At 37.5% G+C, this 72,089-nt stretch overlaps 1 protein-coding gene across 4 annotated transcripts; it reads left to right on the top strand.

Moving 5' to 3' along the window:
• Window positions 1-17,632: 17,632 nt before the first annotated feature.
• DBN1 (drebrin 1) lies at window positions 17,633-68,041 on the top strand. Of its 4 annotated transcripts, none has more exons than XM_072401012.1 (13): window positions 17,633-17,791; window positions 49,647-49,702; window positions 51,027-51,139; window positions 53,225-53,299; window positions 54,729-54,869; window positions 54,951-55,028; window positions 57,170-57,321; window positions 59,255-59,318; window positions 59,418-59,477; window positions 61,106-61,214; window positions 62,347-62,984; window positions 65,470-65,572; window positions 67,044-68,041. In XM_072401012.1, exons 1-13 carry the CDS (start codon window positions 17,706-17,708, stop codon window positions 67,124-67,126), a joined length of 1,758 nt encoding a protein of 585 aa, XP_072257113.1. In that variant the 5' UTR covers window positions 17,633-17,705; the 3' UTR covers window positions 67,127-68,041. The 4 variants fall into 4 exon arrangements, with proteins under 4 accessions (XP_072257113.1, XP_072257112.1, XP_072257111.1 ...); XM_072401011.1 differs by having other exon boundaries at window positions 61,091-61,214; XM_072401010.1 differs by having other exon boundaries at window positions 59,394-59,477.
• The last annotated feature ends 4,048 nt before the right edge of the window (window positions 68,042-72,089 follow it).

The following is a 72,089-nucleotide window of genomic DNA, read 5'->3' as shown; positions in this document are numbered from 1 at the left end:
GTTCTTTTAAGCTCTTTTAGCAGACAGAGGAAGTTGAGCAGACGCTGCTCCCTTTACTTTTGTTTGCTGATCTTCTGCTGAAGATAGGGCAGTGGGAGGCTCCAGGGCTAGGGAGGGTCACTTAACTAACTTCCTAATATTAGGTGGTGTGTAAAATGATATTCAAGTTCAGCCCTGGATGGGAGCATAATGGAGAGTGCTCCCATTATGAACTCAAATGAACTTGTTAAACACATTATATCTGAAAAAAAAATAAAAAATAAAACACTTTTTGTAATGAACATAATCAAGATTACAATAATGTGAATGTCAGGTTGTATAATAGCTCAGTAGAACTTCACACTAGTAGAAATATAACTATGCACTGGGCTTTAGTCTTAAATAAGAGTAGTACTTAATTATGACTATTGTTTGTGAAATAGGACCTTTGAACTTGCTGTATTTTTTTTTATTATAATTTAAATTCAACAGTAGTCAGAGTTGGCACATTTTTTTTGACTCCGACTTCACGTACCCAAAATTGTCTTCGACTCCAACTCCGACTCCACAGCCCTGGTCACCAGGATAGGTAGGAAAAATCTAAAACATGCATACCTAGAAGTATAATCTCATATAGGTTCAACCTTTTCTCTCTATATCAAAAACCTTCTATATCATGTAACTTCAGTTATTAGAAGCAACACAAATTATCACAGTACATAAAGATGGGATCCAGGATAAGCAACCATTGTCTAAATACAAGAGGAATGTAAATTCTTACCTAAAACCTTGTGTGCTTTGTTATTTGCTATTTATTTCTACATCTGTGCTGTGACCCCACAAGAAATCCCACCTATGTGCAAGAACTTCCTGCTTTAGGACCTGTCTCTGCTGTTTGTTTAGAATGACTGGTCTTGTATCTGCCCCCTTCCTTAATTTTCTGCAGGCAGCCAATATTGGGTGAACCTGCTCAGTCCCTCCCAAAGCTCAGCTCTCTGTGAGCAGCATATTGTTGATATCTCAAAGCAACATCTGGGTTTAGAAAGCAGTTTGGCTATTGATAAATATATTTGAATGAAGGTTCCGTGCCAAGATTTCAGTTTTAAAATTCCTATACTGAATCCTTTTTCATTTAACCAAAAACTATTATTTACCATCACAGTTTAATGTATAAGTTTTCATATTTTTGTGTTGGATTAGATTAGATGTACTCCACACCAGAGTGGTATTGGCACTCTCAACTAGTACTGTTAGTTCAGGCTGCACATTTACCTTTGCCCATCAATGGATCCAGTACTTTATTCCTTTGCCTAGGTTTAATTTCCTGCTTCTATCTTATTTATCTCATCAGTTTTCATCAGCTTGAAAGCCCCTTTTTTCCCAACAATTACTCCTCATGTTTTTAATTGAAGCCCATGTAATGATGTCATGGGCTAAGACAAGGGATTACACATCCAGGGTCAAGGTAATTGAAAACGTACCAGGTGACAATAGCCGGGGGGTGGGGGTTGGGGGGAGTCCTGTTGGTAGGTAAGTGGGGAACTAAATCTTTTAATTAAAAAAAATCAACCAAGATTACCTGTCCTTTCTGCAATACCATAAACTTACTTGCCTGATCTCATTTTTGATATTTTTTATTACAGAGTGGGCCTGCACTCTTCACCCAATTTTCTTCCGAGTGTCAGATCTTCATCTATCTTATACATTCATTAAATTTCAGCAGCCCCAGGAGATGCTGGGATACCCGGCATATTCCAGCAACCTGCACTAAGCTGTACATGCTCAGCTCAGTTTACTTCAAGAAAATTATTGTGAATTGGCAATTAAATATGTTTTATGTTTTTATGAAGGGAAATTGTCTGTCATTTTATTTGGGGAACTATAGTTCCACTTTAAAGTGCTGACATGAAGGCTGAGGATTGTACAAAAAGGTGTCATCATTCAAAAAACCTGAGAGCATGGTACTATTTGTTTGCTGAGTGTCATGAGCACACACTGGAAGAAAATTAATAAGTAAAGCAAACATTTTATTCATATTATTTAAAGATGAAAAATCCAATAAATTCAGTTGACAAACACGTAAAATGTAAAGTTGACCATATACTTTAGTATTTTGGGAATTATGCACTTCGTGGATGGTGTATCTCTGAACACTCATTTGATTTGAAGAAAGATCTTTTGTCAAATTCACTTTAATTTTAGTTTTTTGAAAAAAATAAATAAATACATTTAATGACATAAATATTTTAGAGTTCAATTATGTTTACTTTGTGTTTAAGTATGTATCTGTCACTCCTCACACTTCAAAGCACCCTAACATTCCGCTTTAATAACAAAGCCATTCCAGCTTAATAAAAAAGAAATGTAAAAAAAAAAAAAGATGAAAATCAATAGATGAAAGCTGAAATGTAGTAACTAAAGATTCACCATCTGCCTGCTTCCTCTGTAGCCACCAGTTCTCACAATTTTACTTCTGAGCATTCTTTTGCTCATTAGATCATTAATGCCACCCCTCCCCCCATGTAATTTTATAGCTGGCTTTGGATAATAAAAAAACCTTGTGCTGAGAGAAATATATAAGCTGTCATTGCTGATATGCCATGCATTCATTAGAACATAGAGCATTACAAATGTCCTATGAGCATGCACTATACACAGAGATAGCCATTTTTTTCTTATGGCTGGGCCCCACATATAGGGGACCTTTAGGAGGCTTACCATAGCACCCCAGGCATATGGAATGCTGCATAGTTGTTGGCAGTTTATAGAACAGTGAGTATGAGCAGGATGGGTTTTATGTTAAATTTACATCTTGTAAAACAATAATATCGACACTACTTATCTTTTTATAAATAGGATCTTACAGGCTTATTCAATGGATCCTAATGCAACCTTAAAAATAACAATATCAACATTTAGAGGTCTCTATAATGGGTAAAGGCCAAAGAGCAACTGTATAATTTGATTAAGTTTCATTTATTTTAAATATTTGCAGCATGATAGATTTAATTGTAGACTGTGCAGGAACCATGGGTATATTGCTGTCTTACTTTTCTAGTGGTAGAAAATTTGTGGGTATAAATTATATAGAATATATTCAGCATCATCATGTTATATTTATCCGTTCAAAATGATCACATACTCACATGTTTGTAGTTGATTGTGAGGGATTTATGGGTAAGGTAACTAAGCCCAACTCCTGATAGATTTAGTGTTGGATATAATGTGAATGTGATTCCAACTCTTCTGTGTTCGATCCAATCTGAAATAAAAAAATCTGGAGTTATGCTTTATTATTAAAGAGACACTATTGAGCCATGTTTTGCATTGGCCTTTTATGAATTAAATTATATTACTGTTGTTGTACACTCTGAATATAACTTCCAGTATGTAAAGCTTTAATGTCACTGAATGTAGTGTGTGGTCGTTTTAGCAATAGGTACCACATGCTGTTATTAACAAACAGTTTATTTTTACTGTGCTTCTTCAATAGTAACATACTCAAGAAACAGGGTGGTGAATTGCATAGTGTGAAGGAAATACTGCATATCCTTCTGGAATCTTAATAATGGATAATATGGTTAAAGTAATGAAAAAAACATGTGCTTTATACACAGATGATATTATAGTATAACTGCCATCCGTGGTTGGGATACAGAGCATGAATACTAAACTACAGAATGTAGAGCACTGTATGAACACACTGCAGGGAAACAATTTGGAACTTTTGTCTGATCATCTGTGCATTTGTCTGTGCATCAGGCAGATTTGGTATATTGTTTTTCATATATCAGATAAAATTAAAAGCAGCAAGCTAAAGAAATTACCTGCATTTTAGATACATTTCTACCTTTCTCAGTTGTAGTTCCTGTAAACAGAATTAGCCAATAAACCCGCGACACTGGAAGCTGAAGTTACAATAGGAAGGCTTGTTGTCTTTTTAAACCATATACCATAATTTTTGTACCTTGCAAGGTGTGTCTGCTAAGCTTACACTGTTCACAATATATTTACTTTTTACATTTCAAATTACATAAATATATTGGGCGCTGACTATAAGTGGTTCTTGAGCTATCCAGACAGGTTACTAAAACCTGTTCAATTCACCATAATCATCATTTTTTTTCATACCTAAAGATTGTGAAGGACTCCAAGGTTGGGGTTAAGTTGCTTCTAACAGCTTAGAAACATCTGCTGGTTGTTTGATAAGAGGCTTGGCTGCCTGTTGAGATTCCAAACAATTTTTCCACAATGCTTACAGATACAAAGGTCAGTTATAGTTTGTTTTCATGGGCTTTAGCTTTGTGTCTTAACAAAGGAGATTTTTTGCAATACCTGGGAACAGGTTAATTTTAGGCAATAGGTCAGCTCCCTATACCCATATGTACTTGGTCAACAAATAAAGAGCAGAAAATTAATAGGGTAAATACTTGATCTGCTCTTTCACTATCCCCCTTTCCTTTTTACTACATGTGCATGCAGCACACCTCCCAGTACTGACCGTTCCTCTCCCTAACTTCTGTACAGCAGATCACAAGAGAATGATACCTGGATATAGGTACATATACCATTTGCATCTAAAAATATATATACATATATATATATATATATATATATATATATATATATATTTACATATACATATATATTATAATTTATGTTTTTTTATATAATAATCAACTGCATTCCTTGGTTATGTTTTATAACCCTATGGAATTCAGCATTAAGGAATGTGTGGTTAGAAACATGCGGCTTCAGTTTTTAATTTCAGACTGCAATTTCTCATAGATTACTTTGGTTTGGAAGATTATATAAAAATAATTAAACACAAATAGTTCCATCAATATAACTGTGGTCCCAATGTTCTGAACTTGTCATAGGAATGCAGCAGATCACACATTCTGCCAGACCACATAGTTTGCTCTTTATTTCTACATAACAATAAAGCAATAAACTCTCCATGTGCTTTGTATCCCCTAGAAATATATGCATGTGGCAGAATGACTTTATTTAGACCTGATTTACAGTTAGAGCAATGGTAGGATAGCTGCAATTAATCAATGGTCACAGTTCATGTAACAATATGCATACATAGTAGATGGATGCTGATACGGTCGTTTTACCATGGAGTGTATATGTAATGAGGGTCCATTTCAGAGCCCTATCCTAAAGTAGGCAGCTAGATTTACACATTTAATGTGTGTTGCAGTTATGCACAGCAAATTGTGCAAGACATTACATTGCCTTGTCATTTATTATGAATTGTTTCTAAACGCATTGTTGCAGTAACAGGGGACTCACCAGTGCTGTAGCAAATCTCATCACATATTTATTGCTTTCTGGTTCACTTGGTTTAACAAAAATGGAAATATCCAGTGTTGTGGTGAATTGTGGTGAGTTCCATTGAACTCCAGGTTTTCCTCAGAGGTTGCTAGGAGTTCCTAAAACCATAGGCAGGCTATCTTTAAGGGTGGTATTCTTTACTAATGTACTGTGGGCTGTGGATATAGTAATTAAAGCACAACTTCCCCGAAGACCTAAACGTTATAACAAGTGTTCTGCCAAGTTAAAAAGGTTTAGAAAGGCTGATCTAGAACTACTGAAATCAGACTATAATTTACAGTAGATTTTGTTAGCCATAAACAGCAACTTTATGAGCTTGAAAAGGTCGTTCCATTTTTAACATAGAATAGAAGAACAACGTTAAAAGTTACTCTAAGTACTTAGCTACGCATTAGTAAAAAAGTAGAAAATGATAAATAATGAGCACCAATAAAAACAAAAAAAGGCACAGCCAGAACATAATTTAGTGTTGACACGGACGTGAAAAGCACAGCATTGTTATTGTCAAGCACATAGTGATGCAGGCCTTCCCATAAATGAAAGTAGGGCAGAGAGAAGGTTGGGGCATCAATAATGGGATGGGGTCACATTTACCAACCTTTTTCTAAGTTACTAAAGAATGTTAAGAAAACAGTTCAAGAGAAAGGTAAACTAAACCCCTATATTTTTCAGCAAAGCAAAACTTTGAACACAACTATTTACAAACACATCCAATACATATGGATGCTTTGCACTGAATGTGCTTACCCATTGAATACTTATGAAAACAGTAAAAGGGATCATCACTGTCATCTTTTGTTTTGAAATAATGTATGGTTATTATGTTGTGCACTTTAATGTAGCTGCCCTGTCAGGTTGTGCACAGCAACAGTGAGCCAATTTACTCCCTCCTTGGGTTAGTTAGTCTGTATGATTTTGGTAGACAAAGCCTCACTATAGGTGTGTGGCCCTCAGTGGACTAAACAAAGCTGACTTAAGATAAATTACACTCAGTCCAGGCCACTGTTGGATTCAAGTCTGACACATCAAATTTAATTGCTTAAAAAAGATGCTCAAAGCTTGCCAAAAAGTTTGTAAATGCTTTGTAAAAGCTTGCTGAACACACTGCTTCTATACAAGTTGGAACCCAGGTTTACATAATGTTTTACTACCAGGCTCTTTGGCCACTTTGAAATATTTTTATGGTTCTTTCGGCAAAGTTTAGCACCTACAAGTCTAAAACGAAAAAAGTAATATGGAATACAAATGAAATTGATGATCAAATTGTAAATATGTGAGAGACATGGTGGTCTGTTATGTCTTTCTTTTATAATTAAAGTATTTTAATTTATATTATTGAAACAAAACCTTTAAATAATCCTGCTGGCAGATGGAAAAAAATCTTCTGCTGCTTCATCATAACATAAAGTGGAAGAAAAGAGTAATACACAATAATATATACAAATGTGATAACAAAACAAAAAAAGTTTCTAGCCTTGTCCACTCTACTAAAAAAAGTAAGGTTGTGTACCCCTTACCATTGGAGAGAGATTTCCCATTATTTCCTGCCCCTGTTTATAAACACGACAATATTCATAAAAAAACAACAATTCTGTGCATTTATGCTGCTTTTCTGTATCTTGTTAAAGCAGGACTAAACTACAAAAAAAAGAAAATCACACTTATCTTTAATCCTGCAAATCCGCTGCACCTTTCCTCGAACGGGTCCTCTGCTGTCCTGGAATTCTTCTTCATCCTGGTAAGGAGAAAGCACCGGGCGCCACCATATTCTATCTTCTTCTTACTTCTTCTGGCTACATTACCGAATCTTGCACTGCACAGGCAAAGTAAAAACTTTGAGTCTAGGTCCACTTTAAGGTTTATAAACTTTAACCCTTCCAGTTAACAGTACAGTACAGATTCTAGAAAATTGGGACTTGTAAATCTTATCTGCTCTCTTTCTTTTTTAAACATTTGTAAGGAAAAGGGCCTCCAAAGATATATGTTTTTCAAGTTGAACAAGGCTGCTCTGTTGTATAATTACAGTATATCTGAATACTGTGAAACAAGCTTGATAAGAGAACTGGGCAATGGATAACAGGACCCTGCTTGACTAAACAAACTTTCCCAAGGACAGCGCCTAGTGTGTAATATTACTTCATTTGCATCATGTCTACATATTTTCTTATAGCTCATAGAGAATGTTAAAGAAAAGCAATTTATGTGTTGATAAGAAGCAACTGGTGACATCATACATATTAATGAAAGTACATCTTAAAGCTAAACCATCAGTGACTAGTATTATGTTTCCTCCCATGGGTTTCTTCATGGGCAGAAAATCATTAGGGATAAAACCAGTAGTTTCTCCTCCATATGCCAAACACTGTAATTATTGGTAGGATGTAGACACCAGGTAGTCACCAGACATCCTTCTTCATGACAATTAGGAATGCTAACCTATGCTAATTGTTAGTATGACAGCTGAGGCTTGTCAAATGAGCATATTACTGCAAACCATATGTTTCTAGGGAGGAAATGGTGTTGAGTGCTTACTGATTTTTGTTGAATGGTGATGAGTTATTAAATACTTATTACTACCACTCATTTATTATTGTTTGTACACACTAATTTTTTTATCTGGAAAATATGAATTCTGCACAAACTATAAAGTGGAATATGATACTGACAGCAGTAGGGCAAGATTAAGTGATACTCTTGGTACTATTTGCATGGGCAATGAAAATTGAAAAATGCCAACTGGCTCAGTAAGGACCGAAATAAGAATTACTCACAATCCTGCTATTTCCAAGATTGACATTCAGTGAACTGATAAGAGACCCTTTCACCCCTATACCTGTCCATTTCTGTATCCTGTGTTTGAGAGTGTGTGTGTCCCTCTCATACCCGAGAATAACCTGGTAGGGCTAGCCTATTACATTGCTGCTAAAGAAAAGGACTTAAAGATTTAAGAAAGAAAATGAAGACCTAAGGAGCTGCATTCTTTTTAGCTGACTGTATTAGTGAGGCACAGAGTCGTGTGTGCGTGTAACATTTTATTTTTTACAGAATATTACATGAGGTATTATTGGTGATCAACATGAAACATTGTTGTTACATTAGACAGCTGTTAGTGGTAAAATAGGGATCTTCATCCTTTAAGATAAATACATCGATTTCTAGAGTATGTGAAACAATAGTCTTCCTGTTTTTTTGACCTTGATCAGAACTTACAAAGGAATGCCTGTATATTTTTAAGAGGTGGCTGCATCCTACACAATATAGACCACTTCACGCTGTGATATTCTATGGTTGTGGATACAAAGAAAAGCTTTCCTTAACATTGCTTCAAAATTATATTGAACTATTTCAGCAGAAACACACTTTCCACTTAGTGCTGAGTGTTTGGTATGGGCAAAGAACAGGGAAATAAAGGCAGTGAGAAGTCTTGCTGCATATGTATGAGGAGTGTATTGTCACCCCACCACAGAGGTGTCTTCACAGCTCCCACATTTAGCCAGCAAGTTAATTATAGCAGAGAAATCAGGCTTCCTCTTCAGTCCTGCATTCCCATGGGGAAACATATCCTCCCATATTTGGTTGCAATGACACATTTTTTCCAGTAAAAATGCAACTAAAGGGGATAGGGCAGTAAAACCTGCTTTCTCTCTAGTCCAAGTTAAAAATACATTAATTTTCTCTATCCAGATAAATTTATTAAAAGAAATTACAAACATAAGTCATTAAAAATGCAAATAAATGTCTTGCTAAACATTGAATTATGCCTAACAAGAAACATGCTTGTTATATTTCTGCAGGGAAATATCTCCTGCTAATTCAGATAAAATTTTACTTGAAGGTCCTGACAGACATCCAAATGCAAATTAGAAATACTTCAATTTTTACTGTTTTATGTGCTAAACAATTTGTAATCCTGCACAGTCAATAAAGTGATTTACTTACATTATAGACACTGCACAGCCAGAAAATTGAGACATATAGCACTGGATTAACCAGTTCGTGAGGAGGTCATTGATGCTTAGATGTCCAGGCCAAATTTAGAAGCATCAACATATATTATTTACTGTGAAAACAACTATGTAACTAAATTACATACTACAAATATATTATTATATAGCATATATATACATATATGTATTGATATGGTTTTAACTGACATAGTGAATACATGATGGGGAACCACTCCGATGGGTTTAGAAGTTTTCATGTCCCTAATCTAACATATTGTGATAACATGTAAACAAACTTTATGAAATGTAAATGAACCGAATATTCCTGCTAAAGGTTATTGGACAGAAAAAAATCAGTGTGTAAGAGTGGTCAGATTTGTCAAAACATCCAAATGGATTTAGAAATGTTTGGAATCCAAGCTTTTTCCAAAATTAGGAACCTTGTATAGCATGGGCACAGTCAGAATTTATTTTGTCTTACTTTTATCGTGCCTAGAAAATAGGCAGCCTTTTTTTTTTTACAACAACAGGAAAGAAATTGCCTGTTTATGACTGGAACTAATTATTCTGATTTCACTTGTTTATCAGTCACACAGTTCCCATACACTTTCCTCAAAGTACTTTTCCCCCTTGTATTAAAGAGGGGTACACTGAAATAATTCCTGATCTCAGCTGCAGTGCTCTGTAAAAGACAGAGATAGGTGTGAATTACAGGGAATAGGTCAAAAGTCTATGTCAAGAACAGTATCAGATGAAGATTAAATGAAAATATGACTTTTATTGGCCATAAATAGACAGCTCAGTTGTAATAAACACAAACCAAATAAAATGCCTATAACAAGTACCTTACACAAAGTATGTATTAAACCCATCAGACAGAGCATGACTAGATTGTGATAAACATATGGGAATTGTGCAGATTACACACGGTTTATCATTTCACAACCTTTAAAATCATTTAAGGCAATTACAATATACAAACAGTAAGCTAGCATGGAGTGTGTAATGCCCAGCATATTGCTAATTTAATCAATGATATACCCAACCCCCAAATCCAGAGGTTGCTTACTCATTTATTTTCACATTTGCTGTTTGTTTGTTGTCCATATATTGGCTAACCAGAATTTAATTAATACATTTATGTTACCCCTGTTAGCACTGCTACTTTATGTACATGCCTAGTATGTCATAGGGTGGACATGGGGCAAAAACATACAAAAAAAGACAAAAACAGGGAGCCTGCAGTTACAATAGCCAAAAAAATTCTCAAATAAATAAATTGCTGTTAATATTAACTAAGGCTGTTGTTGCTGAAAGCCCTAATTATGGCTGTCATTATCTAGCATAAGATGTTAGTTATAAGTATTACTGAAGAATATTTACTGTATTCCTTTGATAATGACTATTCCTAAATCAGCGTAGCACTTACTAGTAAAACTAATTCCTCCCGTCTCTTTTCTTTTTACTGATGTAATTTTCTGGATTTTTATCCTTCTTTATCCTAATCTGAGCTGTGTGGATAAGTGGTAGCTAATGTAGAAAGATATGAGACAATGTGGTGGTTGTACATTCAGAGCACACTGCATACTGTATTCCCTGTTTTGTGTCAGTGTATGAGGAATTGTACTCAGTGATGAGTCACATGGAAATGTTACTTATTGGGAGAATGCACCAGATGCAGACACCACACATTCACATAGCGGCCTAATCTATTTAAGTAAAGTTTATGCTCTTATTAGATGTGGAAGCTGCCCTTGCTGATCTCTCCTTCTGATAATTCTAGTGGTCTGCCTTCACTTTCCCTGAACAAGGATGCAGAAAAATAATTGTGATTTTCCTAATATGCATGCTTTTTCTAGCTCAATAACTCATAAAGTGTGGTAGCATGACAGAAAGATGGCAGAAAGTGCACCTTGCATCTCATATTGCAACCAAGCATTTTGTAGCTCTCCAAGAGTTTCCGGACAATTTCTGTGTAATTATTTGCTCGTGTGTTTCCAAGAAAGTCCTTGACAATGGCTTTGAATGATAACCAAGCATTCTTTTCAACTTCTGCCATTGTCCTGATGAAATGTTCATCTTTGATGAGCTGCCGAATCTGTGGACCATCAAACACACCGGCCTTTATTTTTTCAAATGACAGGCTAGGAAATTCCAAAATGAGGTACTTGAAACAGTCTCCTTCAGTTGGCAAAGCTTTAACGAACTGCTTCATCAGACCCAGTTTCATATGCAGAGGTGGGAATATAATATTCTTTCTATCAACTAGTGGCTCATGTAGAATGTTTGGATCACCTGGTTTTAGGGCAGATCTTGGAGGCCAATTCATTTCTACCCAATGCCTCTCACGAGCTCTGCTGTCCCACATGCACAGATAACAGGGATACTTAGTGTATCCGCGTTGCTGACCAAGAAGGAAGCATACCATTTTAAGGTCAACACAGATGACCCAATAGTGTTGGTGATATTGCAACAACTCAATGACTCTCTTTATGTTTGCATATTCTTCACAAAGAGAAACTGAATGGCCAAATGGTATAGACCCAAATATATTGCCATTGTGAAAAAGGACATACTTTAAGCTCCGCTTTGAGCTATCGAAGAATAGTCGCCATTCAGCTGAGTTATAGATTGGAATTCCCAATTTCACCAATAAACCAGGTATGTTATGGCAATATACAAAGCCACTGTGAGTTTCAAAGTACTGCAGAAATATACTTTCCCTGGTTCGAAATACAATACCTTAGTTCCTTTTTAAGTAAGTTTTTCTCACGCAGTCAGAACGCTAGGAGTTCTGAAGCCTTCTTATTAGTCCCAAATCATGTGCCAAATCACTCAAGCTAATCAAATCCCTTACGAACAAATTCCTCTTCAATTTCAAACTCTTCATCACTGTTGTCACCTAGTTCATCACCATAATCTTGTTCTTCAAGAGTGGGTAGTGTAACGAAAACCGTAACTGGGATTTAATCTCAATGAACCACTGGGCGTATAGCTGATGGTAGACTAGGATACTTTAAATGTTACATTAATTTTTCTTGTTATATCCTGAAGTTTTCACTATACAAAAGTAACAGTCACTGAAATGATCTCCAAACCATAGGTATACCAAATTGCATTTTATGACGTGTTCCCTTTGTCCATATCCGTATACCCTCTACACACCATTTAAACACCTTATGAGGGGCCCAAGACTTATCTTGATCACCAAGTTTAACTTTGAAATATGCCAAATAGGCTTGCTCTACAAATGTGCTAATGTTCGCCCCTTGACTGGGAATGGTGAAACTGCCACAGATATAACAAAATGAATCAGGGTTGTTTAGGCAGTTACGACAAAAAACAGCGGAGCCAGACACGATCTGAAACAAAGGAAATACATGTGTAAGTAGAAAAATACATTTTGCTTATTCACTACATAGAGCAGTGCACAATCTTTGACCACATTGTCTTGCGTGTAAATGAATAGCCTATACATATCCAGGCTTACACATTGGATAATATAACCTTTTTGTGTATATTGTATTTATCAATCCAATGAGAGTCTCCTATTAGTCCCCCGAGGAAGCCATAGGGTGAAATGCATTTGAGACACTTTTGATTGATTTTCTTATATTGTTCTTTTTTGATTGGAATATTTAACCTAATATGCCTTGATTTTTATGTATGTTTATGGATTAGCTGACTTATGTCTAGACCCATTACCATTCTGTTCTAAACTACTAGAGCAAAACTCTGTCTAGTAGTACAATAATTTTGTCTTATTCTAATTAAATATTGCCTTGTTGTGTCAAGATACATCTATAAAGTCATAGTTTTATTAAATCCATTCTGCCTGAAAAAGCCATTCTTTTCCCTAAACACCTTAATGTCTTCTATAACAGTACATTTGAAGGAGAAATTCTAATCAATATATTTTGTCCCTGGCTGAGACAGCTGTCCTGAATAGGAAAGGCACACCTGTGACTACAATTCCCAATTCATAAACACACTATTTACATCTCAGCTGGCTCGGTAACATAATCTCAATGGATCTTCTGAAAATCAACAAGCCAAAATAGTCATAATGCTAAGGCTGCCCAAAGACATATGACAGCAGGTTCATGTACATTTATAATCTACTTGCACAAAACCCTCCTACAGACACTAGTTTTTCATTGCCTAAGATGAATATTTGTGATTGTCCTAGGTAAAAAATATGGCCTTAGTACAGCAGTCCCATGATGTTATCTTGCCAGAGCGCCAAACCACCTCCTGCTCTTCCTCCACTCCCCAAAGAACAGCATGCTGTGTGTACAGCGTTCATTTACTCCACTGTTGCTTTAAACATGACTGATAATAATTTTTAGCAACAATTATTGATCTTCTATATGAAGCTTAACGCAACAGAAAATGTTCAGGTAAACATTTCTGTTCATATCAATAGAGACAAAGGAGAAGCTAGCAGATGCTCCCAATAACCAGTTATCTCAGGGGATTGGTTTACACAACAGTGGACAGCAGGGACAGTGGGGGCTTCCCACATATCTGAGATCATCTTCCAATCTGGCTGCAAATTGCTGTATTGATCATAATATATAACAACTATGCATTTGTGAAATTAAACAATTTGTGGTCTAACAGTGTCATAAACATAAATGGTGCAGAATTCCTTCCACTAATTCCATATAAAGCAAACCTGTCATGAAAGTCTAGTGGTGGTGATCCTCTTTGGGCAGAACAGTGCTCTGTTATTCCTTTCATTTCCTGTGAGTCCAGCAAGAGGAACTGAGCAGCTGTCACACATCATTTCAGTTATTTTCTACAAACTTTTAATTCCAAAAATGTATTCAAGTAGCCCACTAGTAACAGTTTCTTTTGACACCTTTCCATGATACATAAATCCAAACACAAGAAAATAAATTATGTTATCCTTATCAAGCCAATCAAGGTGATCTTAGATGGCAAACCCAGGGGAAGACTGGGAAAAGTTGTCAGTGCTGGTGAGGAAGCCTGCAGATGTTGCAATTTTGGAGGGAAGATGTTTGCAAACATTTGGCTTTATCAAGAGAGAATTTGTATTAGGCCAGAGAGAAAAACATAAAGGAACAAGCAAGTCATAGTGGTTGAACTTAATGGACCTATGTCTTTTTAAACCTAACCCACTATGTAACTAAACTAAAGTACATGTAAACCAATTTCTTCATGTTATCAATTGCTGTTTTCACTTACTTTTCATTAGGGGGTCACATAATTTTAATAATTACTCTGCGTTCTAGGATCTGATGTTGGGGTTTATATGAATATAGTAAGCATGTGAAGTGTCCTCCATACATCATGCACTTCTTTTCAAACATTGAAAAAATTACATACACTCAACGCCCACTTTTTTAGGTAGAATTGTTAAACTGCTTGTTAATTAATATTATTATTAATATTATTATTATTACACAGTATTTCATATAGCTCCATATTACGCAGCGCTGTACAAAGTTGATAGTCGTGTCACTAACTGTCCCTCAAAGGAGTTCACAATCTAATGTCCCTACCATAGTCGTTCGTCATTAATGTAGTCTAAGGTCAATTCTGAGGGAAAACCAATTACCAATACTGCATGTTTTTGGGATTGTTAATGTAATCAACCAATCATATGACAGAAACTCAACATCTTTCACGATTCTTTCCAACGACTAATAACTGCACGATGCATGAACAAGTGCTGTACATACAGGGGAGGGGGGAGAACGAGAAAGCGGCACCCTACTGCGCTTTCCCCCCTTTACTTCCATTAGGATAGTTCGTTGTCCATTGTCCGTGGATCCACCAGGACGGTTGTTCAGACAATGGACAACAGGCGCTGTACACACACCAGATTCTTGTCCGATATCGGCTCTGAGCCGATAATCGGATGTGAACAATTGCACGTGTGTACGTAGCCTTAGGCATGTAAACATTGTCAAGACGACTTACCAAAGTTCAAACTGAACATACAAATAGGGAAAAAGGGTTATTTTGAACATGGCATGGTTATCAGGCCATGTTGGTATCAGGCCATGTTGGTGTCAGGCTAACCGGTCTGAGAATTTTAGAAAACGCTGATCTGTTGGGATTTTCACCCACAACTATCTCTAGGGTTTACAAAGAATGGACTGACAAAGGTGAGCCCCAGCCCCATACCTTTATGATACCATAGGTCAAAAAAGAATGGCCAGACTGCTTTGAGCTAACAGAAAGGCAATAGTAATTCACTAAGTATGCAAAAGAGCATCTGTTAATGCATAACACATCAAAACTTGAAGCAGATGGGCTACAGCAGCAGGAGCCAACACCTAGTGCCACTCCTGTCAGATATGAACAGGCACCTCAGGTTATAATTTACAAAGGCTAACCAAATTTAGACAAAAAAGATTGGAAAAAACGTTGCCTGGCTCACATGTCTCAATTTCTGATGTGATATTCAAATGTAGGGTCAGAATTTGGCATCAACAACATAGAACTATGGATCCATCCTGCCTTGTATTGATGGTTCAAGTTGTTGGTGGTGTAATCATTTGAGTGATATTCTTTGCCCATTTGACCCCATTAGTACCAACTGTGCATTTTTTACATGTCACATTCTACCCTAATATTATTGTTGACCATATCCACCCTTTGTAACCATCTTATTATGGCTACTTCCAGCAGGATAACACACCAAGTCACAAAGCTCAAATCATCTCAAACTGGTTTCCTGATGATGACAATAAGCTCACTGTAGTCAAAATGTCTCCATAGTCATCAGATCTCAATCCAGGGATGTGGTAAAGATTTGCATCATGAACAGCTAACTAAACTGCAAGATGCCACCATGTCAATATAGACCAAAATCTTGAAGGATCATTTTCAGCATCTTGTTAAATCAATGTCATGAAGAATTATGGTAATTCTGAAAAAGGGGTCCAACCTTTTACTAGCACGATGCACCCAATAAAGAGGTCGGTGAGTGTAGGGCCATGTCTGGAGAGCTCCAAGCCCCCAAGGAATAATCAAATGTGCCCGCACAAGCCAATGAGCTGCACCCTAGGTAGGTATGGAGGTATGTAAGTCATGGAGGAGCATTCTGGAGGACAGTATTAGAAGCCATACACTATGCAATGCAGAAAGGACATGGAAACACCGGTACCTGAATGATCTGCTATTTGGAATCTTTTGTTAAATAGTCAAAAGAAGATCACATATACAGATCTAGTATATTTCCAGAGCCTCGTCCTAAAATAAACTGGGATTTACTGACACGTAAGGGTATGCTATTCCCCTTTAGGGTGTAGTGTGAATTGTAATGACAGGCCCACATAAATGGAATCGTGCCTTGGCCTGTACAGCTGTCTGGGCTATATGGTACATAATTATTATTATGTGCAAATTAATAAAACTGTTTCCCCATTTATACTTGTGATCAATGCATCTCCCAGGAGATTAAAGTAATGTGACATGGCACATAACCAAAGGCAGGGAACTGCAAATAGGTAATTAGAAAGGGGTGAAACAGATTTGTTATTAAACATATAACATTATGTGCCACATAGAATACATGTGCTGTGATTGGCATTGTGCTGACACAAAGTAATGTATTGATAAATACAAAATGTTTTTTGTTTATTACAGCATTAGGAGTACCTACCTACTCACCTGGTACCATTCCCTTGCATACCCTGGCAGAGCCCAGCATCTAGTTATAGGGTAAGGAGGGAAAGACCTGAATATAAAAGATAAAAAATCATGTCCTGTCAGTCAGAATGTTATAGGGTAAAGCTGCAGAAATCTCAGGACCGAACAGACAGATATACACATCTTATGTCAGAAAAAACAGCTCCAATTTACGTTTTAATCAATGTTTTTAAATATTTGACAGGAGTTGAGTTTATGGGCCTATTTATAATGTCTACTGTGGTGATATATACTGAGGTTAGCGCATTGTGGTGCTATTCATTCTCAATTAGGAAATGCAGCACAATGCATGTTGCGGTACTCGGCATTGACAACACAAATTTGTGCCCATTGGTAGCCCAAAAAATCACACACATTACACTAGAAATGACAAGTGTGAATGGGCCCCATAAACGTGTGTATGAAGGAACATCTTTGTCATAAAAAGACTCCATTTTTTTACATTGCTGCCATCTTTGTTTGTAATTAACGTGTGAAGCCAGACATCCCAACATTTATAACAATAAGAGAGTCATTCCCCTCATTTGTGTCATGACAGGGTAGTGTAAACACACATTATAATATTTATGTGTGGAATATTTGTGCCTCCATTAGGGAGTCCTGAGCTGTGAGGTGCACTAGGACCCGGCATATTTCCCGCCCTCAGCCCCTCCCCAGCTGCAGTCACAGCCCCCTCCATCTCTCTGCTTCTCATCCCAGTCCGCTGCCTTGTCTCTCCATCCCCCGGCACTCAGTCAGCCTGCAGCCGGCATGGCCTCCGTTAGCTTCAAAGCCCACCGTCTGGAGCTGCTGGCTGCCTATCAGGATGTCATCCAGGAACAAAACTCCATAGACTGGTGAGTGGGAGCCAGTGTTTGGCACAGGGTTCAGGCTGGGGTGCCAGGTGCTGCTACATGTCGCTGGGCATCTATGTGGGAGCATGCACGTGTATGGGCACTGCATTATGGTGCAGAATTGGGGTGCACCGGGCACCTGCTGCTGGAGGGTTGCAGGGCATTGCCTTGCACAGAAGCATTCATCAGAATGCAATATGCAGCACTGTCTGCAGTACACTGGGTTAATGGCACGAAGGGATGAAGTGAAATGGGGGTGCATATGATTAGATGGTGCAGTACATCAGGTAATGTGGAGGAGCAGGGCAGGGTTGTGGTAGGAGGGGCCATTACCAGAGCAGTGTAGGGATTGGGGTGCCTGCTGACTGTATGGAATATAGGGCACAGCTTGGAGCAAGTCCAGTGCAGGGGTGTGTTATTAGAATGGAGAAAGAGGATGCAATGAATCCATAACATGACTTATAGCAGGCTGTGCATATTTATTTACATGCACATGATAAGGACACACCAGTATAATGGATGTTGTACTCATTGATGATCTGCACCAAACATGACAATGATCTGGCCCATCTAAGATATGCACTAAAGAGTCTCATTGTTCTGATGCATGTCATTAAATCAGATTGTGCTGCAGTAACCAAACGTGGGTTCTGCTAGAAGACTGACAATTACTAAACAACCCATCACCTCTGCTGGTTTGTGATCACATTTTGTATTTATTCCATTCATGATCCTTATTGTTCACATTAAGCTGCATTGCTCTAAGTGAGACTCCATTAATAGCAGGAGGGTGTAGCAGGCAGATGGGTTGATGTACAATGCCCAGGCTGGTTAGGATGCTGAGCTGTGCAGAGGGGCTGAATGGGGGCTGCTGTGTTAGATCTGTTTCTTTGTGTCTGCTTAGCTGCAGAAAGGGAATTGGAGGACATTACTGGTGAGCAGGGAGGGTGGGTCACAGGATAGGAGAGAGACCAGATTTTTTTTTCCTGTGTTATCTGAGATGATTTAGGGGGTTTCATGTGGGGGGAGACCTTGGGGAGACATTGAGAACTTACATTTGGGTGGGTCTGTCAAGAATCTAGGAGGGTTGATGGTGATGATGGTGGGGGGTGTGAGTCTGTTAGGGTGAGATCAGACAAACGATTACAGCATGTGAAAAAAATGGTTGAGATCAGCTTTTTGCTTTAACTTCATTTTTAGACTTATGGGTTTAATTCACCTTTTTTGGAGGTGAACGCCATGCCTTGGGAATGGGAGCGCTAGACATGAAATAGATTAGTTCTCTGGAAGGAATCAGTGGGTGTTAGCTAGGGGGATGATGCAGATCTAGTTACCAAAGCATTGGGCCAGCTCTGTCCGGTGAATCGTGTTCTTTGCTCGCATTCCTCAATCATACTGTGTATTACCTCATCCACCCCCCCTTTTTTTTTGTCTTCAAGAAAACCTTTTCTTTTCTTGTTCTTTGTTTCTTGTCCACTGTACAGTATTACTATTGCCCCTCCCACTTTGTCGCCTTTTACCTTGATTTTAAATGCTTTGCTGTTCTGGTCCTCTGTCCTATGTCACAAACATCTGTCTCCCCATTGACTGTAACTCCAATGACATACCGTCACCTTTCTCTACAGATAACTGAATAATCATTGTGATCGCTGGTAAAGATGGTGCTGATCCACCTTTTAGAATTATACATGCTTCATGTTCTTTTATTTTTTATGTCATGCCTTGGTGCACACACACACATACATATATGTATATATATAGTTAATTGTTGATCTCGGCACTGCTCCACGTGCTGTTGCCTTTGTCTTTTGGTATCTGAAGATTACTTGCAGCATCGTATATTTTGTCTATTATATAATATTATGTCATATGTAAATGATTTTTGTAGTCTATAGCAACCAACCATTTTACAATTGTCCCAGTAAAGGTTTTGAAAATGAATAGAGCATTATTCCTTCCATGAGCAACAACAACACTTCCTGAATCCAACAGATGACCGGCACGTGTAGGAAGGGTTGTTCCATCCTTGTGCCAGCATGTTCTAGTGGAAAATCATCCTTTGCCAATCACAGCATCTTGGTACAAAGGTTCCATCATTAATGCTATTGAAAGACTGGTACAAAACTGAAATGTCACTGGTCCTTGCGACTTTTCCTCAGCACTGTTGTGTCTTTGGTATGCATTTTTAGGGTATTTTGCCTGATATTCTTCATCCATGAGGCTTGTGGCCTCTTATCTTTAGCTGCAGTTCCTAAAATTCTGCCACACCCCTTTGTCTTCTACTCTGCTAGTCTTTCCCTATTCCTTGTCTTCCTTAATCATCAGAAATTCTGTCAGGAGGAAAATACTCATTGGTAGGTTCTTCTTTTTGAAGCTACTTGCCTTGCGCTGGTTTATATGATAAGCCACAGGCTTTAATACTGGATGCACCATCCACCATCCACGCACCTCCTATTTAAATGTAGATGAAGATTCTGACATTCTTTTAATTGCTCTGCATTTTGTCAATGTAAGTGACTAAAATGTGTAAGCCTGAAGAAAGCCAGACAGCTTGAATGTGTTGGGAGAGGTTAGCAGTGTCTGGTAATGTAGGTTTTTCTTTTATTTGTTCCTCAATCTGCCTTTCCTCTCTGACCTTTCTCACTTGTTTCTCACATTTTTCTTTCGCAAGAAGAATCCTCTTTCCACTTTTACTTGACATCTGGCCTTGTAGTAGTTCCTCCTCTTTTTAAAGTATGCCTATAGACAAACCAGTTATTTATTTATTTTTCTCCACAGTAAGTAGGAATTCCATCTTGGGCATTTGTTGCAGTAATTCCCATTGGAGGATATCACCTCATAACACATTTTGGATTTCTAGTTAATTTTCCATCCCAGGCATTTTTGTTTATTCCCTGAATTTTTTTTTGCTGTCCTCCTGAATCTGTGATGCACAGTTAGGGAGAAAACCGTAAAGTGAAATTTCCTTTTAAATAGTTGACACTGTTCGTGACTTATACCATTTCGGTTTTGCCATCATTTTATTTGCTGGTGACTTCGGTCTCAATGACAAATGAAGTGCGTGAATCTCTGCAGTGGAGACACAGACATCAACAAAAACTGAATTTACCTTCTAACCTTTCCCTTTGTTTTCCAAACAAAAGTTGTTTTGGCTAGAGATATACTTTAGACTACAAATATCTGTTTGTTTTACCTTTTTTTGTTTACGAGTCCTGCTTTGCTTGTGGTTTGTTATCCTAAACATGGTCCTAGAGTGTCTTCCTAAGATCCTCTGTCAGAAATGTAATACATTTAATGGACAGCCACTTCTTTTTGGTTTCCATAACAATTCCAGATGAGAAGACTGAATCCTGGAACTGGGACCCTTGGGATTCAGACTATCAAAGGTTGAATACCACTTCCATAAACCTTTTTTTCTTCTTTACTTTCAATGACTGACTTGATGAATGACTTGATCTTCTATAAACCATCCCCTAACACAGCTTAGGTATTATTATTGTTTTGTGATTATTTCTATTTGTTTCTTTAGTGTTATAAAGCCATGTGTAAAGAAATCCATTAGCAGGCATTGTTCCTTTTTTGTTTCCCTTCATTTATGAAATATGAGCACCGTATCCAGTTGGTGCTGAGATTGGCTTGGAGTTTATTACACATTCTGCTTAGTCTAGGGGGATACAGCTGTGTCTTGTACCTCTACATTGTATTTCTACCTGATCATTGGCAGCAGCAGCTGGTATCTAGTCATGAATACTACTTGGTTTAATACCTCAGCAATAAAAACTTCAACTTTACTGCTATCTCATTATGTTTTTCATATTGGTGAAAAAAAATTATTTTTTGTAGTCTATAATCTATATTTATATGTAGTCCACATTAGGTGTATATTAGAACTGGTAATGTGTTTTATAAATCAGCTTTACAGGTAAAGTCAAAGTTTAACATGGAAGTGGATATAATTGACACAGAATTCTTGTTCAGAGTTTTATTTTTTTATTGTGAGCACACCACACAAAATGTAGGCCAGGGGATATCCAAATCTGCCCATCAGAAGCTTTCTGAAGTCCAGTTATGCACTATTAGAAAAACGATGAATGGCCCCTCATAGGGTTTACAGGAAACATTGCAACTAAAAGGAAATTTTCTCAGGAAATGTATACGAAACCAAATCAATGGAACATCACCGCCACTCAATGTGTGGATTGGTTTGTTAACACTGCAGTGTAACATTGTTTATTTACAGCCTATATTTTTGGATTAGAGTTGGTTCGTCCAAAAGTGTAAGGCTAAATCAGCCACTGGCATTCTTTATGTTTTCTAAAACATGATCTCTCTGTCCTAATTTCTAACCTTATACCAATCCATACACATGTTTGGGGTGTTCCTACTTAGCGTTGCACGTGGCAGTACCTCTGTATTCTGAATATAAATGGATAAGAAATTTAACATGGAGAATAGAAATCCACATAATGTCTACAACAGGTAAAACCAACAGACATGTCAGGTGGTTTAATGCACGTTACCTAAACCTGGAATATCGGTTTTGGACGGACCAATCCTTTAAGGTCAAGTAAGCTGACTTTTGGACTTCAGCACAACTTTTTTGTTACATTGTGATTGTTTTGGCTGTTCACTAAATTTAAAGTGCATACGAAAAAATATTTTACACTTGCTGCTCTTCAGCATCTGACGTATGCCCAGTACCTCCGGGTGTTCATCCGCAGGACCCTATGTCACTATAGAACACAAAACTCATGTAGTAGTTGGTGAAGGGAAGCCCAGCTCACAATAAAAGTGTGTTAGAAACTAAAGATTCTTCGGTAATCTTAGCTCTTTAAAAGATCAAATATTAGCTGCAGAATAGGTAGGTAGTTTTCAATATAGGATTTTTGTTTGCTTTAAGCTATTTTATGTTGCCTTTATTTTCATGAAAGGCAAAATTTTGAGCTTGAGCCGTATTGTTCTTTTAAACAAGCATTGGCTGTCTGTTTAATTGGGTTTTTCTTTTTAAAGCCTTGGGGAGAAATGTTCAGTGTTCAGTTTGTGTTCTGAAACATTGTGAGCATGTCTTATAAGGTGCCCTATAGTTCATGGCATGTACGATATATATACATTTTTTCTTTTTCTTGTTTAAGAATTTTACTAGAGAAAAATACAAATTTTTTTTCCTGATCTTAAACTTTAGGAATAGATGACATCTTGAAGTGATAACTTATTGATTTTCTCTGCTAGGAATCAGATCAGCCCATCCTGGCCTTGTGTTTTATTAGGTGTGGACACTTTCTCACACAACTGGTATAAATTGATAATGGGAAAATGAGCTGATTCTAAGGAGTGGCCACCTTTGTAAGACCTTCTTTCCTTCTGCTTAGAATTATTTATTTGTAACGGTCCATTAGATATTATGAATGTTCCGCAGGAGAGCTACATTAAATTCTGATCTAATCTTTGATTAAAATGAACTTTTATATTTGGGCCATGCACTGGGAATTGGCAGAAAGTTATTACATTAAGTTTCTGCCATCAGCAAACCTTTCAATGTCAGAAAACTATATTTGATGTCATGAATTAAATTACACCTGCATTTTCTCAGATTTCATAGAACAAGATCAAAACTGAGTAGAAGATAAAAAATATATCATATTGTACCTAAACCTTTGCAGAAACCTTTGCAAATCTTTCATTACCGGTAGGCATTGGTACCCCCCCCCCCCCTTCCTTTTTCTTATATAAAAGAATAATGGCTAGATTGTGTTCTCTAATATTCCCCCCCCCCCCTTCCTTTTTCTCCCTCATGGCATTTTTGCACCTGGTTATTGGTTGGTCACACATTGTACACTATCTAGTAGGGCACATAAAGGACATTCCAAAACTTCAGGGGTGAGTTTTGCAATTCTGCTGGTACAATCTTGAACCATATGGTGCAGCTGTTTGCTTTAAGAATCTTTTGGTGTAAATCAAGTACTGCATATAAAGTGTAAGTCTATAAATACTAATAAATAATATAAAAGTTTTTTATACATTGCCTAAGGGTGCAGCAGACATGTTGTTCCTTTGAATATTGCCATTGAACACAAAAGCCTGACATTAGGCAGTGTGAGGTGATGTCATTAGGCACATGTGTGGCCTCTCGCATTGAAGCTTGATGATGGATAGCTACACCTCAGGGCAGTTTAGGGTTCAATTGGCAACCCAATGCTTTGATAAATTATATGTATTTATGTAACCATGAGATCAAACAAAATCCATTCCATTCTGTCTATTCCTTCTTCGTCTCTACTGAAAGCTGTCTTGGTGCAGTCATTTGCTCTTGTACATAGTCAGATTACAGCTGAATGGGGATTGTTCAAATTATGTGACCTTTTACCTTTGTGTAGTTTTTGTCTTGTAAGAGCTATGCAAGGCACTAATTGAATCAATTTGTCCTTTTTCAACAATTTTAACATTAAGATATGTCTGTGAATAAAGAAAAGTTGTACTGAAATAGGCTGCCTACTTATTTCAAATTATACAGGTTTACTTTAAAAGCATAATTTGCAGTATTACAACCACCCACATCAGGCATTACTGGTAAAAACCATGGTACTTTGTAAGAAGTGGACAGGTCTGGTCTACTTAAAATAGTATTTGGGTATTTGCTGATGTATTTAAAAAACAAAACAAAAATTAAACTATGATGTAATTTGGTGGTTCTAAAACCCCCTTACTGACGTTTCCTGTCTAAATATTGCGCTCATTTTACAAAAAAAAAAACTCTTTTGTTATGAGAAATCAAACTGTCTGTTCTTTTCCCTGCTTTGTCCAACCTAATAATATAAATAGATCATTCAGATGGAAGGGGTAGTCGGTACCAACTACAGAGCTGTGGACTGAATGTCATATAAATAAATATCTAGGTAGAGGTATAGGACAATTGCTCCCAATACAAATTCTGAAGATCATCCATCATAAATTGGGCTTAACCCGAACTTTCTGCTTGTGTCTTTAGTCTTTACACTTATACTTGCATGCCAAGTCCTTCCTTGACTTTCCTTGTAACTGTTGTTATAGAATATCCAGTGTTTTCAAGGGAACGGGGTATTATCATGAGGCATTCTTTTATGATTAGACTGCTAGGCCCAAGCACTGTTACATGCTTCAGGGTGTGATCTCACTGATGCACATAAGCTTAGACACAAAAGTGCATTTTTAGAATACTATTTAAGCACATTGATTTTTCCTATAAGAAAGCAAACATTAGTTTAGGTCCACTTCAACATTTTTAAGAGATTTTGGTAGTTTGGTTTCAAATATACTTCAAGGCAGTGTTTCTTGACCTTTTTTACATGGGGGAACCCTTGAAATAACTTTCAGGTCTTCAGGGGACCCCTGCTATAATAAAAATATCCACAGCTCACAGTACATTGATGTGGTGGTCAGTAGGAAAAAATGCCTCTTTTATTGCTGGCCAGCGGGAAGAATATCACCCTAACAGCCAAAAAGATTATTGGTGTCACTTTAACAAATAGCTCAAAGAGCTCCTACCAACCTGTTGAAAAACACTACTTTAGGCTGGGTCTACACGGACATTTTTACAAACGCATGTAATTGTTCCTATTGCATTCATATGCATTTTTATGCACTTTTATTAGATGCCTATGCCATTTTTATGCACTTTTAGAAAATGCCTATGCCGCGGTTTCCTGCGTTTTTTACGCATTCGCATTTTAAGTGCTTTTAAACGTGGGAAAACGTCCCATTAAAGTAAATAGAAGGGTTTACCCGCATTTTCCAACTTTAACCCAGCGTTCTAATTTGCAAGCAACGTTTAAGATAAAGTTCATAAACGTGCTTCAAGGAAACGTCCCAGTGTAGATTAGTCCTTTGGAATCCATGGGGATTTCAAACATGGGCTTTAAAAGCCTTGGGTTAAATGCTGGGTTAAACAACTGTGTGGACTAAGCCTTAAGGTCTTCTCATTCTTTATTTCTTCCTTTTTGCTTTGAACTTTAGCTCCGGGCTATGTTGTACTTTGGTAGAAAGACACTACTTTGGGTGTAAAAGCGTTATGAAATTTAAATACAATTACATATTGAATTCTAGTGGATTCATTTAAAAAAATGTTAATGCCACGTTTAAACCTGCACACATCACACTAATTTTGCGTGTGATTGTTCACTCTTCAGAAACATGATTTCAGGTCTAAAATTCACTGATCGTGTTCCAATGCATCTTTTGATATTCAGTAACAGCTGTTTAGCCATTGACTTCAGGCAGTGGGATAGCTTTTAGTTGAAAGAACAGAAGGATGTACATTTTCTTTTACAATTGGTTGTCTTTTTACACCATCTGTTAAACAAAATCAATTGATGGGTTACCTATACATCCTTGAACAAAACAAAGCGACTCTCAAAGGATGCATTGTAGAGGTCCGGACCAGAAAAAAAAAGAAACTGTTTTTACTTTCAGAGCCTGAATTCTGGAAGCTGACTGTTCAGTGCGTCAGAGGCCTGGTTTTCTTACTGGTGTAAAGGATGTACTTTTGCCTTTACATACAATGTTATCAGTAAACGCTTCCAATTATTATTATTAAACAGGATTTATATAGCGCCAACATATTACGCAGCGCTGTACATTAAATAGGGAATGACTACAATAGGACGTTTCCCTGCAATTTTAAGCACTTCAAATGTATCACGTTAAAAACACGGCATAGGCATGCTTTAAAACGCTGATAAAGGTGCTTTAAAAAAAGCATAAAAACGCAATAGGAACGTTTTAAGGGGAAGACTTTTGTTCTACTTCCAATTCAGAGATTGAGCCTTTTAAGGGCCTGCAACACTAACCTACATTGCAGTAACACATAAGCCGCAACATGCTTTATTATGCCATGCAGCAAACTGCATTATCACAGCCTATTCATTTTGCAGTAAATGGCAAAAAAAAAAATTGCCCTGCAGGAGATACAAGACAGCAATGTTCTAATTAGCTTTTGGAGATCCGTTAAAACATATTGCATCCTGTTTGGTGCACTACCATACTTGTGTTACTGCATCATAATTTCTCTCAGATTTTTATTCCTCTTTTTGATCTATTGATAGAAGATTTTACCTTTCTTCTATCCTCAGGGTAGTTGTTCAACAAAATAGGGTGGGGTGGGTTAACATCTGGGCAGAGCTTCTAACATTTCCCCAGGGTGGCCAAATAATAAAATGGTAAATCTAGAGTTTGGCTTTGATGTATTTCTTGGCCCCGATGCAATTGAAGGCTTCTAGTGTTTTATGTGCAAAATGGGGACCTGCAAAAAAGAAATGCAAAAAGTGCATTTTCCTCTGATAACCTCACCTAAATTGGATGGATTTTTTTGACTGTCACTTTTAACATGCTCCCTCCTCCTTGCACTAACTCACAGAATAATCTCATTAGTGCAGTGAAATTACAAGATGGAATCATTTAGAATTAGTGGACCAGTAGAACTGGTAACATTCACGTTAATTACAAGTCTTTCTCTCTGTTGAGGACAGCACTGTTTTTGTTTGGACTGGGAAAACATAACTTTAACAAATAACAATATTAAATATGTTCATGAATTTTGAGAAAATGGTGTATATATACTGTAAGATTCCTTGTGAGTTGACAGTTTAACATTTAACATAATTAGATAAATCGTAAAGAACATGAAGGTCGATTAAGACAGAATAATTACACGAACTAATTTTTTAATTTATCAATTTAATCATCATTTCTTATCACATAGGTTTTCTCTTAAAAAATTAATTTATGAACACAGCTATCACTTAGTTTGAAATTAGGTTTGAAATTTCATGACTACCACCTGATCCACTTCCTAACCATGTAAATACTGTCCCACTCAAATTATATTTTGCTAAGGCCTCACTATTACAAGTAGGGAATTTATCCCATTAGAAGCTTGATATTCATGTAGTGGTACAATATGTTTTTCTCCATAAAATGCATGTTAATTTAGAAATTTGATTTCTTGGAACAATGCACTGTATCTAGGAATAAAATTGTTGTTATTCCCTATTGTATTAAGCAGTACTTCATATCTAAACAGATTTGCTCTCTAAAGAGGAAAACAGATGTAATATGGCCTTTGATTCCCTTGCAGATTATGCTTTGCAAACTATTGTTAAGCTACATAGTCATTCTAGATAATTTTCTGTGAAATGTTCTTGATCATCTTTGGCCAAAATCGTGTGTACAGTAGTCTCCTGATGTTCTTTAACAATCAGCCATGGTACATCACTAAACTAATCGTGGATGACCGCAGCAATTTTCATTGGGCAATGATGCAGCCGTGTGCCCTCCTGCTTTTTTCCCCTTCCACTCTCCATAGAACTGAACAATTCTGTGTGATTGTTACCTTTTGACATATAGGACTCGTAACATTTAAACTCTTACCTAATATAAAGATGCAGATGCTCATTTAGTAAAAAAAAAAATGTCATCTGGGCTATTTATCTGTTTTGTTTTTTTAACTCACTTCTATGGGCTTAGATACAAATTTCTGGGTTTCCATCCATCCATATTCTATCCTATTGTAGCAAGTGGCTTTGATTAGGTAATTTGCTACAAATTGCTGTGAATTGCCACCATTAACAATTAGGAGCAACGTTTAATTGCAGCTACATAATCACCCACGTGGCATGGCCCCAAGGTAGTAATATGCAGACTTCAGTAACTCAATATGGGCAGTTGAGAACAATCCCGTGAAGTAAACACATGTTGAGTTCATATGTACAATAAATAGCTACAAGGTTTTTGAGTTTTCATTCTAAAGTGTCACTTTTAATGGTTACTGAGGGCCACTATCTCTCCTCCGACCTTAAAATGTTATGCAAATACTGACTTTATGAAAGTCTGTTTCCTTGGTGCTAAATGTGCTCCTATCTAATAGTACTTTATGATTAGGGTGTCATCACCAAGCACTGGGTGATGGTGAAGTTTATGTGTCCTATACTTGTAACAGAGTTTTTCTTTATACATAAGCATGTAAAGCAATGAAGATGCTTGCTACATAGACCCAGGATAAGTAAAATGAACTTATTAAGAAATAGTTTTTAATAATGACTGCATAGTCAAGAGACGAAAATTCAGGTTAGGGCTAATTTATGCAGTAGAGGCTATCGACTTTGTAGGCTTTTCTTACTAGATTTTTATTTCAAGCAGATGTTGCTTGTACTTTAAAAGCTTGTCACTTGGTCTGTTCCATAGAGGAATTCTTGGGTAATAATTGCTCACAACTGCCCAATCTTCATCTTTATCCAAACAATCTCTTGACGTGGCATTCCCCCAAAACCTAGCATGTCTACATGACCATTTCCTAGTAGTAGTAATCATGCTAAAAACATCCAAGGTATACCCAGGATTCTTCTTTTTATAGGATCAAGAATGTTTTTCAGCTTTTTCAGTCTTGGCCATCTTTATTGATGGAAGAAATGTAAGAATCTGGGTGATGTGAGTAGTGAGAGAAACATTTTATCAGTTGCTGCAGACCATTTACCATTACTTACATTGAGAACTGTTTTTTTTATTACCCAGTCAGCTTCTTGGTGAAAACTTAAAATCTGATTGTTTCTTCTTTAACTAAAATGCAACTTCAATAAATTCCACTTTGCGAGTCCTGATGGGTTACAACTGAGATGAGGTAAAATTGTAAAACACCATCATCCGCTGCTAAAAGTGTTCATCATAGCAAGTCTTATATTTTTTCCTAAAAAGGCCTTATGCGGTAAAATATTGCACAATATATTTTGATTGTCTTAAGGGAACAAGACCTTTGCACATTTATTAGATTGTTTTCTGCCATAGCTGTGCTGATCCCCTCCCCCATTTTCCTTTAATTGATTCATGGTCTTCTGCTCATCTTCAAACAGCTGTCCTAGCCTCACCAGTATGGACTGTATACACCTGTAGATAGCCCTTTCCCCTATAAGTATGTTTTTATTTATATTACCTATTTTGCAGTCATTATTTATGTTTTGTTGTACAAGAGATTGTTTGTTTTTCCTCATTATTCCATTGTCTGTTGCAAAAATTGATGTAAAAGAAATTCTCTTATTTTCCTGCCAGTTTCAGCTCTCCAGCCACTCATTATAATGACTTGTATACAAACCCCAAGGTTGTTCTATGCAGCAACTGCTGAGCAATTTTGCATGATTATCTGGAGGAGTGAAGGAACAGTAAATAGATTCTCATATTATTAAGTCTATACATTTAAAGCAACCTGTTTTACAACTCCCTGCAGTCTAGTCTAATAGCCCAAACTAACAAAAGCTTTGCAATACTTGCACATCAGTATTTTCTAGGCTCCCTCTGGCCGTTGGCACCCATATACCCCTGCTGAGGAAGGGATTGAATGAGTTCTTTTAAAAGGGTATTATTACAGCCAGCAACCAATGGCTCTGCCAGAACTTTGATGCCACCTTTACTATAGTTTTCACCTCTCCATTCCCCAAGCAGTAGTATAAAGGTACTAACAGCTGAATGCGATCTGTGGGTGCCGACAGAGAACTATCATACAGCTTTTAAAGTAGTTTAGGTCATAGGATAGCTGACAAGTGTAAATTAGCACAGGTTTCTCAGTAGGTTGGTCTGCATTGACATGTAGTTAAGCATATTGCACAAATGTATACTATTATGTTTATATAACTACTCAACATTCACAAAATAAGCCTTTTACCATACTGTGCCAATTTGAGGTAAGAACCACTTGTTTTTCTGTGTATATTCGAAAAGGGTTTTAAAAGGATCCTTATTATAATTATTAAGATACACTTAAATCAAAATTTAAAATCAAGTGTTGTAGAGAACACAGTCTGCCTGCTTGGGGGATTCATTTATCATGTAAGCAATACTGATATTAAGGTATCGGGTGATATAAAGTTCCATCACCAGGACCTCCGTGCCAGATCCAGAAGCAAGGCACTTTATGCTTGGGATGTAAAAAGTACCGTATTTTCCGGCGTATAGGGCGACTGGGCGTATAGGACAACCCACCCACTATAATCCAATCAGTTGGGGGTCGTGTTATACGCCCAGTATTGTACTGTTCCTTCTGCCTGTCAGATCTCGGCAGAAGGAACAGTACAATACTAGTTCTAAGGAATGAATGGGCGCGTTCCTTTAATGAATGGGCGTGTTCCAGTGGAGAGCCAATCCAGGCTCCCCACTGGAGAGCCAATCCAGGCTCCCCACTGGAGAGCCAATCCAGGCTCCCCACTGGAGAGCCAATCCAGGCTCCCCACTGGACCCCGACTTTGGCACAGATTTTTCGGAGTTAAAAAGTCGTCTTATACGCCGGAAAATACGGTATTTGTTAAAGCTAACAGTGACCATACTGGGCCTCTGTGCTAAGATCACTGTGACATAAAAACTTTCTTGGGCTCTATTGTACCATTTCCTTGGTTGGTAAACCTGGCATCCGTTTCCTTACCTGTTTGCAATTTGCAGAGGTATTACCAAACATGGCAACTGTACACTTTTTGCAGTTTGACGCATACAGAAATCCTGATATATTTAAGGGCCAGTGAGGAGAAGTTTTGAACTGCCACCACACTGAAACCTGCTTTGGAAGTTCAAATTATAGGTAATGGGCTAAATATGGGCTTATAGCATACAATACAGAATAGGTTTCAATACGGAGACCGGTAACACTGTGTGCAAGCAGCTCTTTGAAAACTAGAGTATCAAGGCTTGATTACACTTTTACTTTTAAAAGCAGCTGAGCTTAAATAAATAAATAAATAAATTAATAAATAAATGCACCAGGAGGTGTTTGCACAAACTCTTCCACATTTTTGACATCAAACAACATGAGCTGCTTTGTAAGCACACTTGTACACACTTCTGCACACCCTACTTGCTTATCTGTTACCTATTGCTATGTTCTGGTTATGACTAGTGTAGAAGTCCAAACATCATGATGGCCAGGATGGTAGTGTTCTCAAAAGGTTGGCGACACCAGCCTAAAAAGTTCTCTCTTGGTTAAGAGAGGTGAATTAGGAAGATTAAATTAAACACTGGGTAGATCATTTATTTTTACTGTTGTCTAAAGACTATCATGGAAAAAAAATCCATCTTTCCTTTAAGGCTGTCCAACATCTCCTACTATTTACGTTTTGTAAACCTTTTAAATTATCCTTACATCCCTGGTTTATATCTCCTGCAGTGACTTCTTGTTGCACTAACATCACATCTCGGAAAATACAGAACATTACATATGTTCTCTGTTGCGTGAGAGAAGAAATCACATGCCGTCAACTTTAGCTAATATGGGAAATAGCCTTACAGTGTAAGTTTGAAAAGAATGGAAAAGAATGCAATGCAAAAAGCACCTGAAAACAAAATCTTAAATATGTTAGCTGTTTTTAGTGCCTTTAGTGTTAGCTTTTTTACTTTAATTTTAATTAACTGTGTTCCTTAAGAATGTTTGCAAAAGGATAGATATGTCTTCCTCATCTAGAAGCTGGTGGCGTTAGACTGTTGTAAGGTAAGCATATTTCCAATTTTCTTTCTTTTTGGGTGCATTTACATATACCAATAGTAGAAGATTTTGTGACAGGGTCCAGACTATGTAAGTTGGCCTTCAGTTTTAGTGTAAGGTCCGCTTTAATTTTTAAATGCCACATTTTCCCATTAACTGACTGCTGGAGGTTTGTATAACAAGCCTATAATTGAACAACCTGCTAACGTGACAGTTCTAGTCAGAAGATTCACTAATCAGATATGCTGAGCGGTTGGATGATCCTGTAGAATATTATTCTACAGTATATCATGTTATGTTAAGATGCACACTATTTACTGCCAAAGATTTTGGCGCTTGAAGGTTATAAACCACTGGAACTGGTTTATTTTATATATATATATATATATATATATATATATATAAATAAAAATACACACACACATATATACAGGTCGTCCCCGAGTTAAGGATATCCGACATACGGACGCCTTCCAGATACGAACAGGACTTCCCTGCTCACTCGTGTGCAGGACAGAGGCATGAGGGGGCAGTTCCCTTACTGCCCACCAACCACACAGTCTGGCAGTGGAGGTGACTGTGTGGTGGGTAGGTTGTGAACCGCCCCTCTCCGCCCTTATTCATTCTCAATAGGAAGCCTGCTTGCTTGTACATAGCAGGAAGTTGTCTCTCATCAGTACAGTACACCAGATGTGCTGAAGAGTGGTGCCGACCTGCTGTGATAGTGTGTACTGTACAGTGCTGTGCAGAAGAGCTCATCTTCTCCCTCTTCATCTTCTTCATTAACTCCATCAAGTTTTACATCAAGTAAAGTGCTGAAAAGGAGAGCTAAAATGCATTGGGCAGTAATCAAAGGAAATTCATAATTCTGGCAAACATGGTATTATCACTTTTCTAGGTATATATGTTAATACCTATATAAATGTAAGATTTGCAGTCCAGGGAGAAAAAAAAGAATCTTGATGGATTTGATTTTTTTTTTCTTCTTCTTACGGTCATTAATTGGGAGTAATTTACAGATAACATAGAATTAGCATTCTTGTTTGAGATTGTCTGGGAGCTAGTAGTTATAGATGGTGTAGTGAAGCATTTTCCCAGAAGCAAAAGTCATGCTTCAATAGTTACCCATAATGAGAATTTTACCTTCTTACTGTACTAGCTGGCCCTTAAATAAAGTGTCTTATGTAAAGTTTTTTTTCTTGTCCATACCAACCAGTTAAATATCAGCTGTCTTTTTCTACTACAACTTCTAACTGAAGCCTGTTCTGTATATCTTCCTCAGTCTTTAAAATCAGCATCACCTATCACACTGAAGCAGTGTGGGGACTGTAAGAAACCTAGTACCCTTAGTTCTGCCATTGTATGTTGTCACTCATACAACAGGTCTTTTCCTCTGGATTTCCTTCTACAGGACTGCAGGAACGAAACACTGGCAGATTTTATAGTCACTCTGACCAGATGATAGCAGTAGCCTGGATTTAAGGGCTTTTCACCTTTTCTACTGGCGTTAGACAATGTTTGCCTGGTTTAGCAAGCCACTGCTGAGGTAAAGCTAAAAGAGGGAGGGCAGCAGTAAGCATAAACTTCACCGATTTAAGGTTCAAGTTCTGGTTTGGAGGGGAACATGTTAGACTACAAGTTTACCCTAACTATACCTACATGTTTGTAGGAAATTTTGTAGTTAGATTTCAGTCGCATGTGTGGCATGCCAGTATAAAAAGATTAAAAGTTATTTTCAAAAATAGATGTTCTGCCTAATAGAAGAGACTGTTGCCCTTTGGAATTCTGGTGTAACTTTGTCTAAGGCCCATCAACTTCTATTCCTCTTCCCAATATGCATATCCTAGTGGTATAGTTAAAGTGGTATTAGAGGAATAGCTTGATCAACAGTTTTAGGTGTAGACGCTGTTAAAGGCCTTTCAGATTTACCTCTGAAAGTTGACTTATCACCACATAAGTGAGAAATTCATGACGATCGAAAGAGGTGGTCCCCAACCTTTTTGGAGCTCGCAAACTACTAAATCTAGGGACTCATAAGCATGCGCGGTCCGGGTTCATGTGTCACTTAAAGGGGAAGAGACTTCCCCCTGAGTGATGTCATAATGCCTGAACCCACTCTCCCATCGCAGGTCTGAGCCTGCGATGGGAGAGTGGGTGGGTTGTGTCCAGAGACCCACTGAGCCTGCAATCTGTACAGGAGACGTGAAGACTAGTGGGCTGCAGACCGGGGATAGGGGCCCCCTCGTGTAAAGCTCATTTGCTCATATTGCAATCCTGCAAATTTGCACTTTACAAAATGTACAAAACTTTTTCTAGCTCAGGCCAGGAAATTTTTGCAAGCCTCATAGTAATATTCTCACAGACATATCCTGTTAGGCTATAAATGCAGTGGTATCAGCACAAGGCTGTCAATAACTGGGAACTTGCTGACAGGTGGAGACAGTAGAGTTGTGGTGATGGTTTCTTCAGTGTGATGATGCTCCTTCAATTTTCAGTTAGCAGCCTGGAAGTGGATTTGTGATCACGTTTTATGTTAACTGTGTTTATGCTGTTTTTTGGGTGGATTACATGGCCGACTAAATACTTTAGCATATGTAATTTAGCTGCATATTTAGCTGTCTGGAGTCCTCTTTTAAAACCTTGAGAACAAGGACGTCTTCCATAGGTCACTGAGCCGCCTATGCATTTGACTCTACAAGTAGAACAATTGGTAAATGCTTTTATTGATATTTGTTAATAAATAACTTATTATGTTACTTTACCTTTGGAAAACAGCTAGTGTTGTAATGGCTAATGTCCAATATCAGCTGCTATGGCCTCTGAGGACACACAAAGGTTACTGGTTTAACCCTTTGTATATCCAAGCAGAAACCCATTGTTTCAAGTACACTCAGTTGGTGTGAACTGAACCAATTGAAAACCATGGGTATGTTAAAATGTAACATGCTGCAAATAAACACAGCAATTTTTGTGATTGATACATAATTATTAGGAGAGGAGCCATTAGTGTAGGAAACTACAGAATTACAGTGAAAAGTCATGAACTCCACCCTTGCCAGGAAATGCAATGCGCCAATGACTGGGTCATGATGTAATACCAATTTTATTGGGTAAAGCAGGTTAGAGAAGAATATTGATAAAGAGAAGTAAGCATATGACTGAGAATGTTGGGTAATGATGACCCAGTAATAAAATGTTTCGCCTGCACACCTATCAGCTGGCATTGTATGACTTCCAGCAGCATCAATGGCATTCAATGTCTAAAAGTGTTTGCTAGTTTTTGGGCAGTATATCTAATTTAGGTAGCATTCGCAGAGTTGAATTGCATGTATGTTTAATTTACAAATGAAACCCTGGGCCCCAATACACTCCAGCACAGTCCAATCAAGTCTACTACTTTAGGGTCTATTTATAAAGCAGTGAATCTGACATTCACAGAAACATTCCCCAGTGGAGAATCTTCCAGACCTATGTGTTTTAATGATGATAATTGGTTCTCCACCAGGTAATGTTTCAATGATTGTCAGATCCACTGCTTTATAAATGGCTCATAATTTCCATTATGAAAATAAACCTATGAAACCTATCCCGTGGAAATTAGGATCTAAACATTTTGTTGGGGTTGAGGTGTACACATGTTTTATTTTCTAATGTTGCCATTCACAAAGGTGGGTAACCCCTGGAAAGCTATTGCAGTGAATTGTCATAGAGACCCATCTAGTCTGTTTCCAAGTGTATGGTATTTTAATTAGCAAGCCCTTGTTTTCTCATATCACTACGATCAATGTTTTTAATTTGTCTTCTTTTACAAGGGGTGATTATATACATCCCTATAAAGAGTACCACGATTATCCATTAGTGCCTTAGATGAAAACTGGTGACCTCTCACTGGACCATGTTTGCTATAATTGGGCCTGATTTTTTAAAGCTCTCCAAGGCAAGAGAAAATTTGGATCTGGTCCAGGATTGAAAACATTTGCTAACAATTAGCAAATGACTTTTAGGAAATCCATTCCAGGTTTGGTGGATTACCCAGGCTCACTGATGAAAGAGTATCCTCTGTAGCCTTGAAAAGCTTGAATAAATCAGCCCCATTGTGTTCATGTCAATTGTATTTTTTTTTTTGAGAAAGACCATGGTAAAAAAACATTTACTAAACCAGAATGGTATATCTTTTTCTACAACTCACTTTCACCTCAAAATGTGGGATTTTTGTCGCAAGTGAGACTGTTTGCAGGATATACATTTTGAAGGATAAATAGTGTATTAAATATATTGTTGCAGAGAAACACCCTCTAAGATTAAAGGTTTTATTAAGGTTAAAATATTTTTGGTTCCTGATTTCTCTTGTTTATTAATTAACCTTTGGAATAAAGATGAAGGAAATCTGTTTGTAACATGAGACATATTGGTATCCATCCAATCCATTAGCATGGCTCAGATGTTGGGAACACATTCAGCTCCACCCTCCGCTTGTTCTTTGGATGTGATAATTGCATATGGGGCTAATGACGGGGAAGCATGTGCCACTGTACAGATTCATTATTACACACAGCCCTAAATGCTTGCCTGATGATTGTATTTCCAATAAATTGTAACAATCAGGTCCACAGATGGGCTTCAGTCAGCTCTAGGTACATTTTAGAAATGGTATTCATTTTCTGTATTAGTATTTTACATTTGCTTTTATACCATCCATGAAGAATGTATAGGGAGAGCTGAGTAAGCCTCCCACCTTTGCTTTGGCAGCATTTGATGCTGACAGTCTGTCCGATTATCAAGGTTTGTGCCAAGCGCACTGGTGATAATAGGAGTGCTGGCAATGCAGAATTTCTCTGTAGTGATGAAGTGCCAGTGTGGGCTGTCACAGCCAGGATCACATGCAAGGTAAAGGAATGAAATGGTGGCAGCAATTTTTTCCTGTATAAAGCAACAATATAACCCACCTCCATACAATAATTATTCCTTATATTAACACTTGTCTAAAAAGCACTCAAGCAGATTCTTTGTGACAAATATAGCCCAGCTCTTTTTTTTCTATTTTCTACTTTATAAATACTTGCCCCTTTTAGAAAATAACTCACAGGAATAGAAATATTAAACATTAACATTTTTATTTGCACAATACAATGTGGCATTTTGTATTTGTCCATTTTATATAGTAGTCTATTTTAACCAGTGTAAAGAATGCTTTACAGATCATACAACAGTCCTTAAGATCGCTATACATATGATAGCATAGATCTTGAACTAAGATGCCAGCACCTGCATCAGTTTTTATGTTATTGACTAGATGTACACACAGATCAGATTGTTGCATTTAACTGTTGGAGCAAAGCCGTGCCATACCAATGTTTCCTCCATCATGCAGCTTATTGATGTCATCATTACTGATAGATAGATGATACACTTTCTTCGTTATATTGGTGTTCTACTTTGTGATGTGATATATTGGGACCTGATTCATACATAATTCTAAAAGTAACATGTTCAATTTAGGGCAACCTTCAGTTCCAGTCTGAGAGTGCTGATTACAAATTTTAATGTAAGCGTTCCCTATAGCTTTAAACAGGTTTAAGTTTGCCTTTAGCAGGCTTCAGGCATGCTTAATTAAAAACAAATTACAAGTTCATGTTGTAAAGTGAATTAATGTGAACCTAAACTATTCTTAACCTAACTATTCTTACAGTACAGTACAGAAGTGTAGGTTACACTTTTGTGACCAACGCTTGTCAAATAAATTGTAAGTAATAAAAAGTTTAATTAGAACAACTATTCTTACAGCCAGGCCTGTCCACCCTGCTACTCTGTTTCCACCATACCCATTGCATATAAAGGTGTTGGGTTTGGGCAGTGTACTCCTAGAGCAGCTGTCGCCAAGCAGTGGTTCACGGCTCTGGCCAGTGCACCCCTGAGCAGGGTCAGGAGAAGGATCATGCTGGGAGTGCGCACCGGCCAGGCCATGTCTCCTCTACAGACGGCAAGCTCAGGGAAACGGGTGGGTTGTATCTCCAGACACAACCCGCCCACTCTCCTATTGCAGGCTCAGACCTGCAATGGGAGAGTGGGCGGGTTCTGGCATAATGATGTCACTAAAGGGAAGGTTTGTTCCCCTTTGAGTGACACCTGGCTCGCCATGCATGCACGGTCCAGAGCTGGTAAATTTAGTGGTCCGGCCGGTCCGAAAAGGTTGTCGTCCACTGTCCTAGAGGACATGGTGAGTGCCTGTCAGGGCATGATAACATACAGAACTGGTCCCATATCTGTTTTTAGTTTTGGAGTGTGCCACCTGCCCCACTACCTGTATATGCAAAGGGGTTTGAAATGGTCACTATGCCTGCCCCAGGCAAGGAAGTTATAGGACTATGATAGACTGTTCAGAAGTATCCTGGAATTTTACATTCTTAGCAGGTCCTTGCTTAATGTACCTTTCTGTCTTTCTCCGTTATAAAAAAGAAAAGGCATATAAAGATGGTGTTAACAAATAGCAGACATTATGGGCTTGATTTAGTAAACCTCTCCATGGCTGGAGGAGATACACTTTCAGCAGTAAACCTGGGTGATCCAGCAAACCTGGAATAGATTTCTTAAAAGTCATTTGCTAATTGTTAGCAAATGTTTTCAATCCTGGACCAGATCAATTCCAGGTTTTCTGGATCACGCAGCTTCACTTCTGACAGTGTATTCTCTCCAGCCTTGGAGAGCTTTATTAATCAGGCCCAATGACCTACTGTACCCTATTTGCCCTCTGTACTTTGAAAGCAAGCATAGCAGATTGAAATGCCAGCTTTTGCATCCTACCACTGTACAATATCCATTTTCCTTGGAATCGCATACAGCGCATGAACATTTGGTACTAGCTGCCAGTTCCCAGCTGTGTGTTCACTTCTTGTTGCCAAGTGTCCTTTCATTTCCCCTAAAGCATCGCTTCCCCTCTGTCTGCTACCAGATTCTGCTAGCTTGTGAAGTGCAGATTTCCTGCCTCCTCCTCTTTGTCACAGGATTGTATGGATGTGAGTACTTCCCTCACTGATAACTGTGTGACTTGACCTCGAAGAAAATTCTCAGACAACATGAATTGGAACTACAAAGAATGGCTAAATGAGTGGCATCATAAAGGAGAAGAAAATGATGCACATCACACTTAAATTGCACAGATAGGGAAGATTATTCTTTTGATGGCACAACTGTCAGATTTCCCTGGTACAGTATAGCTTTTTGTTTATGAATACAATGTACAACACCTGTCACTCAAGTGTGATAGTACCACCATTGTTAAAGCTATCAACAAACAAACACAATTAGTTGATTACCTATTGGAAAAAAGACCCAGCAGGATAAAACATGCCCATATTTGTTCCAGGTTGGTCAATACTATACATGCGTCAGTGACATATCAGATAGAGAAGGAGAAGGTTACCAGCCCCTGGGTATTGTATTGTACCTAGGCTTAGATTAGCATAAAATATATATATATATATATATATATATATATATATATATATATATATATAGCTAGTAGGACTATAGCCTCTTTGAAATGTCTCTTTCTTTTTTAGTAAGCAAGGTCATATTTCCCTATATTCCCAAGTCAGGATATGACCTCATTGGCCCATCACTCATTTCATGTCTGCCCCCTCCTTCCTGAGTATTGCTTTGCTTATCCCAATCCGACATAAATTGTCATATCTGCTTCCCTTATGAGTGTCTGATGACATATTAAGGCTGCTGCAGCAGATAGATGTATTTTACATCAGACAATAGGCAGCTCCCTCCTCCTATCCCCAGCTGCTCCGGATAGTCTGTAATTATTGGGGGGGGAGGAAAGGGTGTCTTCAAGGCTTGAATTTCTTGCAAGGAGAGTGATGGGTTGAGGCGTTTTGTTCCTTCCATACTAAAATCTGTCAGCTGCCCAGTTTAGCAGCCGCAGTATTGCCATGGTAACAGAGGGATGCCGCTTGCCTCAGTATGCTGCAGTTTTCACATTTACAAAATCACATTTAAATAGCTAGAAGACCAATGCCTTTACCAGGATAATGATAATGTACGCAAGGGGCACCTTTGGTTGTACAAAGGAAGATTTGCCTGGGGCATTTAGAGAACAATAATCGGCAGATAGGTTTGTTATATTAGAATTATTTCTTGTTAAGAAAACCTGTGGCTAGCTTGGCCAATTAAAAAAATGCATAAAACTCCTTTCTTTTTTGTGATCTTCTTCAGAATATAACATAATAAACATAATAATCCGTGTATTACAGCTGGAGAAATAAAATATGGCTAAAGATCTCTGAAATATGTTATCAGAGATCCCTTCGTATAAAATTCCCTTTGCTTTGTTAAATTGGTTTACCATCTATCCTATCAGAGGGTACCTGTAATAGTATGAATTTTATATTTCAATGTGTTTATTGAGTTTTCAGGGGAAGAGGCAATACAAGTCCATAAAAAAAGAACAGCAGTCTGATCCCAGCTGGGGATGTGTACAAAATGTTCAACAAAGCTTTAGGAATTAAACCAAACAGGAATGTAACAAGGCAGAAGAATAACAATGCTGAATACCAGTAAAAATACAAAAGTCGACAGAGACCTGAAAAATAAAAGGCAAAAATGCATGAATTTAAAATGTGCTTTCTAATCAAATTGATCCATTGGTTTGTATTCTTCTTTGTGTGTTGGTTTCTATACACATTTGTGATGCATATAGGTCATTACCCTTATAGCTATGATTAATGTTGTGTTCCTAGCATTGAGGGATTTACATTACACAAAAAAAGGTGAAATAAAAAATAACATTTTTATCATGAAAGATGCTATGGTGAAAAACTATGTTAATAATTGACATTTGTAAAGGATTTGATGGCTGTTTGATGTGACAAAGTTGCTGTATGTGGATTCTGAGACCTTTGGAAAGCATTGCATTTCATCAGTACTTTTTATTCTGTTGATTAAACAAGCATTAACATGGATTATTGTTGAAATGCTGTTGCTGGAAATTGAATTCAGCTATATTGTACATGATTTTTCTTTGTTTACGTTTTCTTAAATGCCTTGGTACACACATGTAACAAACTAAAATACATTGCATTCTTTTTTCCTTGTTGGTGAACTGACTGCAGGGGTCATGAAACAAAACTTTTTTTTATAATAATCTTTAAATAATCTCTCCAATCAGCTTGGTCTAGGTTGCTTTGCTTACATTTGTTCCAGACCAAACATGTCAAAATGCAGTAGATATCCATAGAATGTGTCTGAATAGAGTGAATCTTGGTGGATATTTTGGATGGGATGCATTTTGTGTCAATTATCTCGGATGATCTAGAGAAAACAAAGGGGAGTTGGCTGCAAAACTCCTTGTGACCCCCAGCTTCCCAAGGTTAGGTTATTTTTTGAAATTCTGGCCTTGCAAATGTTGTCTGTCCAGATTACAGCACATTGAAAGGAATGCGTTTATTAGAGCAAATATGAAATATTATTTGAAAATATTTTGTTTTTTTATTTTCTTACATATAAACTCCTGCAGTTATAACATTCCAGCATTTTAAATTGATATCCTTTATACTTGGTCATTATGCACAGCAAGCAGAATAGTAGAGTTGGGGACATTGTGACCTACAAATCATAAAATGTACTTTTGACATAGAGCTTCTAAGGTTGCAATTTTGCAAGACTTGCAAATAGCATACCAAATATGTAAGTTCATGATATGCAGGCTTGTAAAGGTGTAGTTTAGATTTTAGTAGCACATTTAGGAAATGAACTGTGGTTACACTTTGTACATCATGACTTCTTTTTAAACTGTTTTTTTTTTCAAAATGGCTTGATGGTATCTGAAAATTCTGTGCTGCGTATCCAGCTTTCTTGGCGTCACACGAGCCCTGTAAACATCAGCAGTCTTTGACATGTTTATTAACAGGTAGTTTTCTGGTAATCATGGAGCTTCACAAATTTGTTCCATCACTAGGATCCTCAGTCTGCTTCCATGGCAACATCGTGAGCCCCCTGTTTATATCCTCAAGCTGTGGGGTCTGCTTTTGTCTGTGTGCTGTACCGAGAGAGGAGGGGATGCAAGGCATTCTGGGCACTGCCCCAAAATCTCCTGCACCTCTTTTTCTATTTATTTCTCACACAGCATCTAACCTCCCATCCCCCAGCATACTAACTACTATGCACATAGCAGCCACTTTATGAATCTTTCAGGGAGACGGCTGTGCATGTTATTGTGTTCATCATAGAAATGACTGAGCTGGGTGCTACATTACCTCTGCTTATTGTGTGTGTGTGTATGTATGTATGTATGTATGTATATATATATATATATATATATATATGTGTATATATATATATTCTGTACCAGGTTTACATATTCTGGATCACCATACTTCACCAACCTCCATCTCTGACTCCTCAGCCTATGCTACCTCCCCAAATCCATTATTTTTAATGCCCAACCCCAGCGTTAATGTCATTCCTGCATAGTTTTACAAACTCCTCTCCTGAAAAGGATAAAGCCCACCTTGCTAATGGATATCCAGCGTCATTATTAATATTATCAAACAGTATTTATATAGCACCAACATATTACACAGCCATGTACATTAAATAGGGGTTGCAAATGACAGACAGTGACACAGGAGGAGAAGAGGACCCTGCCCGAAAGAGGTTACAATCTAAGATCATCTCACCCTTTCCTTCCTATCTAAGCTGTTCCTGGCTCTCCACTTTCAAGTAATTGGATCTCATTTCTTTTTATCACAGAGACTCAACAATACCACTTCTTCCATTTTTCAGAAGCTATGTACAATACCTTGCTGGCCACTCGTGGCAGCCATAATCTGTATTTCTTGCAGAGTATTAGTACTTGTTAGGTATGTAATTAAAACAGAAATTATTTCCTTAGGATTTTAGGGAAGGGGAAAGGATGAACCATGTAAGCTAAATATTGGCAGATTAAAGTTCAATATTATACTGGTTAAGTATTTATATGCTGATTATAAGTACGTATTATGCAATGCATTTCATCCTTTTCAAAGCAAATTTTTGATGATTAGTGGTAAAATGCTCAGCAGTTTTACAGCTATATAACGGTGTATTGCAGGGTCAAATACCACTGAACATTTACTCAACAAGGCAGTTTACGGATGATGCCAAGCAAGTACTTTACCCAGTTCAGTGTTCTCCCCAGAAATTTTTTTCAAAATTCTTTAAAGCTGGGGGGCTGAAATTCTAATAACTAGTATCTATGAGGGTCCCTTGTACACTCTGAAAATTACAGGTCATTGTGACATACATATTAGGAGATATGGAGGTTTGTACAGAGCTGTGAGGATGCAGAATTCACACGCAGCTAGCAGTGGATACATTTCTAAGGCAGAAATCTGAGCTCGTGCTATGAGATGGGGGCGGGGCTGCCTATGTTTCCTTCACATGAAGGCTGCACAGGATGACACAGAGCACAGAGCAGCTTCACTGAGATCTGTGCATCCGAGGATGAGAGCTGCCGAGAGCTGGGCGGGGTATTCAAATCAGCCGGGCGGAGCAACCGGCTAAAAAGCTCTGGGGAGAACTATGCAGTTACTTTTTTGTCAAAAATATTACATTTAGAAAGCTTTCACTGGTAAGAGAGTAATGTTACAATCACACACCAGATGATTGTTGCCTGAGACGGATGATTGGGCTAGTCTCGGGCGAAAATCTGTACAGTATACCCCCAATGTATTATATCAATCCATCCCTATGAACGACTGCTTTGCACTGCCATGAATGAGGGTATAGCCAGGCACCATTTACTCATCAAACCCACCACCAATTGAACAGAATGGCACTGAAAGTTTACCGGCTTGTTCGTTCATCTGGAAAAGATCACAAAATAATTGTTTCCAGTGACAATCATTTGACATCTGTATGAGGCTAAAGGCATTAAGAAAGTATCATTGATGGCTTATCGGGAGAACAAATGTTGAAAGGCTTTATGGAAATAAAAGTAACATAGATCCATCATCATAAATATATTCCACAGAAAAACATATGTCAGAAATGACATTCAAAATATTTTTCAGTTAAGGAGATTTAGCCAATAGTCCTTCAAACATTGATATGCTTTGCAAAAATGAAAAGCATGTTTGCACTGGGTGTAGTATGAGAAACAAAACCTTGATGGAATGAATGGTGTTTTTGCTGAAATAATCTACCGCTGTGAGTTTCTCTGTATCTTCATTTGCAGTGTGTAGCTTGGAGGCTGTGCTCCAATTCCAGTATAGCCGATGTGATACATTGACAGCAAACTTATGTCCCGCATATTGGCTGGTGCTGCTAATGCCCTTGGGCATCTGTGATGGTAAAGCGATCTGCTAGCCCAGTGCTGCGTGTTAAGTGGCTGCGCTGCTGCAGAGAGCTTGGTGTCAACAAATATAGTCTGTGTCTGCCATTGGATTATAGTTCATAGCTAGAGGGCCTGCCAGAATAAATGCGCAGGAAGGTTGCTGAACTCTGCTATTGAAGTTCTGTAGCTGACTTCCAGGGAAAAATTAAAAAATAATTGGTAATTAAATAACATACCTTTGAATTGTATGATGTTTGTTGCCAGAATCAAGAAAGTCCCATCTACTTGCTTTAATGACAAGAACACTTTCTAAAACCTTTTCTAAAATGCCCACATATCATAAACTGGATGACTGAATAGCTTTAAAAGTTACCATTTTTTCATATGTTTTAATATTATTTTACTTTGTAACATTTTGTTGTAAGTCAGTAAGTAGAAACATGCGGTAATACATCTGGATTAGACACCACATAAATCTGAGAGAAAGCATTTTGAAAAAAAATAAATAAAAATGTACAGCATAGGCATTGTCAATATGTATCCTTCTTTAGGCAGGTTTAAATATTTATAATGCATTTAGGTGTTTTCATTTATTGCTATAACAGGCATTGGGAATACCTCTCCTGCATTTAAAATAGTGTTCAGATCCCCTCATTACAGAAGAGGTAGTAGAGTGGAGTTTGGCAATAAAGCTCACATACTGAGGTTATAATTTCTGTCTGCATCTGCAGAGACATATTTTACAGCAGTGAATGTGACTTTTACTAAATATTCTCAGGTGGTAAGTCAATCACTGTCATTGAAATGCATTTTTCCAGGAAGATCACCTGCAGTGAATGTGTGCCCCTTTATTCTTTGATATTTATTGCCTTGTGTACCTTAAACTGCTTGTAAAAGAGATTTTTATGGTCTGCTAGTGCACAAGTTTCATCCACATAAGCATCAACTCCTTTTCTGATTGGCTTCTTTTAGTAACGACATGAAAACACCTTAAAAGTGAGCTTTGTATGTGCGGACAAATTAATTTTGAGTCAGATGAGTGCTAGGGACCACTGGGTTGTTTGATTAGCTATTCCAAGGGAAATAGCTTAAAGTGCAGCCTGGTATTATTTAGTGATTCAGTAGTGCCTTATTTTTAACAATTTTAAGTTCCCCTTTTATTGGATCAGTTAGGCTTTTTGTAATGCTTGTAAGGGTACTGTGACAACTTTGTTAGGAATGAAGGGAAAATGAATCTAAGCTACTGCATCTGTCTTTAGATTACTGTCCAGTTCTGTTTAACCCCTCAGCTTGGAAGGACATTTTTATGTTGGGCTGCTATCAGGTATTTACAAATGAGTTAGATCCAGTTTCTAAGAACCTCCAGATCAGCTCTGTTCATTGCATCTGTAATCATATATATATGCTCAGCAGAGCTTTCACATGAGAGTTATAGGTTGGCTTCCATTCCTGGCTTCCTACAGTAAATGTTAGTTACCTGGCTTTCTGGAGTTACTAACTTAGAGCAACCATTTAGTCATTGAAGACATGTAGTGATATCATATGCATGTAGTGATATGAAAGCATAGTAGTTACAGATTGCTCTAGAAACTACCCATGCTATTGGGTCCCAATTACAGCTTGGTGCATGAGAGGACACCTCTTCCATATGACATCTTCTATATTTATCTCTGTACAGGTTTTCTGTATCCCGGCCAGGACTTTATCTGCAAGGAGTTTGTATGTTCTCCCTGTGTCTGCGTTGGGTTAATTAGCTTTCCCTCAAAAAGTTGTCCTCAGACCATGTTAATGATATATAACTATGACATTAGATTGTGAGCCCCATTAAGGGACAGTTAGCGACATGACTATGGATTTTGTAAAGCGCTTTGTAATATGTCAACAATATATAAATATTGGCTAATAATATGCTTTGGTGCAACTGGGGACTTAAGATATACAGATCTAATTTTATAACTTACAGAACACCAGTTCTGAGCTCTTTACAAGAGTCAGTGCAGGTTTGCAAACTGTTAATTAAAGGATGTGCTTAGAAATGTATTTTGGAGTAGAAACCACTGGATTCATCTAAAATGTGTTGGTATTCGACCTTTCTTTTGTTATTGATAATGAAAGGTTAGAGCTTTTTTCAGGTTTCTATGAAGGTTTCCCTTTTAGACTAATTTTAATGCTTGACCACTTCATCCCATATGATGATAAAACAAATGAGTTGTGGTTGATTACTTGGGAATCTTACTCATGTATAATAATCCACTCTTAAGCCATTCTCAATTTATCAAGCATGCTTAACAGATACATTTATTAATCTTCACTAAGGAAATATATTATGAATCTAATGGACCTTCAATAATTAAATTATCCATATTGTTGCTTTACAAACGTTGCTATCATTTTCCTATAAGAAGAACATCTTATACTGTATATTTTGATCGATATGCTGGTTTGTACTCTTCTACAATGTGTTTTATTGTTAATTATTTTCAGTGTGAATAGTGCTGTAAATCAGGGCTGAAAGTCTATCAAAATATATTTTGCATAACATTTATAAATAATGCATAACCTTATCAGAAGCGATATGAATTGTGCAAGGCCCTTCTTTTATGTCAGGCTGCCCTTAATTTGATGCAAATGAATGTTGAAATGGTTTCTTTATTGTTAACACAACACAAAATGCTCCTAGTTGCTGGGTTTTGGATGTGACCGCTGTGCAGAATGTATAGAAGTGACGTATTAAATTGCGTCTTTTTTTTTTCTTGCTGTTTTTAATCATAAATCCCTAAATGTAGATGTTAACTTTGTATTGCCACATGTGCACAGCTTAGGCAGTTTTGCATCTCAAGTGCTTGCCAGATATATATCAAATAAATAGTTTTGGCCAATAAACTAAAAACTGGTTGGCCTATTTGGGTAAAAAATAAAAATCATTGGTCTGTGCTTCCAACAAAACATCTGCTGTACTTTAAATGGAGGAACATCTCCTACTTTTCTTAAAGTGGGTTATTTTGTACTTGGTTGTATGTGACAATGGCATACCAAATGTAGAATTGTACCTAATTTGACAATTATCCTTTATTCTTTCCTAAAGATGTTGTGCCCTCACCAACAATTTTATATTAATAGTTCCAACTGTAGCATCTAAATTTATCTCCCATATTACATTGGGATTATCTAGAAAATAAAAGATTAGACCAGTTGGAAATGTTCATTCATTTATCAGTATGGCGATCTTGTGTTGAACATCTTGATCTCTCCATGAAGAATAATAGTGAGCTGTTTTCTAATACATAGGTGTATTACCGAAAGCAAATGATATATGGCAACCTTATTGTTCCAAAATGAACAATCATTTCATTAACTGAAAAACTTCTAGACACAATTTAGTTATTTCTGTAATCAGTCTGTGTAGACACAGGCATAAAGTATTTTGTCTGATATAGATTGTGTTATTTATAAAACGTGGATAACAGATTAGCAACATTGGGAGTGTATAAGGTCAGTTTCCCAAAACTGACCTCATGTTTGATAAATTATTGTTTTGACTATGCAAAATCTAATCTATGAATAGGTTAGACAGTCCAAAGTCATATTTCCAAAAAAAAAAAAAAAAATTGTTGTAATGATATATTCTGCAGAGAACTACATGTCATAATGCCTGTGGCTACATTGCATTCTTCCTTCAACATATTGCTTTGTAATGCAATGATTAATAGGGTTTGTAGTTTCTTATGAATGGCCTGTAGTAGTTTGAAGTCTAAGGGGTCTGTTTTTAAACCGGCGAATCTGGCATTTACTGAAATATTCCCTACTGGAAAATCATCCAGATCCTTGTGTTTCAAAGGCAGTGTTTGATTTTCCACCAGGGAATGTTTCAATGAATGTCAAATTCATAAAAATAGACTCCTAAGAATAGGTTAACTGTCAAGGCACATAATAAGATGGGTTAGTCTGTATTTTGAAAATGGAGGGTCTTCCTAGATAGAGAGTTCAGTAAGGTACTCTAATAGAGCGGTCGTGTGATACAATGTTCATTTTATGAATTAGTTTTGCTTTTGGACCCCTTTAGGGTCTGTGCCTAATTTTAGGACTAACGGTCGCCACAAATCTTACAGGTAAAAGATGGTGGCTTGACATCGATTAATCTTTGACTACATTCCTGGGTGTTTTCTACCAATGGGCGAGTGCCTTCCATATGTTCAAACTTATGTTTGCTTATTTTCATAAAAAAAAAAAAAAATAGATGCGAACAATAGCTAAATGTTGCAGATTTTTTAATTGTTCCCATGCCTAATGACTAGTTTTGATGTTTGAAAGTACTTGTAATGACTAAAGGGCTCTTACCTGGGCCTTAGTATAAGGTACATAATCAATATCCGTATTCTTCTCATCCAAAAAAGTCAGGTTGATATATTTATATAAGTTTAATGTCAGCTCTCTATTTTTTATTTTCCTGCTAACAATATGCTGTTGGCTCTGACACTCTGTTGGCCCGCCAAATAAATTCTCCTGTTACAGAAATTTAGTACTTGTCAGAACCAGGGAAAAAAATTGGTATGCTAACATGCCAATATGCATATTTTATCTTCTATTTTTCTAAAAGATCTTCTGTTAAAAAGGTCCACTGTTACTGTATAAAAAGTATTGTATTAAGATGGTTGAATGCAGCAATTACATTTGTAGTATTGCCATACCTATATCTGCATTTCCCCTTTTCTTTTCTTTTACATAGGCCTTCATTTATATTTTCTCCACATTTACATGCAGATCAACCTATAGCAGAGACACGTTACATGGGTTGGGACAAACTAATGAACTGTCAGTGGTGCATCAAGATTAAAACAATATGAATATAGGTTCTATATGAAAAATTGACACAAATAAATATATGTAATTAAAATTGATTTTCTTATTACTGTATCAACTGGTATGGTATGAAATATTAAAGGAAATAAAGACATGAAGCTCTGTGTTTGCATTTAGAATATTGTCATGCATTTTTATTTCATCTAAGGACTTCTTTGAGTGATATTTTTTCACCAATTGTTGTCTTTTTACAGGGCTCTCTACACATATGAGGATGGCACTGATAATCTCATGTTGGCAACATCAGGAGGTAAGTGGCGATCTCTCTTTGTACCTTTTACAAAATCTACAGTTTTTAATAAATTCTATGAATTGAGTTTTTTTTTTTGGTATTATTTTAACAAATTAGTTTCTTTATTGATTGGTGCATGATTGGGTGTCTAGCAGATCCACCAAGCCCAGTCTGTTTTAATCAGCCAATCTGCCATACCATTTTCACCATCAGACTCATTCACTAAACTGGACAAAAAGCAGAATCCACGTACAATGAAGTTCTGAGCACCTTACCTTCCCCTATGTCCCAATGTTGGCATGTTTTATCATCCCTGATGCAATGTGAATAGAGTGCATGTGGGTGTCATGACATAATTTCTGCTATTCCCACCTGGAAACATGTATGCAGAGGTGGCTATGATGGAACCCTGAAAAGCATCATAGCCACCCAAACATCCAGCAGTTTCCAGCAGCAAACAAAAGCAGTTTCCTAGAAAAATTATTGTATACTTACCTCTCCTGTGAACCCTGTCTGTGACCTCCTGCTACAGTTTCTGTTAGTCTTTTAGGTATTTAAAACTTCCGAGATAGTCATATGCAGTAACCTGTTTGTAAATGGGAAATCCAAACTCTTCATTTCCTTGAAGAATTCTTTATTTAGAGTAGTGTGTATAGTGGTGAGTGGGTGGCCCTAAGGGAAAGAAGGGTAGAGTTAGCTGACAAATGGTATAGGAAACTGTGGGACTATTAGGAGGATGTAGCAGAAGATGGTAAAGGAAACTGGGGGACTATTAGGAGGATGTAATAGAAGACCTATTTGGAGGGAAAGTATTTAGCCCTGTTACTTGAGAGGTGCAGGGTGGGAGGAAAAAACATTTGCTCATAGTCATTTTAGTGAAACACCAAAATGGAGTCCCCGAGGTGGGAATTGAGTACCTTGTGATAAGTCATGTTGCAACTGTCCAGTTTAGGAGGCGTATCCAGCTCAAGACAGAATTTAAGCAATTAATAAACTAAGGACAGATTTATCTTGGAGTCTTTAAAAGAAAAGAAAAAAAAAAAACCTTCCTTTGTTTATTCCTTTTGTGAATTTTGGGATATATATTTGCGAATGAACCCCCTTATTACCCAAGTAACCTTAGACAAGACAGACATTAAATTGTTAATGGAACCCAGAGAGATATGCTATAGTGTGTGAAGGTGAGAATATTGCAGCGGGTTCTCAAGGCCTGCTGCTACCAGCTTGAAAATTTATTGTTCTGCTTGGGTTCACTCCTCATATCCTTAAAAACGCTTTTTAGTCTGCCTACCTACATATATCTTTGTCTATGTTTTTCTTATATATAGTTTTATTTTTTCAGGTGGAGGTTTGCATGACCTTTCCAGCCATTTTGAGAATCAGAAAGTGATGTATGGATTTTGCAGTGTAAAGGAGCCCCATGCCATGCTTGCTCGATATGTCCTTATAAACTGGGTAAGGCTTTTGTGTTATGTCATGCTGTATCACTTTAGCCTATGACTACTGATTTTTTTATTTTGCAGTTTCATTGTTTGAATACAGCTTTCCCTATGTATATCATTTGTCTCATCCTTTTCTTTGATGTAACAATTGCAGGCTTCCAGTTAAGTACTGTCTGGGGGTGGCATCATTTTGAAGCAAAGCAAATTGAATTGGTGGTGCATTGTCTAGTTTTTATCAGAGATAGGCTTTCTTTTCTGCTGCAGGCCCAAAGTAGAGTACTACGTTTTTATTCACACCAAACAGAAAAACTAAATAGTTAGTAAAGTTGCATAATATTGCTGGACTTTACCTCTCTTAAATTTTGTGATAGAGCAGCCCCTTGTTACAGCGTGATATGCATCATTTTTTGTTAACCCCCCCCCCCAATACAACGCTAGGAATATGCCGCTAATGTTGGAAATAAACCAAGCTTTAGATGTTTAGATGGCCACATTTAGGTTTTTTTTTTTTTTTTTTTAAAGCAAACTGATATCTAAAGATAATGTAGATTACATTTGCTTACAATATATCATTCTGTACTTTAAGGGGCCCTTTCACACTATTGGTTTGTGTGTACATGCATTGTGGTATAATTGAATTACCACCCCACAGTGATGTGAAGGGGCCTATGTACTAATACAGAGACACTAACTTTAGTATGGCTAAAATTGGGCAAGACTGGAAAAATTTTTCTGACAGTACAGACATGGATCAATTTCTATCTCGTTGCTGCAAGCCCATGCGTAGCACAACCCCAATGTCTTCTGTGGGCTATTTCTTGATAGGGTAGATCAATGTGGGCAGGCCATATAGAAGTCAAAAGCACTGTAATGCACTGGCAGCAGAGAAGAGCTTACAACAAGGCAGACTGATATTCAGTACTTGTCTGCGCAGTTTCAATTTTTACTATTACTCCAGTGTCCTAATTCATAAAGGAATTTTGACATTTATACAAACTAAATGTATTGCTCAATTAAGTTATATATTGTCTTTTTTTTCCTTTTTTGACAACTTTTCCATATATTGGATGTCCTTTTAACACATCTGACATTTATTTTAAAACATTGGTTGATGATTTCGTGGTGGCAGTGTTTCCCCCTAGTGGCAACAGCCTTTAAAAATGTATTTTCTGATTGAAGCAAGTGTATGAAAGGCCCATTTGGTTCTTTTAAATCAGATGTCTTGGCACAATGGTGGAAAAAGTGCAATTCTATAGTGCGTGCACATTTCCACAAAAAAATGCCTGTTGATCCACCACAAATCCAATGTCCTGCTTGGGTCTGGAAAACACAGTGCTTTTGCTGCACTAAAATCCTAAGCAGCATTGTCAGGATTCTTACCTGTTGCCTACCCCTCTCTGTAGTACTCCATATGCAAACAATCCTTTTTTCCAGAAATATAGTATTTGTGTACGTGTGACTCTTAAGAACCCACACAAACGCTGTGTGTAGAGAAAAGGCTGTAGGGACATTATAGTTCTGGAGGGTAGGTCTGCCTACATAGGGAGAAAACAACCCCCACCAACTAGCCTTTCAAGTATTTAACAAGCATAGGGATGTCACAGGGATTAATGACAAACATTTCTTACTACAGGAACATGGCAAAAAGTATTACTGGGGAAGATATTGGAGGTTTTAGGGTACATTTTGGGTTGTGCGGTCAATGCTTTAAAAACATTGCTTTCTGGAAAAGCTACAATAGCCTTTGCTTATGATGGCAAACGTTTAGCTGTGTTGAAGGCTTCTCCCATTCCTTTATTTCTTTATGCAAGTATTCAACTAAAACATAGAAAGTTTCAATGTATTTGCTTACGATTTTGAATTAGCAGGCCTAAAGGTTTCTGTAGCTGCAAATGATCTAATTTTGGCCATTTAAAATGTGGATTTATCAGCCATACCAGATAATGCCCAAGACTGCTTGCGCTGCTATGTACTGTGGTTTTTGGAATGTTATATGTGTTATACACCCTTGTAAACAAAAATGCCTCCCTGTACACATTTAGAAGTAATATTTCAATGTTAATTCTGTAAAGGCTGATGTGTATTTTTTTTTCCGAAGGTTGGAGAAGATGTTGCAGATGCCAGAAAATGTGCTTGTGCCAGTCATGTAGCACATGTTGCTGAATTTTTCCAGGTATGTATTATTATTAATGTACTCAGTAAGCAATAGGAAAATAACTGTAACTTACATCCAGAGAGACTGTTTGGTGAATACAGTTTCAGTAAGTTTTGCTAAAGGTACTTGTGATATTAATTTATCCTAATTAATCTTCCAAATCGTCTGTTTGTACTATGTGGGCCTTATGTTTGTACTATGTGAGCCTTATGTTTGTTTCTTGTCTCCTGATTCATCCTATTAAACTTGATAAGCAAAGATCAGTTTAGGTAATGCAGAATGGCATTGGGGCTGACAATATACTACTAAAATACTTTGTTGCTTTAAGCAGTACACTTTGTCTTCAGCTTACAGCTGAACTCACTTGCAGCCAGTAGCCATTCAAAGAAGGGTATACTCACGTTGTATAATTACAATTACACCTGTATCGTATCTCTGTTATGGCAGTATGTTGGTATTTTGAGGATAGCAGGCTCCTGATGTTAGATGTTGGCTTTAGAGGACACCCTGGCGGCCTTCTGTGCTTTAAGGTTAGGAAAGACCATCTTAAAACCCGATCAAATAGAATGGAACAATAGCTACAAAATGGACCTGTCACAATCTAGGTAGTACCTGTTTCCTGGAAACATCAAACTGTAAACTGAAAGTAGTTGAGGAATCAGATGTTTCACGGACATGGCAAAGGGGTATTTTTTGTGTTTATTTGCTAGACATTTATTGTAGATGAATCATATGTTAAATGTGTTTAAAATTATAGTTATTGATTTACCTTCAGTGAATGCTTGTTAAAGGTCACAATTCTTTTTTTTTGTCCATGTCCATGTCCAATCATTCCATGTCCACAAACCTTCTACGATTCTGATTTCTGAAGATACAAATACTGTGGGTAGTGTGTTCACCACTGTAACTAACTACAGGCTGCCATCCAAATCAACAGCATGCTTAAGGGCCATTTCAGACCTTCAGTTTGCCACATGGTTCTGCTGCAAGCTCCACGGTGGTCCTATCCACACCCATTTAAGTGAATGGGAGTGATTGGCAACAATTTTGTGCATAAGGCTGTGGTGGATCACAGAGAAGTTCCAGAAATCATAAAATCACTTTGCTTGCCTCTTGTACTGCCCAGCAGTGTTTGACTGATAGCAGATTCTGAAGGTGGGCTCATGGGGAACCTACAAATACAATGAGGAAGCCTAGGAAGTCCCAGTGCCTGCAATGAAGTCACCAGAGGTGACAGTGTGTAGAATTTTCACCCCACTCACAGTCCTATCCTTTCATGTGAGAAGGTTTGCATCTGCATCACAGAATTTGTATGGCTGCAAAAGGATAAAACATTTTGTTATCTAGCTTATGATATGTTTTGTCCCATTTTTCTGGAACAGCTTGGTTATTTATTACAATTTATTTTACTTAATACTTATGTTTCTATTCAAATTTTATTTTTTAGGGGGTCGATGTCATTGTGAATGCAAGCAGTGTGGAAGACATAGATCCAATGGCTATAAGCCAGCGGCTATCTAATGGTTCTGGCCGTCTTGCTAGTCCAGTTCTGCAGCGACTGCAGCTCCGAGAAGATTCTGATTCTGTGGTGAGTAGAGCAGTATGCACAATGCAAACTCATATGTGGGTGTATCACAACTGGAAATGTCACATTTTATCTCCTCCACAGGGAACCAATTACCAGAAGACAAATGCCGCTGTGGAAATGAAACGGCTCAATAGGGAACAGTTCTGGGAGCAAGCAAAAGTAAACCACAATTTTATTACTAATATTTACCTTGTTTTTTTATGAATGAACATTTTGACCCCTGAATTATTTTGTAGGGAAGCTAAAATGATTGTTTGAAAGTATGTTGTATTTAACACGTCATCTTGTGGTTATAGGAACTTAAAGTAGTTCTTTGTTAAAATTCTTCTTTCTTTTAAATCAGTGGGGTGTCAGTGTTGGCAAGTCACAATATTTTTTATTTAAAAAAAAAAAAAACTTGTGATCAATAAAATAAATTTAGAATAGGACACATGATTTCTAGGCACTAATCATTTTTGTGTAAAGTCTATTGTTTTTATTTAGGTCTGATATAGAATATCCAAGAGGCTGCCCCCATATACAGAAATCATTAGAAACAGTAGAAAAAGGGAAGGTTTATTAACACACACATAATTTTGGATTTCCCATCGCTTTTTGTCATGACAACAGTGGTTATTAGTCTAAATACAAAAGGAGACCTCACACACTAAAAACATTACTCTTCCGAACCCTAACCAAAATTAAAAGGAAACATTTTGGGTATAAATACATTAACATAAAAAGTTTATGCAATCGCATTAGTTTGGTTCACTTCTTACGGTGGCTCAGGGGTTAGCCCTCTGGCCTTTGCAGCGCTAGGTCCTAGGTTCGAATCCCAGCCAGGACACTATCTGCATGGAGTTTGCAGGTTCTCCCCGTGTCTGTGTGGGTTTCCTCCGGGTACTCTGGTTTCCTCCCACATCCCAAAAACATGCAGTTAGGTTATTTGTCTTCCCCCTAAATTGACCTTAGACTATATTAATGACATATAACTAGTAGGGACATTAGATTGTGAGCTCCTTTGAGGGACAGTTAGTGACATGACTATGGACTTTGTACAGCGCTGCATAATATGATAGCGCTATATAAATACTGTGTAGTAATAATAATAATGATATTTCAAATTGCTCATATGGGACTGTCCTGCATAATCCTTATTTTGTCTTTCAGGGTAGCTCTGGAATTGTAGATTTGTATAAAATATATTGACACCTCATGCATGTTTTAGCTTCTTTATGGTAGCTAGTAGCACCTGTAAGGGGGTGACATTACTTGTTGCATCTGAAATGTCAGGCTGAATTTGTTAACAAGTGCAGACTTAATGGAGTTACAGTTCAGCTTCCCTTTTCTCCAAGACATCATAGCTTTGTACTAGCTAGTAGTTATGGAATCATGTCCCAATTTACTAGGAAGGTGATTGTAGGAATTTGTTTTTGTAATTTTTAATCCAGTAGACAAAAGCCTCAGTAGAGCATTTGGAAATTACCTTTCCAAAAATCATGTTTTAATATCTTTCTTTTGATACTTTTTTGTTTAAAAGCATTTAGATGTGATACTCCAATACAGCATTTTTAAACCAGGGGTCTTTGGAACCCTAGGATTCCTTCACTGGTTGCTTAGGGTTTCTTGAGCAATTTGACTCTCTCAGGTCAGTTTAAGTGACACCAATGTTCTTTTTGGCTATCTGTAAAGGTGACATTCTTCCCATTGGCCAGCATAGTAAGAAACATTCTCCCTACTGACCACCACACTAATGTAATGTGAGCTATGGATATAGTAATTTTAGCAGAGGTTCCCTAAGGGTCTGAAAGTTATTTCAAGGGTTCTCTAATGTTAAAAATGTCCAGTAAAACTGCTCTAATATATATATGTATATATTTATGCTGAAATAATCTAAAGTGGAGTGAAAATACTCTTTCTGTTGCGTTATCATGTAAACCTTTTTTGTTTGCCCTACATGAGCAAAGCAAATGTTCCCACTTATTTCTTTAGAACACACATTCATGTGTGTCATTTAGATGTTTTATTATAAGTGTTCCTCATGTGAGCACTGTAAATACTTCTTTACCTTTAAAAGGCTGAATCTATATAATCATGAATGGAAAAATAGCAAGCTACCTAATTTATTCTGGGTCTTACAAGTCTAACTCAATGAGCAGTGTTTTGTATGAAATCTACATAGTAAGTTACGGTGATCCTTTAACAAGGACAGAGTCCTAGTACTGCATGTGGTTTTGGCTATTTGCTCTCCATTTTCTTTGTAATTTTCTGTCTATGTTATTCCCTGGTCACTAACCACTGCTGCTATCCCTGTTTGCCAGAAAGAGGAAGAGGAAAGAAAGCAGGAGGAAAGGCAGAAAGCACTGGAGGAGAGGCTTCGCTTTGAGCAAGAGCGTATGGAACAGGAGCGAAAAGAGCAAGAAGAGCGAGAGAAGCGTTACCAAGAAAGGGAGCAGCAAATAGAGGAACACAGGTGATTGCGTCTGCTCATTAGGTTTGACCATATAGATACATGCTTTACTGCACCAGTGCAGAATTTCTTTCTGTCACGTGTCTCTTCTGCAATAAAGGACCTGTCTCGTCACCATTTTTTATTTCTTACATTTAGTTCTGCTTTAAGGTCATAGTTTTCAAAAAAAAAAATAATGATGACATCACGTCAGAATGACATCCAGGATACTGCAATTTTTAGAAGAGTTCAGATGTGGCAGTCACCCTAATATTTACCTAAAGGGTTCCTTTAAGCTAGACTAGCTGTTGACAAAGGGCATAAAATGCGATAGAATCCATGAGATGTCACCTGAAAGGTTGAATATTTGGCCATGTTATAAGGCAAAATCCTTTATTAGGTGGCTTAGTGAACCAAACTTGAACCTTCACACAAAAACCTCCCTGGCAGTATTCCTGATTGTGGCTCGCGTCGGACTTTTCATACCAAAAGTGGTAACCCTGAGCCACACTCGAGGTGGAATTGCCAGGGAGTTTACCAAGTCCTACGTGGTTCCCATGTTCCAGCAGCGTCCTCCAGCAATGCCCGGCATCTGCTTCCCATGGCGATGTTGGCCAGGCATCACCAGGCTACACAGATGCCGCCTGGGTAAGAGGGTGATCAAAATGCTGTGTAGGAGATGAAGTTAAGAAGAAAAAGGAAATCTAACAGGACTGCCATAAGTCTAAGCAAAATTTGGGGAATAATTAGTGTTACTGGGAAATAAAATATTTGGCCCTATGAATGGCCTCAAAATGGAGGTATTTAAACAGTACATATCTACCAAACAGGGTGGAGGATAGGGGCAATAGTAAACAATGGGGATGTAAAGAATTAAAATGTTGAAGAATTTTTGACACACATGCCTATTGGGTCCTATGTTTGGGTGAGAGGAAAAAGCTGTTGGTAACCATCCTCAAGCCCAGGGAACCCTTCCCAAGGGATGGAAGAGATTGCATGTTCCACAGTCCCTCATTGATTAGGAGGTGTGAAATGTTGACACCAATAATACCTACCAAAGACACATAGGAGATATGGGCCATATTCTCAGACCATATAAATTTAGGAAAAGGCTAAATGCACCATGCAAAAGGTGTCCCTTGTTGTGCCAAGGTCTGGAACAAGTACACCAATTTAGGTAGAACATTCAATTTGATTATGTTTATATGCCATGTACACATTCGAGGGGACTATGTTTTCTAAACCAACGTCAGCTTTTCAGTAATTATCCATAGTTTTTTTCTTTTTAAGCAATTATTCATAAAAAGGTTATAATTTTTGTTTTCCACAATGCTCTAGAAATTACCCTACTTTTTTGCATCTTTTGGCTGTACACAATATACCCTCCATATAGTACTGTTATTGGTAATTTATCTTTTTCATCATATTTGATAGTATAAATTATATTCTTTCATAATCTTCCGTGTTTAACAGATTATGGTATGCTATGGGAAAAGGTGGTAAATGTACACTCATTTCTACTGCTTAGGTGGGTGGATTATTTAACGTTCTTTCATGTATGTAAACAGCTGGGGTTTGTTCATACTATGTTGATATACTTGTGTTAATGTGCATTTGTGTGCTGGGTTGCTATTTATTGTTATTGGTACCCCAAACTCTCCTTAATTTTAATTTCTAGCACAATGCAGGGTCACACTATAAGGTGAGCAAAGCCTTGCCAGGAAATGTGATTAAAAAATCTCTGAAACTATGAGATTTTATTGGGTTATACAATTTCATATTCTATTTTAACTTATATGTATTTTGTTTAGGTAGTAATAGTATGCTGGAGAATTTTTTTATTAATGTTGATCTGTTTCCCACCTGTTTTTCACATGAAAACTGGTCCCTAAGAACTTGTTTTAAAAGATTTTTTAAAAGACACAGTAGTATATTCTGTTGTCTGTTTTACCAACAGAAAGAAGCTACAAGATGAGGAGGCAGAGGAGGCAAAAAGAAGATTACAGAGCAACTCCATATTTGTGAGTCAGTCTTTTGAGTTTCTCACTATTTTGATCCCTTGTATGTGGCCAGCAGTGCTTTATTATTGTTAATAGAACTGTCTGTTTATACCCTGCCAGATGGACCAGAGAGACGAGGATGAGGCAGCCGAGCAGAAGAGGACAGAAAGTGAAGTGGAGGTAAATCTATCTTTACTAGTATGATACATTAAAATGTGGCAGTGATCCAATTATCTTTGTAATAGTCTGGACAAGATTTAATCAAATAAAGCAATGTTAGTCTCAAGCAGGCATTAACGTATGTTAACCCAGGGCTTAAAAATCATACTGGGTGTATTTTGCAACACATGAACATTTTTGTTAAATATATATTTCCCATTTTTTCAGTTGCCATGTGATATCAAAGCTTTTGAAAGTGCAGAACCAGGGCTGTTGGGGGGTGATGGGAAAGCCAGTGATATCACAGACTCCCATGTACATTTTTTTATGTGTGAAGGACTCCACTTTATTAAGCAGTACAGGCAAGTAGGCATGGATATTACTGATGGGCTTTGCTGGCTGCAATATATGCTCTGCATTGGTACAGGCATATTGTAGTCCTGAGCACACAAGGATGGAAATAATAATTATGCAATTAAGGCAGTAAAATTCTATTATTAACCTCTTCCAGGATTGACAGCCAGGGCTGGAAGGATCGTCAGGTAGAAACTAAGGAAAAGTATTTTACACAATAAACATTTGAAAACTACATCTAGAAATCCCTGCTGCAACACACAAAATGTGTGTTTACATAAAAATTAAAGGAAAACATCAAGTATGCCGAAAAATGCATATACTCACATGGAAAAATGCTTTAATACCTTGGGGATGTACGTGACCATTGAAAAAATATTATGAATAGTAATTGTTCAATAACTTTAGCTTGCTAATCTTGTATTGGATTTATTGTCTACGTTTACCAGAGCTGTAAAGGTGAAGAAATGTGTACTCCTAAATGTTAAATAAAATGCTTAGCTTTAACAGGATGTAAAATAGTGCTGTGGCCACAAAAAAATTTAATTTTGGCTAATTTTTATAATTAAAAAAAATGAAAGTGAAATTGAAATATGAGCAGTGCCATCAAATTGTCCAAAACATTTATTGACATATTTAAGTTATTGTATCTCATTAGTTAACAATACGGCTCATTGCGGTCTAAGCTGCTCCCATCCAAATGAATGGGATCATTTGAATCATTCATGTATCATTTGTCTGCATGCTGTATAGGATTTGCACCACAGCTACATGCAAATGTGGTTACCTGAGGTGTTGTTTGCCTCACCCAACTGTATAGTAGCAGTTTGCTGTACACTAAGCCTTTTAATGTTGCCTTTAACTGTTCATTTCTGTCTGCATTTATATGTCTAAAAACAGTACATTGTCTTTCATGAAAATTTATCTTACATTGTAGACCTGTGAGCCACACTCAGGGTTACCGCTCCTGAGGTTAAAGCACTCTTTAAATCTAAAACTGATTTTAGAAGATTTTTCTAGTCTTGTGTTTGCAACCTGTTTATAAAGATTACCTGGCACTCTCTGTGCAGTAATTCCTGTACAACGTATAGACGTATAACCTGTATTACTGTATAGGCGATATAGAGCCGTTTTTTGCAAATTTACTTATTTGAGTGACTAGTTATGATGATGTGTTCTGGTTTGAAATGTTAAATTAATTGCATCATATTTGCTTATATGCATAAACTGACCACAGCCATTATGTAGTCATATTAGAATTATGTAACGGTTCTGTAAAGATTTCCTCCCAACAGGAGGCTGCTGCCATCATTGCACAACGTACAGAGAACCCACGGGAATTCTTTAAACAGCAGGAGAGAGCTTCATCAGATGTTAATGTCTCATTATTGCCCCCTCGGACAGGTATGTGTAGATTTATTGAGGTGCTTATCTTTTCACATTATGCTGTTTAATAGGATGCTTGTAGAAGTACCTGTGTGTATCCACTATACATGTCTAAACCCAGTATGCACTCATAAACACTTTCCTTAGGATTAGGCAAACATTGGATCATAATTTTACATTGTAGATGAGAGAGGGGATAATGTATTTGCAACGTCACAATGCCACACAGACATCTTCCTTAAATTGTCTATTAAGATAGTGGCTTTAGGGGGCACATAGCATTAGTCAACACCTTGTATCTTTATGCACCGTGAATGTATACTGCTGTTTGTCCACTGTTATTCACCTAAAAATTTACAGATCTGTTACCTAAAGATTACAAAGCATTGCAGAATTTGGATTTATATGAATATCTATATCTATAAATATAACTATATCTTATGTTTAGGCACAAAATCTTGGTGTCTACCTTTCTATTTAAGACCTGCTCTATCCAAACTGATAGTTCAGTTTTGCATGGTTGCTGGCAAGTTAAATATATTGGCATTTTATCTTTCTTGAGATGTCCAGCAACAAGATATTTTACTAGAATTCCCAATTCTGCCAGCATTTGAAAATATTGCAAATTTATCATCCTATGTTTCCTCTCTGGACCTAATGTTACGTACCAAATAATTGGTTGCATCCAGTTTTAAGAGATTGGTTCTTGTAATATATTAAATGTTAACTTCTATGTTGCATAGTTTCTATAAAGGTAAATCCTACATCCATGAATGTAATTGTAACTATTAAGTTTTATTTACTTGGAAACAAAATGTTTTTATTTGTGTTTAGTGGTATAGTTTTTTTTATGTATAGTAGAAAGTTTTTAGCGCTAGGGTGTTTATTTGCTGCACTCCACCCTTTGAGTGCAGAAAATAAAGTCTCCAGTCTTTACGGCGTTTAGTCCTTATAGAGAAAATCCTCCTCAATAGATGTATGTGCACTAGAGCAGGAAATGTGCATATGCAACAAAAGAAAAGTCTCTTCCTAATGGGGTTTGCCTTTTATTTTTAATATTTTGTAAATATTTAATTGTAACATATTATTTATTTATTTTTATTTTTTTGTGATTGAGTTGCTTACAACTTCAATATTCTTGTTCTTGCAGCAGTGAGAAGCTCTTCAGAAGCAGGCCCTCCTCGAACTCCTGAAAAAGAACGTCGTAGTAGTCTAGGTGAAGATTGGAACAAATCCATAAGTTCAGACCAGCCTGTCCAAGATGGTGCATGGGCACAACAGGGGCTCACAGAAGATGTTTTTATGGAAGTACGTGATGAGGATGCAGGCTTCCCTGATGCTCCTCAGTTGACAGGTTGTGAAGATGAAGCAGTAATCGAAATGGGGGAGGCCAACCTGATGTCGGACGTCCATCCAGAGCCACCAAAAGAAGCTTCAGACCTGCTGGATCTATGGCAAAACAGTGAAGCCCAAGAAACTACCTGGACAGATGGAAACTTGGTAACTTCACATGAGGACATCCAAACAGAGCAAAAGCCTTCAGAAACAGAGGCCTGTCCTGCTGTCCCTGAAGAGAACCTTCTGAACTTTGAGGAGCTACCACAACCACCACCAACATTCTGTGACATGGAGACAGAAGAGGATCCACAAAGCATCATTCACATTGAGGGCCCTCATCAGATGACCCTGAGCTATCAACATGCGCTACAAGAAGCCTCTTGTCACCAGCCAGAGCTCACAGACTCTCTTCTGACAAATGGTGAAACTTCACAGAGAGAAGGAGCTCAGGTGTGCCAATATCCTGTTATATATATTTTTTTTTTAATAAGGGGGTCAGTCTATTCGGGACTGATATTTACTTTTTTTGCCAGTTTACTGCATCATCCTTTGAATTTCTATTTTTCTCCATTATATTGTCAGGTTCAAAATGACTGATGTCTATCAAATGCAGCTTTTTTGAATTGGCTGTGACTACAAGGAGGAGCAGTGTAAGCTCATAGGTAGCATATTGCATGCAGCTTAGAGTGCACTATAGGAGTTTTGGAGGGGATACAAAGTCAGGCCGCTAAATGAATAAAAATGATTGAAAATTGCATGAGTACAGGTTAATAAAAAGTCCAATGCAAAACAATTAGGATCTTATATTAAAGCTGGACCTTGGACTGAAAAAAAAAATCACCCTTGCAGAGAGCATCCTTTCACACTGCAAGAATTAATTGCACTTGAAGACACTTCACTTTGCTGCCCATCCAGGCACAGGACTCCTGCATTTTAAGTGATGATGCTCATGTGCTGGGACTGATTGGGCAACAAAGAGAATTGGCTTTGGGGAACCAGTCGTGCAGAGTGGGGGAATCTTGCAGGAATGAGGAATAGAATAGATATTTTACTTTATTGCTGTAAATAAGTAACCCTAAGGAAATCCCTAACAAAACAAACAGACATAGTGTCATTTCTATACTGAACTTCAGTTTAATGCTCTAAATCTTGGGCTGTACAAATATTGTCAGAATACAGAGACCTGTGTATTGGTATGCTAAGTATTTGTTATACCTTCTCCTGATCAGTATTTAGGTCTTTATATTGAGAGGTCACTTTTTTCCCCAGTAGATAATTGAGATCAATACAGAAAATTTGGCAGGTCTTTCTTCATTGGCTTTGCAAAAGACACTGGTTTGGATCGTCGAAATCTATAGTCTTAAAAATTAAAGAAGCAGTTCGGGAGTCTGATCAGTGGATATTTTCGGGTGACTTTCTCATACAACTTTGGGTTTTAGATTGTTACTTGAGCCTTGCCAACGGCATGTGTTTTGTGTAACGTCTCACAGAAGCACTGAGCAATGTATAGTGTACAATACTTTGTGTATCCAAACTCTAAAGCAAAAATGTAATATATTAATTCTGTTTACCAGTGCCTAAATGGGGTGGCTGCAATAGTTTGATTTTGCAGGGTTTTTTCTTTTTATTTCTTGTTTATGTGGCGATCCTGGGTTTTACACATTTGTTGTCCAATAGTGACCACACTTATTGCATTGTATCTGTTGAGGACCAGTATTGTGAACTAAGGTTGTTACACAGAAAGTTTTATCTTTCTGTATCTGCAGAGAATGTTAATTAGCATGAAAATAAAACTAATGGCACCTGCTATTTCTAAGGTTGAATAGGCTGCAATATAGTACAGTTATAATACAATATGATTTAGTAATCATAGGTTTGGCTATTTTCAACACTTATAAAACCCATATTAACCATACATTAATAATACCATGCATGCCACTATAAGTATACATATTTGCAAAGTTTCTTTTGTCAAGCTACAAAGGCACTCGTGCTTTTTTTTTTAGATAATGTCCCCTTCCTTTATGACCTCCTCTGTTCCTCCTTGTCTTGGTGGTTGTCCATTCTAATCAGTAGGGTCAACACCTTATTCAGACAAGAGAAGCAGTGTAATGATTTTCTGGTAATCATTCTGAAATGCATGGCATGGCTGCAGCACTAACTTACATCATAAGGGCAAATGTAATAGCAATTTTTAATACAAATATTACATACACTGACAGCATGGGACTTTATTTGTAATTCTAATAGGAGGACTGCAACTAAAAGTTTAGTTTTTAGGCAAACTAGTGTCTAAACTTATTCTATACACATATCTTTTGACCAGATGTTCTTTTCCAACCTCCCAATACTTAATTGTATATCTGTCAGCTGCATGTGAAATTTTTAATTTTCTTTTAAATAGTGCAGATGTACCAAATACTCTGTAACCCATATTACCATACATTATTAATACCATATATGCCACTGTTTTTACTTAACTCTTACATTTGTTACCGCTGAGTTAAAAGCCAAATTTACATCACATAATGGCTGGTACACCTTAAATAAAAAGACATTTATTTTGTTGCCCATGTATATTTATCCTAGCCTACATGACTATCAGCGTCAGCCTGGTATTTTATATGGTGACCCCTGTCAAAACATCCCCTTGATGTCAAATGTTACAAGGCCTTATGATCGCTTTAAAATTTAATTTCATGAGTTGAAGGTGCATGGTTGTTGGTAAAATTGCTTGAATTGACCATTCTCAGCTTGTAAGGCCTAATTACCTGGTACGGGTTCTCTGTAGTTAATGGTGTGGGTAATAGTTATATTATGGTAAAGCATACATTTTGAGCATTTAAAATATGGGTACAAGTGACATACAAAGATCACTATCATGATATTAGCAATACCCCTGTATTAATTTTTTTTTTACTTTCTACCTCTCTAGGCAAGTGAAGGATATTTCAGCCAATCTCAAGATGAGGACTTTGCTCAGACAGACGATGTGTCAGCAAAAGCTACTCCTCCAGTGTTTTACAACAAACCACCAGGTAATATTTATTAGTGATACACAGAGGTTAGATTTGTTAAACAGCTACAGTTGGCTATAGAAGGTATGTGTGTTGTGGAAGCACAGACTGCTGAAAAATCTTTTACCTGCAGATTTCCATATATACAGTACATACATGGTCAAATCACATATATAACTATAAGATAAGGGCAAGACCACCTGGGCACCAACAGCTTGAGTTTCATTCCACCACAGTGTTTACTTAGTGTGTGAAAGATTGTTTTTTGATGTCTATGAGGGCGAATATGCAAACACAAATATTTAGACCAGAAACATTTAGGAAGGCTGTGGCTGCTAGATTCAGGAAACAGTGCCTACAGGACATGGCAGGTTAGAAACATGTTTAATCAGAAAAACATTTTTAATTCATTATTTTGAATGTGTGTTTTGTTCCTCCGATAAAATGTACATTTTTACCTAATCCTGAGGGATTAGTGGGTTGTGGTTTTTTTTTCTTAACAGGGCTTAATTTTTACCTTAATCCGGGATCTTAGGTGCCAGGGAGTACTTTAAGTTACCATGTCATTATTAGTACCTGCCTTAAACGGTTGTAATTGGTGTTACTGAGAAATTAGCAGCGTAGGAATGCTTTACCATAACACTGGTTAAAGTCCTCCAGCACCATATTATATGGTTTGTCTACAAATTGTGGAATTTAAATGATGAGCATCTATTAAAGCGTACCTAAACTCAGACAACCCTTTTATGTAAGGTAAAAGTGCAACACCCTTTTTTAAAAAAGAAAAAAGGATGCAACACAGCTCCCCCCCTTAGGCGTTTGAGAATGAATGGGAGCGCAAAGCCTCCGGGATACCTATGTCACGTGTATCCCGGGATGCTCTTGGATGCTCCCTCTGCTCAGGCCTGAGCATTTCGGGCATGCGCAAAATGAGCCTTTTTGTGCAAAGAGAAAAATTTGCTGATCTCACGCATGTGCAGTGAGATCGGCAAGTTTTGTTTCCATCCTGCGTCACCGGATCTCACGTCTGGGTCAGGTGACGTAGGAAGAAGAACCAGGAAGAAGAGTGGAAGATGGCAGGGACGGATGCCGGGACGACACGGGACCTGATGCAAGATACCTCCGGATGGATAGTACTGCCCTGCGGGATTTCAGTTCAATTCAGTAATTTTTTTTTTTAAGGGTAATGTACTTCAGCCCCAGTCAGGTTGAGACTTTCATTTTACAATTGGTTTGTGGTAAAGATCTAAATATGATTATAATATAGGAGGTTTCCCTCTAAAAGACATTAGATAATGCTGCACAGGGTGTGCAAACTTGATCTCTTTGGAAGTCATATCATATGATAACACTTGAGAGGCCACTTTGCCATGTCCTAATTGCTGTAATGGAAAACGGTGTTTTCGGTCTTAAAGAATATAGTGATTTTCTAATAATTTGCAGCTGTAATTATGGACATCTAGCTTGAGTATGTGTGTTTCATATTTTTCAGAGATTGATATTACATGCTGGGACTCTGACCCTGTGATGGAAGAAGATGATGAAGAAGGAGGCGGTTTTGGTGAAAGTGCTTAGTAAACTTTGTCTGTATCACGCGTGCCCAGAACACGTATTCAAGAAAAAAAAATAATGTGATACAGCCGTGTAACAGCGAAGTATTGTAGTAATGGCTGAGGCTTCTGCCCCTGCTGGAGCCGCGCTAATAAGACCCTGCCTGTTTTCCCCACACTTTACCGCCATTTGAGAATTTAAGGGGTGGGACACAGGCTGTCACTTCTTTCCCCACCTTTCAGTTATTCTTTTCTATATATTCTAATAAGCCAAGCATTGCTGGCATCTTTCTGCTTTGTTTGACAAGTACATGGGGAGTGCAATTACCCCTGTAGATTGAGCAGAACTCGTGCATCAGAGCCAGGAGCCACAGCCTGATGCCTGGCTCCATCAGTGTTACTGGATGGATTTTTTAAAAATATATATAATTACCTTTTTTCTTTGACCAGCTTGTGCCGACTGCCTTTTGCGTTGGGATTGGAGGATGCAGAGAGGATTTCTTGTTGTAGTTATATCTTTGTAACTTGTTCCTGCAGCTTCTTTTTTTTTTTTGAGGAAACAAAAATAAAAACTTATGGCAATAATTAACCCTTAGTACCCCTGCACAACCCCACAGGGCAGGTGGGCATATTTTCCTCTGTAGCACTCCCCTCCCCTCCATATTATTCAGTTGCTCTGTGCTCCTATTTATTCCCTGGATGTGGGGGTGACATGCCTTGTTCTTGGATCATAAGCTCCTGCTGGTAGGTTAATGGAGAAAGAGGGAAGGTTGTGCACACAGATTATTTTTTTATTCTGTTGCCCACCTCTTTGACTCTTTGTGCCCATCGTTTTATTACCTGCCACAAAGCTTTTTTTCTTTTTCATGTTTAGTACTGTTCTGAAAGCACAACACTGTACAGACTGTGCTCGTGTGTTAATAAAGGAGTCTGGATCCAACCATTTGTGATTGCTGGTTTTGTGTTCAGTCGCTATGGGAAAAGTTCAGTATTGCACGTGTCATTATATAATGACAGCTACATTTATTCAATTATGTGGATGCATGTTTGGAACACAAAATGTACAGGTACATACCAATTCTTAATACCATGTTTGGGTTTTTAGTGAGCAGTGTACCTATAGGAAAGAAGTTGAGAACCACTGACCTCTGTTTGCCAAATGTAGGGGTAAACCTATGAATCAATGAATGGTATATTTACCAAACATTCACAGCAGGTGAATCCTCATCACAGTCAATCCAAGCACATTTATTTAACAAAAAAAAAAAAAAAGGAAGAGATTCATGAAAATTGATATAAGATGACCATGCACATCACAATCTGATTGTGCAAACTAATTGTCTAACAGCTGTACGTAGGGCATACCTGATATTTTGAATAGGATGTTTAGGAAGGCCCTAAAATAAAAAAATAAAACTTAAAGGCATTGGACAATGTGTAATGTAGCTTTAGGTCTCATATATATTGTGCATCATTTGAATTAGTAATTTATACAAAAAAATGAACTATTTTCAGAAGTTAGTCACAGTACCACTTACACGATCATATTGTTGTTATTCTGGAAACGGATATTGAAATGTAATAATGAAAATCATTTATAACCTACTGTTCAACCAAAAGAGTTATTAATTCCCTATCATTTTGAATGATATAGTAGTATAGTATTATGAAGTTATATTTGTGTATAGTGGTGGTTTTAATTTTGTGGCCTTTTAAAAGGTAATGTCGTCTATAAAACTATTCATTACAAAACATTCAAATCCAATCTATTTTGTTTCCTTTTTAGTGTTTTTGTGACTACAGGTTGACAATCAAAAATCCAGCAACCTCCGGACCTGAGGTGCGCCGTGTTTTTTAAGTTATACTTACCTCCACACACAGGCCAGCCTTCCTCTGTCAGCACCCGCAGACATCTGGCACAGTTCCAGGGAGCAGGCAGCAGGGACGTCTAAACGTGTATTTAGTTTAGCAAGCAAGACCTAACAGCTGTTTCTGCAGAACAGCGCCAGCAAAACATTAGTGGCCAAACAGTGTAATGCAGCCCTTTTATTGAAAATACGATCCAAAATTCATGCCAGGAAACTGAAGGACTTGGATTATCGATGGCCGGATTTTCGATTGTCAACCTGTATATGTTTCTGAAAATATTATAAATAATGACTATTAAAGATAAGTTTAGCCCTTTAGCCAGTCATCTTGTAGTAAAGTGCAAATTATATTTGCATTACAGTTAGAAAAGAGAGGAATTCTCACATCATTGTCCCAAATTTTCTAAATGTAGACCTGGAAAATTTGTCGGTTTTGGAAATTCAGGCAAATATTCCAAAATTGTTTGATTACCTGCTGGCACTTATGGCTGGACACTTATGCAAGCATGTGATATTTGTCTTGCTGCCTAAAGTGGAAATAAAATCTACCATACTCACTCTTGCTCTAATCATGTGACATTGAACAGAGCCTTCAATTTTGCCAACATCTACTCCCTATCTTCTTCAGGGTTCACAACATATGACTAATTTGCATCATTCTGTTTCAGCCAGTCAAGTTCAGCCTATTCATCCTGGAATCGGGGGCATGCCAATAATGTACAATGACCGACACATGCATGGCTTAGTATCCATTAGAAAGAAACATTGTTGGCAGGCAAGTAAGAAGTATTGTAGAAAAGAAATATCAGTCTCTTCTGCAACAGAAACATACCTGCTAGCTAGTAGTGTTTCATACTGTACCTGTAGTTTTACTTTAACGCTGGTTGCTTCAGCCAAGCAGTTATTTTGTGAGAAGGTTTTTCTTATGGTACAATTCCTTTAATATCTATTTAAATCCTGTTTAGGTTAATGATGTTTCATTGAATTATATGTATAGTTAAAGCTCTACACACTATGACTTCTTGTAACTAGGTAAACCTTTCACCTCAGCAGAACCACATTCTCAATAATAAGTTTATCCCAACTTCTAGATGGATCATTTGTCATAAAGCGACATTGGAAAAGGAAAATGCAGGCAGTCGAAAAATGTTTTGCTTCTTGGAGCCTTTTTAGAACCAAATGCAATGTAAAGTAATTAGCTATTTAATGGTGGTGGTGGTGGTGGTTAGAAAATGACAGCAGACATGGCCATTAAAAGTGAGGGCTGTGCCCTGTGCATGCTAAAAGATACCATACCATGTTTAGGGATGACTAACCTGTGCTTTGCAGATTGTTTCTGTTGAAACTTTGGCATATACTATCTATCAAAATATTTTATGGGGATTGTGACAATCTACCAAATAGGACTATGGGGACTCAATACTTAGAATGCCCTGTGAGCCTGCCTATCTTGTGTGGGGAAGCCTAAAAGAACCTTTTCTGACACAAGGAGAACTGATAGCTTTTTTGGGCCAATAAAAGGTGGCAGATAGATGTGCATACTCCATCTCATCAGGGAAGACCCTGTGGTCAGCTGGAAAGAATTTAATTGTGTTTATGTTTAGTGAATTATTAGGTTGGGTGTAACAGAGCACTTCAGGGTAGAGGGTGTGCAGGGGGGTGGGGGGCAGATTGGGAGTTATTAGGTTCTTGCTATAAAACTTTTAAACATCTGGCCATTAATGTTTCTAGCGAATCTAGCGTGAGTACAGTGTCAGTCGTCCATCGTCCGAACTACCATCCTGGCAGATCCACGGATGATGGGCTGCTAACGATCGTAATGCAGGGGGAGGGGGAGAGCGCCCTGCAGGGTGCCACTCTGTTGCTCTCCCCCTTCCATCTGCATAGAGCAGAACAGTGCTGTATGTACACCACTCGTTCATGCATCCTGCAATAATAGTCGTTGGAAAGGATTCTGAAAGATTCTTTCCAACGACTATTATTGTACGTGTGTATGCGGCTTTATCATAAGAGAATAAAAATAAAGACCTCTCTGTTTGAATAGAACTGCTTGAGAAGGATCCTGGTCTTTCATTGTTCATTCCCCTCCCCATACCTAGTATGGAGTAAACCCTATAACAGATAGCGGACATCTAAAAGCCAATACATTTTCCAATACACCTTGGCAGGAAACAACTTTTTTTTACTCAAGCTTCTGTGTATTTAACCTTGACATATAGGTAAATTGTGCCTTGTAATGGTAAACTGGAACAAAGTACTATTTAATCTTTCTGATAAAAAACATTGAAAATACTTTCCTGGCTGTCACACTAATGGTTTGACTTTAAACCATTAAAAGTAATACGTATAGCCATTGTAACTCATGCCACTCACACAGTCGCCCATCATGATGTACAAATCTATCTTGATTCCTCTCCTTCATCGAAGACTTGGCCCGGCCCCTTTCCTACAGTTTGTAGGTATGTCTCATTTTTCAAGACAATCTTCTAAGGACGTTGTGTGAGAAAAGCAAAAGTGGTACTTGAACATGTAGTTCTGCCAAGACTGGGCCCATGGAACTGAACTGCATGCTAGAATGGATAGCTAAGATAGCTAAACCAAATACCTCAGGGACCTAGTTATTGTGAATGATAATTTGTAAGGGATTGCTAGCCTGGTAACCAATCTGGGCACATTTGGCAGTCCATACACTGGAAACAATGCAGTTGTGAGCCGAGTCAAAGATTCCCTTAACACACAGTATGGCAAAAACTAATTTGTATGTGGATATGTTCGGCAGTTCTGCCATACCTAGTATTTGCTGCCATGGTCCAGAATTATCAAAGCTTTCCAAGACTGGGGAAGATAGACTATCATGGGTGAACCTGGGTGTTGCAGCAAACTTTAAATGGATTTAGTCAAAGATTGAAAACATTTACCAAATAATAGCAAATGATTTTAGGAAATCCATTACAGGTTTTCTGGATTTTTCTCAAAGCATTTTATATAAAAAAATACAGTTCTGTATATATCAAGCAAAGCATAATCCACACATTTCTACATTGTTTTTACTGCTTGGGACCTACTCCAACATTATTTTTGGCACTGTAAACCATATAAAGTACTGCCTCCCCATCCACA

Source organism: Pyxicephalus adspersus, chromosome 2 (assembly GCF_032062135.1).
Source record: "Pyxicephalus adspersus chromosome 2, UCB_Pads_2.0, whole genome shotgun sequence".
NCBI classification, from domain to species: Eukaryota; Metazoa; Chordata; class Amphibia; order Anura; family Pyxicephalidae; genus Pyxicephalus; species Pyxicephalus adspersus.
This window is presented reverse-complemented; position numbering and strand designations above follow the sequence as displayed.

Coding starts and splice junctions, on each gene's coding strand:
- DBN1 (XM_072401008.1), top strand. CDS start 17,706: ATGGCCTCCGTTAGCTTCAAAGCCCACCGTCTGGAGCTGCTGGCTGCC. Junction 51,140..53,224: donor GATATGTCCTTATAAACTGG/GTAAGGCTTTTG, acceptor TTTTTTCCGAAG/GTTGGAGAAGATGTTGCAGA. Junction 59,319..59,393: donor TACAGAGCAACTCCATATTT/GTGAGTCAGTCT, acceptor TATTGTTAATAG/AACTGTCTGTTTATACCCTG.